The sequence below is a fragment of the Malus domestica genome, chromosome 04, assembly GCF_042453785.1.
Source record: "Malus domestica chromosome 04, GDT2T_hap1".
In the NCBI taxonomy this organism is placed as follows: domain Eukaryota; kingdom Viridiplantae; phylum Streptophyta; class Magnoliopsida; order Rosales; family Rosaceae; genus Malus; species Malus domestica.
This window is the reverse complement of record NC_091664.1, coordinates 18,410,887-18,482,975: the sequence shown is the minus strand read 5'-3', so window position 1 is coordinate 18,482,975 and position 72,089 is coordinate 18,410,887. Positions and strand designations below refer to the sequence as shown.

Here is a 72,089-nt window from a genome sequence, read left to right as displayed (position 1 = left end):
TACTAGTCCTCTTACTGTTGGGGATTCCGTGATGAAGAATGATATGACCGCTGCGGTAGTGGCCAGGAACCTTCTCACTCCCAAAGATAACAAACTACTTTCCAAACGGTCTGATGAGTTAGCTGTTAAGGATTCTCTGGCTCTCAGTGTTCAGTGTGCAGGTTCAGTGTCTAACATGGCCCAACGCCTATTTGCTCGAACCCGCCAAGTTGAATCATTGGCGGCTGAAGTGATGAGTCTCAAACAGGAGATTAGAGGGCTCAAGCATGAGAATAAACAGTTGCACCGGCTCGCACATGACTATGCTACAAACATGAAGAGGAAGCTTGACCAGATGAAGGAATCTGATGGTCAGGTTTTACTTGATCATCAGAGATTTGTGGGTTTGTTCCAAAGGCATTTATTGCCTTCGTCTTCTGGGGCTGTACCGCGTAATGAAGCTCCAAATGATCAACCTCTGTTGCCTCCTCTTTCTAGGGTTCTGTCCAGTACTGAGGCTCCAAATGATCCCCCTCCAGTGCCTGCTCTTTCTGGGGCTCTACCGACTGCTGAGACTTCTCCTAGGCAACCTTTGTGAAGGCTCCCTCTTGTTTGTTTATTTTGACTCATGTATATGTACATATTTGTGACTTATCGGGGATATCAATAAATAGCTTTCCTTCATTTCAACGTATTGTGTTGAATACACCAAAGCCTTCTTCGCTAAGTTCTCTGAATTTTCTTTTGTTGAAGCTTGTATGTTGAAGCTTTGTGAGTGGAGCATGTAGGTTGAGGTAGTATTCCCTTAATTTCCCGAGTGAGGAAAACTTCTCGGTTGGAGACTTGGAAAATCCAAGTCACTGAGTGGGATCGGCTATATGAATCTTTGAACGCCATTGTGCTCGGTCCTGTGTCATGTCCTCCGTTAGATCCAAGTACTCTAAGTCTTTTCTTAGAGTCTCTTCCAAAGTTTTCCTAGGTCTTCCTCTACCCCTTCGCCCTGAACCTCTGTCCCATAGTCGCATCTTCTAATCGGAGCGTCAGTAGGCCTTCTTTGCACATGTCCAAACCACCGTAACCCATTTTCTCTCATCTTTCCTTCAATTTCGGCTACTCCTACTTTACCCCGGATATCCTCATTCCTAATCTTATCCTTTCTTGTGTGCCCACACATCCAACGAAGCATCCTCATCTCTGCTACACCCATTTTGTGTACGTGTTGATGCTTCACCGCCCAACATTCTGTGCCATACAGCATCGCCAGCCTTATTGCCGTCCTATAAAATTTTCCCTTGAGCTTCAGTGGCATACGGCGGTCACACAACACGCCGGATGCACTCTTCCACTTCATCCATCCAGCTTGTATTCTATGGTTGAGATATCCATCTAATTCTCCGTTCTTTTGCAAGATAGATCCTAGGTAACGAAAACGATCGCTCTTTGGTAATTCTTGATCTCCGATCCTCACCCCTAACTCATTTTGGCCTCCATTTGCACTGAACTTGCACTCCATATATTCTGTTTTTGATCGGCTTAGGCGAAGACCTTTAGATTCCAACACTTCTCTCCAAAGGTTAAGCTTTGCATTTACCCCTTCCTGAGTTTCATCTATCAACACTATATCATCTGCGAAAAGCATACACCAAGGAATATCATCTTGAATATGTCCTGTTAACTCATCCATTACCAACGCAAAAAGGTAAGGACTTAAGGATGAGCCTTGATGTAATCCTACAGTTATGGGAAAGCTTTCGGTTTGTCCTTCATGAGTTCTTACGGCAGTCTTTGCTCCTTCATACATATCCTTTATAACTTGGATATATGCTACTCGTACTCCTTTCTTCTCTAAAATCCTCCAAAGAATGTCTCTTGGGACCCTATCATACGCTTTTTCCAAATCTATAAAGACCATGTGTAGATCATTTTTCCCATCTCTATATCTTTCCATCAATCTTCGTAAGAGATAGATTGCCTCCATGGTTGAGCGCCCTGGCATGAACCCAAATTGATTGTCCGAAACCCGTGTCTCTTGCCTCAATCTATGCTCAATGACTCTCTCCCAGAGCTTCATTGTATGACTCATTAGCTTAATACCCCTATAGTTCATGCAATTTTGTACGTCGCCCTTATTCTTGTAGATAGGCTTGCACAAAAGACTCTGCAATAAGAAAATCTTCCTAGCATCTGGAGCTTGTAATTTACCACTATATATCGTGTGTACCATAGTACTCAAATCAACGTAGACCTGGTGCCCCCACCCTTATCACAAATTCTAATATGGTAGCCTGACTGAATATTAAATATACTTCCACTATGGCATAACTGAAATACATAAAATCCTCAGAACTCAAGTGCAATAGTGCATCTTGTCGTCAGAGTTAAGAACTGGAAATGTCACTTGAATACACCGTTGTAAACCCAATGAAATCAACTGAGATTCTGCACCTTCCTTGTAAATACATTCCAAAACTTGGTCTTTTGCATTATCTAAAAACATTTCATCTTTTGAAACAATGAAGTCAGAGAGAGAACCAGACTTGCAATCACAATCCATATGAATTTCAACATCAGAATGGCTCTGTAAAGGTGTTTCACATCTTGACTTACTGCCATCTTCATATCTTAATTCTCCACCACCTGATTTTCCTACACATCAAATTTGTTCATATAAGGATCATTTTGATGCTGATTGTTATCCCATACATTATACTCAGTCTTCAGTTTCAACCCCCGAATCATGTCAAAGCACATTAGATCACTAATTCAAACTAGTTTGTCCAGTCATCCTGAAAATTGAGTAGGTATTAAATCTTTCACCATTATTGTAACGAAACCGACCTTTACCACTATTCTTTGACTGAAAATTCCTATAAGCATCGTTATAACCACTGACATCTTTACCATGGCTTGACTGACCACAAATATAACCATTGTAACCCCCATTATCATAGCTAGATTGGCCTGAATTAAAATTGGATTGAGCATGATAACCACCATTGTAACTAGCAAGTAACAACATTATAACCACTGCTATTTCTTGATTGACTAGCAAGAAAATGAGAGCAAGAGAGAGGAAAGGAAGAACCTTTTGTCTTATATTCAACAGATTTAGCTACCATATGGGTCACAAGAGCACAATCCACAATGGCTTCCTTAGCGAGCAATTGTGCACAAAAGTCCTTGAGTGAAATGACACTCTCACACCCTTTGATTACACATTTAAATGTGTTAAATTATGTAGGGAGTCCATTCAAGGCTATGATCACAAAGTCTTCATTAAGAAAATTGACACCAAGAACAGAAAGTCTATCCTTTGCCTCCTTAATTCTTCGAAGATACTGGGAAATTGAATCAAATCCTTTCTTAATGTTGTAAAGATCAGTCTTTAACTTTATGATACTAGTTTTTGTGATAGGTAAGAAAAACTGGTTTTGAAGACGAATCCATATCTCTCTAGAACTCTTGCTACCAATCACACAAGAAATAACGAATGAACAAAATGTTGTAGTAAGTAACAACATCAAACATGATCATACATTTTCCAGACTTTGTATTCATCAGTTTCAACTCTTAAGATGAAATGCCAGATGTTACCTCTGAATCTCCTAAAGAAGTAAAAGAAAACTGAGCAGGACACATATTTGTTCCATCAACAAATCCCAAAATCCCATAGCTTTCAAGCATCAACTATATCTGAAAGTGCCATTAAAGGTAATTGGTCTCGTCCATCTTGACAGAAACGGATGTAGAGACCGAAGAAATCAAGCCAGTGATTAGCGATTGTAAGATTTGTAACTGATTTGCAGTGACCATTTTGAGAAATTGAAAAGAAATTTGACCGACGCAAAAGATCGAACACCTGGTGTGCCAAACTTTGTAGAACGTAGAATGCAGAAATGGAGAATCGGAGATGCCCAGGAAAAAGAAAAAAAACCAGAGAAAAAGCAAGTACAGTATAAGAAATGTATTACGGATGCAAGATATAAGGATCGAATAAGCCTTTAATCAAAACCTTTAATGGCTCGATACCATGTTAAAATAAAGAAACACAACAAGCATTGAAACAAAATTGAAGGTTTTAGAGAGAGAGAGAGCACAGAGAAGAAGAGATTTCTTATTTCTTGATTGGAAGGATACGACGATTCACCAATGTAAAGGTAATTTGCACAACTAATCTCTGCAACCTTATCACTTAACAAATTCTAACAATACTAACTAACTCTTATGCTTATCAAGTGACAAATGTATCAATCCACACCATCCATACACTCTATTCCCTAACATGGTGTAGTCAACAAAATATGGGTGTTAACAAAACAACCCTTTGTTTTTAAGGGAACTTTAAAGAAAAGCTCTTGGTACTGTTCACTTTAACGAAAAACCACATTTTTACATAAAAAGTCAATCCTGATATTATTCACTTTACTCTTTATTTTGTTATTATTGTTAAAACTCAAAGTTTTCAAGCCATTTTCATTAGTTTTCCTTTGTTTTTAGTGCATCACTTAGATGACCCAACCCTTGTTTGCGTGGATTCATATCTATATAGATCCCTCATAATCAAGATCATCATCAACGGCCCAAGTAGTCCATCAATCGGATTAATTTTCAGTTTGGATTTTTCTTTCCTTTAAAAATGGACCAAACTTGTATGTATCAAGCCCATAGTTTGCACAAACCCTTTGTCTAATGGTTCATGTTTGTAATTTTGTTTCTAATGAAGTTGAATTTTCAAAAAGGTAAGGCTAGAAAGATCAAAATTTTAAATCAAATTGGTAATTTAAATGATATGGTTATTGATGATTGGATTATTATTTAATTATTAATTAACATACTTATTTCTTATTGGTAACATATTATTTTGTTTAAAAATGTGATTTTCCTAAGATTATCCTTTCCAAAAGAAGAAACACAATTGGTTATTCCATTACCATATACCAAAGAGCGAAAATCAAAAGTTGATAATTTATTTTACATATTCTGAGAGACATGCAACCAATAATCCCAACTAACTTGCATTCACATATCGGCAATCCTTTCTAACTTCTCCTTGGTCTCCAGTAAGCGGGTTGTTCTCAGACAAAAGAAGGACAGCCCTAGAAAACTGCTCGCTGAAGTAGCCGTTATCGGCAGCCATCTTTTCCACAAAGGGCAATGTAGCTGGGTCAGAAGCTAGTTCTTGGTCGACGGTGAGCAGACCCTTGTGGCTCAGCAGGTTCTTGTAATAATAGTTGTCGAGAAGCATGGGTGTTTCACGGTCGTTCCTTGCGTAGAGAACTGCTTTTGGGTCTGGGGTTGGAGTTGGGCACCGACCTTTGAGGTATTCGGCATGGTCAGGGTCTAGGGTTGGATCCACGGTTGGGTAGAGCCTATCTACCAGGTTCACACAGTGGACTCGACCCACAGAGTGAGCTCCTGCATAGAAAATCAAATTGCCATCCTTAAATAAGGTGTTTTTTTTCTTCTTCATGAAAATCGAGTGTTGCACTTATTTGCCATATTATTATACTTACTTTGTTATGGACTTGCTTTGGTTATTATATTCAAGAAGTATTTTTATTTTTGGTCTGATATTCAACTAGTAGTGTTCTCATTCGATTGAGGATTTACCATTTGATCAAGAATAATCTTAAGGGACCTAACTTATGTCATAACTTTTTCAAATCTCAACTGATGTGATAGTATTTTGTTGTTTATAGATTTACGGATTTAATTTGTTAACAAGTTATAAACGATCGACATGCTATCACATCACTTGGTCCTAAAAACTTTGAAATAGTTGGTGCAATTTTGTAATCTAATCCAATATATAGTAATTAACTATTAAGTTTAATTTTGTACAATTTATGATATGGACCTGATGACTGGTTTATTCGTTTGGTATAGATATGGAGGTCCCTAGTTTTTGTCTTGTATAATAAGATCGAAATTAGCTGACCCTTAAGCTATTTTCATTACAAAGCATGAGGATACAGAGTAACCGCCTCTCTAGACTTATTGTTCTTCAGGATAAGAGATTTATTTATCTGTTTATTGTGAAATTATTAGAACGAGATTTTGTTTCGACATTTTTTGTGTTTTGGTTGAATTATTATATTATACAGATAGCTAACATTTATTCAAATACATGACATATTCAAGAGTTGATGTCAAAGATAATGGAAATTTACCTAAAATGGCCACTGTTCCTTCAGCATCGATGCCGATGGACTGAAAGCGAGAAAGCACTGAAGATATGGAATCATTGTGATTAGGAATAAACTCTTCCACCACACTTGCATAACTCTCCTTGCTGTCCTTCCTTCCCGTCTTCATCTCAATGCGTGGCCCTCCTAACTGCAATTAAACTTTCCTAAGTAACTAATCTCAACGAGACAGAGAGCCTAACCCCTCAAAGAAAAACTAATTAATATCGAACATGAAGAAAGTCATCTGAAACGATAGTTTAATTTTCTAACATCCTTTTTTTTATTGCAAAGATCATAAAGAGATTTTGATAGAGGAAAGAATTGAAGCAAATAAATGGCATGTAATATTAAAGTTTTCTAAGTCAGCATGTGATCAACAAATGCATAGTCACTCATTTTTGGATTTGATATCAAAGTTTGAGGTAAAAACTTCAAAAGTACATCCATTCAATCTACAATCTTGATATCAAATCCAAAGGCGGTGACTTTGAATCTTTAGTCACGTGGTGACTAGGAGAACATAACTCACTATAATGCATACCATGACAATTCCATCTCTTGCAGAAAGAGCAACAACATCAGCACAAGAAACTGTGGAAGGGCATTCGTCCTCAAGGGCCTTTTTGATTGTGTTTACGTACTTGAAATTTCTCATCCCGAAGCTCCTCCCCGATGCCTTCTCTGACTCTATGCCAGTCACACTCTCTAGCAATAGAGAGGCATCACATCCCTGCATGCCACAAATTAATGTTAATTAATTAATGAAAATTTTGAATGTGATCTCTGTTACTAAATTAATTAGTGCTCAAAAGTCAAAGGAAGACAACTCATACCTGAACAACGCAATCGTGAAAGAGATTTCTTAACCAAGAAACGGCTGTATTCCCATGTTCATGGTATAGCTTGGTGACCTCTTGCTTGATGACTTCTTCAGCTTTTGGGCAACTATTGGAGTAATAGTTAAGTTGCAGCTCACTTTTACCTATGTCAATGTCAAAATACACAACATTGTCAACTTAGCGAACTTTACAGTTTCTCGTTATATATAAACTCCTACATAAGGAAAAAAATCATCTCGATGTTCAACACGCTCTATTTAATCAATAGTCCAGATTGACAGACTCTATTTAATCAGGTACATATCGATAGATTAAAATGACGTACGTAGAGGATAGTTATATTTTTCACATGCATATATAGTTAGAATCCACAAATAAATGTAAAAGGTATGGTGAAAATATGTACCAAACTGAAATTGCAAGAGCAATGGAAACAACAAAAACATCAAGAAGCTTGAGAAAGCGTGGTGCTTATAGAAGGCCATCTTGCTTAGCAGTTCTAGCTGTTCCTTCGCTTCTTGCTTGTGTGATCTATGTGAGCTATGTGTTGACCTTTATATTGGAATTGTGGGATGTGGTAGTTACTAGTTAGTAGGATTGGATCAAAATGGAAACCCAGGAATTAAGCCTCTCTCCACCGAGCCACTATCTTTGACGTTTTCACATTATGTCTCACGCGTGAAGGTTCCACTAAAACCAAATAATATAATCTGAAATTTAACAATCGCAAATAATTAAATTTTGTGGTCCATGAATAATACCAACTTATTGTTTTTCTATGATGACAGAATTATATATGGACCGTGATGGAAAAATATATATATATATATATATATATATATATCATGAAATCAAATAACGGAAGAAATTTACGTGATTCATGTTTACCTTAATGGTGAAGAGTAAACGAGGTTTCGCAACTCGAAAGTGTTGAATTACAAAGAAGCAAAGTTCAAGAAAAGTATTATATAAAGAGGTGTGTAATCTCATCTCTATCCAATAATGATGTACAAGGGCTCAACTCTATATATTGAAGTGTTTTTGTTTTCTTTGCTTCTAGTTATGGTTACGATCTTCTTCACAATAAACATAATGTTTGTGATTTGGGCAAATGTTATTGGTGGCATTTCATACCCTCACAATTATCTATTTGACTTGACCTTTTTCATGATAAAATTCTCACTGAGAGGTCGCACTTCAACAACGAGCGGTTTTTTTTTTTTTTTTTTTTTTGGCATCCATTCATTGTTCATGTTGTGCTTCTAAGGAATCTATGCTCATATTTTCTTCTGACGTTTGGTATCTAAGCAACTTTAGATGTGGTTTTTTGTTATTGGTGGCATTTCATACCCTCACAATTATCTATTTGACTTGACCTTTTTCATGATAAAATTCTCACTGAGAGGTCGCACTTCAACAACGAGGGTTTTTTTTTTTTTTTTTTTTTTTTGGCATCCATTCATTGTTCATGTTGTGCTTCTAAGGAATCTATGCTCATATTTTCTTCCGACGTTTGGTATCTAAGCAACTTTAGATGTGGTTTTTTGTTATTGGTGGCATTTCATACCCTCACAATTATCTATTTGACTTTGACCTTTTTCATGATAAAATTCTCACTGAGAGGTTGCACTTCAACAACGAGGGGTTTTTTTTTTTTTTTTTTGGCATCCATTCATTGTTCATGTTGTGCTTCTAAGGAATCTATGCTCATATTTTCTTCCGACGTTTGGTATCTAAGCAACTTTAGATGTGGTTCACCGGTCAATTTGGTACTTGTTTGCCCTCTTCTAGTTCCTTGCCACTATTTTGGAACGCTTTTGTGCGTAAGCTTTTTTCTTGTCAATAGCATAATCTTTGGATTTTTGCCGGTCTATTTACTGTTTATACTATTTGGAAGGCATGCAATAAGTATATCTTTGAAGATCGGCCAATCTCTTTTCATCACCTTTGTATGGCTATTGCTTCTTGAATTATTCGTGCTAGCAAGGTTATCCCCGGATACTCACATGGTTTGGATTTTCGCATTCTCTCTTCTTTGGGTATTCAACTTATCTCTCGAAAAGCCGCAATTATTTGTGTTGTGCCTTGGTCTCCTCCTTGGTTTTCTTGGATTAAGCTTGACACTAATGGTTTGGGTGAAGAAAATCTTGGTCCTGCTGCTTGTAGAGGAGTTTTCAAAGATTTTTTCATGGTCGATTTCTTAGTTGTTATTGTCAAGGTCAAACCATCACAATTCAATTTTTGCAGAACAATTGACTGTTATTCTTGGCGTAGAAATGGCTTATCAATGTGGTTGGCACGGTCTTTGGTTGAAAATTGATTTTATTGGTGCTCTTGTTTGTCTTCGTTTAAAGATTTTGTTCTTTTAGACCATCTCAAACCCTTGGGTTAGCCCACCAAAATTTAGGTGTAAGGCCCAATTTGGTATTGTTTTTTTTCACCAAAAACTACTTCACTTTAAAGTAAGCAGTAAAAAAGTGTTTAATAAAAAAAATACTGATTATTTTAAAAGCAATGGCCTTTAAATAGTAGCTTTTAAGGTTTTTTTTTCTTTTCTAAAAACGACTTATGTTACAGCGTGTCCCTAATTATTTTATCCTCGATAGTGTGGTAATTCCTTTTATACCCTTCGACGTTGAGCACATTGTGTAGTGGTGTGGTTTGAGTTTGAGTTTTAGACTAATCTAGTTAGTTCCTAAGTTTTTGGAACTTAAAGTTAATAGTTTTGTTGTTGTTAGTAACCCAAAGATGGACCACATACACTCACACACACCATACCCTTACCTGTTGACCTTTCTCTCTCATCCCTCTCTCAGTTTTCATCCATTGTACAATTGTACGGTCAACTCGTGAACCAATCAATTCAGGCACAGATTGAGGTTTTGGAAGCCATCTTCGTGTTCCTTATGAGCTTAGGAACATACCTATACCATTTTACAACGTGAATCCTTCGAAAACCCGAGAACCCAAAAATCCCAGATTTTGAGCACTATTCATGTGATCATGATCATGGAATTTTCAATGAGTTTTAAGGTCCTAAGAAGCTTTAGAATATCTTCACGAATCTCGGGGAAGAAAGTTGGAGTGTTTTGGACGTCGGGAAGCTTAGGTTGACGAGTTTCAATTTTGGCCGAATTATTGAGGTTTCTCCGGCTAGATTTCGTGGATTTCAAGGCTTGAAAGTGGTAAGAATGTGTTCTACTCACTCTAAGCTTCATTTTGAGACAAATTTCATGGATTTTGGTGCAAAAATGAAGAAAATATGAAGTTTTAAAGTTTTTCCAGAAACCGGCGATTGCAGCGGACCCAGCAACTGTCTCTGGCGAACCAAGGAAGACGAAGGGAAATATTTTGTCAAGTCAGACGGAATATTCTAACGGCGTTAGGTAACGCCATTAAATTCTGTTAAGGTTTTAACAGAATATTCCACATAATATTCCAAACGGCAGTTAAGTTTCCGTAGGGTTGGCCGCACGTAGGGGCGGGTCTGGCAGTGCCTTGGCCGGTGCCTGAGGGAGCATGGATGATAAGAATTTTTTTCTAAAAATATGGGGATGTTCCTGAGGTTGAGTAGGTTTTGGTGGTATATTCAAATACCCCATTTGAGCAATGTATGAGAAGTTATTTCCTAGTTTTGTGTATGTGCTTTAAATAACGTTATTTAGTTATTTCGCATATAGGTGAGACCTATCCGGATGACGAGCGCCATCAATTGAGGCTTGGGGGTTACGACCCTTCGACATATCAGTAAATGGGATTTTGGTTTTCCGTATATACCTATATACTTGAGATTTTTTCCCATAAATTGAATTTGAATGATTATACGTTTTGAAATGCCATGCAAAGTATCTGCCTATTTTATTTATGCATTAGTAGTTGCCTATATTTATGATTGGTGTTGCGGATGCACATGTAAGTGTCAAGTAAGTTCATAAATTAAAGATATGAGATTGCTTTAGTTATGCGAGATATGATGTGATGCATTGAGAGCTCATAAACCTGCACCCCGGTGTTAGTGCTCCCGCCCAGAGTTAGGGCACATTCCTTCACGTGATGTTCACCTCCCGCACTATATGCTTACCTTGGATTTAAGTTAGGTGCACAAGCTTGTCATACATACCAATTTAGATGGTTCCGACTCATAGGTGACCCACTATCATTCGCACAGTCTTCACGTGATCGTAGCACTAGAGCATATTTATTTTACACCTAGTCCTGTCGTACAAACCACTTTAGGTAGTTTTGACTCGTGTGCGGGATTTGATATGATTGAGATTGGTTATGAGCGATAGACTCAGCCGTGCCAGTCACGTTAGGTAGATTCGGCTGATATGATATCTGGTATTGATACATTTAATTGGATTACTTATAGCTTTTCATTGAGATACTTTGGCATGGTATATTTCTATGGATTTTCATCCTGAGCATGATTTCTGATATAGCATATATTATTATTTTTCTGGGAAATTATACAGGTGTTACGGTGAGGGATTAGAACTTTTGAGAAATGAAATGATTTTGAAAAGCTTTGTTTTTGCCCACTCACACTTTCTGTTTTGCGCCCATTCAGGTTTTAGGTAGAAGTGCTTTGGTGGCTCACGGGGATTTTGTCGGTGGTTCTGATAGAACATCACAAATGTAGGATCATCTTTGGGTGTTGTATAATTAGTACTTGTCCAGTTGGACTGCACTTAGGCGATTCATGCTCTGATTGTGTATTTCACATTTAATCTCGCACGTGCACCTTATCTTGTCTTGTACTCTAGTTGATTTGGTTTTTGTTTATTTGCATTTCTTTATATCTCTATTGTTGCTGCACTGTGCACATCGCTACGTCACCCTCACGTGACGGCCAACATGCCTTGATCTAGGTCGGGGTGTGTCAACTTTAATAAAAAAGCGGAGTTGAGCCTTTAGAATATTTTTAAGTCCTGTAATAAGCTCATTAATTTTAGACAATGACATTATTTACCCTTCTAGACACTGCTTTTCATACTCACAACACTTTTAAAAATACAGTTTATCAAATACTCAACTGTTAAATTTTTATATACATTAAATCTCACGGTTGAGATCGAATATGATCAAATTTAACAGTAAAACAAAAAATAAAAATCTAATGACTAAAACAATTAAAAAAATTATTTAAACCATAATTCATAAATAAAAAAAAACTCTATAAATACTTGTTTCATGGGGTCAGTTTAGTAAATTTTCAACTTTTCTCGGAAACTAAATATTTGTATGTTAAATTGTCAATAAAACTAAATTATGATAATATCTACATAAATTTTATTTGAAAAAAGTTACCGAAATTATTATTATTTTTTTTGCCTAAACCCTAAATCTTCCTTAATAATTTAGGGTAAAATTTTAACTCAGAACTATTGGAGCTAAAAAAATTGTTTCGGGGTTAAAACCTAAATTTTTTGGGTTAAAAATTTTAGATTTTAACCCAATGGTTGGAGATGGTCTTAGAGGGATTAAGGCTTGACATCCCCCCCTTTTATTGTATTTTTTTTTTTGAAGATGGATAAGGTTTATGTCCCCCATCTTCTTCTTTTGTATCTGTTCACTTTATTAATTTTTTTTCTTATTATTATGATGGGGTAAGGTTTATGTCCCTTGTCTTCTTCTTTTGTATTTGTTCACTTTATTATTATTTTTTTTTATTTCGAGGGGGTAAGATTTATGTCTTCCTGATTAGATGTAACTTTTTTTCTTTCTAATTTAATAACATTTCTTTTGTACCGTTGAGATTTCCTTAAAAAAAAGGTACAAATTAAGGATTTCAATACAAAGCCAAATACTAAACAGAAAAAATAATTTCGGTTACACGGAGGAAAAAAGCAAAAGCAATTAGGTTTCCAAATCAATCTTGGAGTCTTAAGGACAAGGATCCTCTCCGGATCCTCTTTGTGGGAGTCCGGGGGATCCATCAATCACGGCCATTCATCGTACATCGTGCGGTCAATTTTTGTTAGATGCTATTTATATTCAATTTTAAACTTAAAATAATTTCTGATCGCACGATGTACGATAAACGATGGTGATTGATTGATACCTCAAATCCTCACAAAGAGGATCTAGAGAGGATCCTTTTCCAGAGTCTTAATCCGGTTGTGCTGTCATGCAGGTGGATGTATTGAAGAAGAACTAGGTTTATCTAGTTTATCCTTTTGCTTTTAGCTATAAAAGAGGGAGAAAGTTCATGCCATTGTAGGAATAAGTTCTCCGCAAAGCTTAGAGTAAAAATTGTAGGGATATAAGTATGATCGAGATTCCTTTTTCTTTTTTTGTCTTTTTCTTTTCTTATTCTCTCTTGATGATATTCTACTACGCAACATTTTGGGAGCCAAATATGAGACTTATAGTCAATAGAAATATTATTATACTACAGTGTTTGTTGATGCCTAAAATATTCAGGTTATGTTAGGGTTGGATTTGGGTTTAGGTTTTTTTTAATTAGGGTTGGGTTGAGTCATCTTTATTTTATTTTTCATACAAGTGATAATAGAGAAGGGAAATTGAACAAGGACTTCGAGACAAGACTAAATGTTGGATTGGATTAGAATTTGTTATGCCTCTAAAATGCCAAGGAATGCAAAGGAAGTCTATATGAAATAATATCTCATAATAAAATTCTTTTCCAAGTTATAATTCCGATCCACCCAAAAATTAATATAAAACAAGCAATTTTAAAATGACAAAATGTTTGTGCATACGTAGATAGACGGTAGAGAATAGAGATACAACAAATGAGTTAAATTGCCGTTCAAAGACTCCAAACTAATTATTAAATAGATAATGGACGAGATGGGATAATGGCAGATCTGATAATGTAGCTTGTAAGATTCGCAGAGAATTATGTCAAACACTTGAAGGTGTTCAGATAATTTTGTTTATTTATTTCTATTTCTGAAATGTTTAGAGAAAATTGAATTGGTGGATTTGTAAGTTGATGCATTGCATCATATATATGTTTAGTGGATAGGTTCGTTCTAAGCCACTAAATATTTTAAGGCGCTAATGGATTAATTGTCAACATTCATAATAGATAGATTAGTGGTTTGGAATCATATTTACAATTGAAAACATAATTTTAATCCATATTGCACTAGTTGCTCGGATTCCATTTATGAAACAAAGAGTTGCAAGAGGCATCTACATGGGTAATATACTTCACTAACTAATTCTTCGATATGGAGGAAGATTCGCACAAACAACAAAGAGAATAATATAACCCATAAAAATTCATGTCTCAAACAATTAACTGTTTATAGACGTTTAGGTACTCGTTCAATACATGTATAAGATTGAGGTTTTGAATTTTTTTTTTAAAAGGAGTTTACGTGTTCAATTCATGGGACATGTATAGTATCTCATCAAAGGAGTCAAGTCTATAGACATCCAGATGAATTGAAACAAGATTATACACCATAGGCATCTCAACCTCTGCAAAAGTAAAAACTGACACAAATTAACTTCCACTACAATTATTTACCATTACCAACCAAACAGATTCACCGTGCAAAACACTCTTTAGGCAATTTTTCGACAAGGCGCTTTCTAAGTCCCCTTCATATAAAATTTTGTAGTTCATTCCTCGTTAACTTGATCTCAATCCTTTGAGATTTGAAAATTCCTTGCTCAAACATAACCCTACCAATCTGGTATATATATAAATGAATGAAAGTATAATGAAGTTATTACTTTAGTCTAAAGAAGGCTTTTCAATTGCACTGTACAAATGAATAGTCTTTGGACCCGAATTTCACTTTATTTATGAGGTTGCCACTGACTCTATCTGCCGTTGATCTTCATGCCACGTGTTGATAATCTGGAAAGGCAGGGGTGCGATGGTCATTTTAGTCTGTAGGGCTTTGAATGGGTTGGGTGGGTTAGAGACTTTCATCGGAGCTGCAGTGGGACTCGGTGAGACCATGCCGTCGGGAGAGAGAGAGAGCGAGCCGAGAGAGAAGAGAGACAGGGAGGGAGAGAGATAGGGATTTGGTGAGAGGAAGGCATGCGGCTTGCAAGCAGACAGAGTCACAGGGGATGTATGATTCGAGTGAGATGGAGAAGGAGAGGGAGACAGCGTGAAAGAGAGAGTAGGAGAGGGAGGAGTAAGGATCGCTCGCTGAGGGTTTCACAGTTGGGAGGCCATGCTGATAGAGATAGATAGAGATAGAGATAGAGATAGAGATAGAGATAGGAGAGGGAGAGGGAGAGAGGGAGACAGAGAGAGAAGGAAAGGGAAGAGTGGGGATCTCAGCGCCATTGCTGCAGATCCTTGATCTTCTTCGATCCCATCTCCATGTTCTTCTTAGGCTCTCACAATTGCAGCATCACTCGCCCACTCATTCACTCACTCACTCACTCACTACAGGTACACCTTTTAAACTCTTGCTCACTCTCTCTCCACTGAAATTTGAAGGTAATTTTCCAACCCTAAATTGATAGAGTTCATACCTTGATTTTATCTTAATATATCTCCATATGTGTAGTATAGATAGTTTTATCTAATGTTGTAGAATCCATGTCCTATCCAGAAATTCTGAGATGGTAAAGGTTACAGAAAAATTGGAAGGTATATAGAAATTCCAATATGAGTTCTCCGGCCGATTTGAGGTGGGTAATACAAACTTTTATATTAAGTTGATTTATTTTCGTTTTTTGGGATGCTTATTTTCATCTGGAAACAAGGCTGAGCATCCAAAAGTTTCAATCTTATACCCATTATTCAATACTGGCTCAATAATCATCAATTTTCCTCTGACTTTGTTTATGAATTCTGATATATAATCAAGGACACACCGACACACCAACGCCTCAATTTTTCGGCGAAACATCACCACAGAACCACCACCACTCACTCCGTTCTGCTCAGGACACACATGCGAAGGCCTTTCATTGTGCAGTGGCTACTGCCACTGTTCATCGGCTTCTCTTACAAGACTTACCGCTCCCGACCTCGGTAAACCACCCTTACACTCCTCCCTTATGTTTTCAATTTGGGACTTGAATTCAAGCTTGCATGTATTTTAGTTTTTCATACTTCTTTCGTCCAATCATCATCACCTTTTTTGTCTCTCTCTAAACAATTTCCACTTGGTTTTTAGAGAGAGAAGGTGGTAACAGGAGCAGTGGGAAAGAAGAAGGTATTTTCCTGTCTCTGCCCTTCGAATCTCTAGGGTTTGGCTTTGGCTCCGTTAGCTGTTGAGGTACAACCATATCTCACTCCCTTTGGTACTCTCTCTCTCTCTCCCCCCTCCTTCTTTCTCTTGCTAAAATCTCTGTTGGGTTTCTACCAATATGTCAATTATATAATTTATTTTTTGATGTGAGATTTGGTGCATTTGATTTGGGTTATGGTTTGAGATATTATTTGCAAGATTTCATTTTTGAGTTGGATTCATGGTTTTGCTTAAGATCTCTTTTTTTAATTGTCGCTGTAGCTTGCTGTGCATGTGATATTTTCTTCCAGGTCCAATATTATCCAAATTCATTACTGTATTTCAAGAGCTTGCGACTTATAACTTCTCTCCCAACTTCCAAGTGAGTCTTAGATAGCAAATCACCCTAATAATCTAAATACATTAAATGGTGAAAGTGAGAAATGGTGAATCTAAATGGTGGTGTGGTACATCATGTGGAAATCTTTTGAATTCAAGTTGTCTTTTTTTTTTAATTTTTTCTTTTCCCCTGTCTGTTAATTTAAATTGGGATTGGATATTGATTTGTTTTTGCAGATTAGGAGGAAAAGAGAAATCATGTGCATTTCATTGTTTTGGAGCATTGCAAATAACTACAATATACAATCAAATTAGGAAAAGATAAAAGAATATGCTTGATGACTGATTGGTTTATGGATTAGTAGTATAATTTGTGGTGCAGATCATGGTTTTCGGGTCTTTTACAGTTTTAGTGGTTGTGCTTAAGGGTAGATGATGATGTAGGATGGAGATAGTTTTTAGAGAATGCTAGATTTACGTTCGTTGGAGCACATTCAAGTAGTTTTGTGTCCCTGTGAGGTATTTGATATTCCTCATAGTTTCGTTCTTGACCATATTCCTTCTCGAATCTTCATTGATAAAATGTTTTCTTAAGCATCTTCTTTAAACGTGTCTTTTATGTTTGATCGAGTTATGACTTTCCCTACCTTTGTGTGCATGTACTGGTTTGAATTTATGTGCATTTTATTTGAAATGATTCGAATTGAATATTTGTAACCAAAAGTAGTGATTTTTCTAATTATGCCTCATGTTTTGTTGAGGACTTTGATATTCTAATTTCTTCTTGATAATACATCATTTTTGTAAGCGTATACGGGTACTTATTTTTCAACATTGTTTAAAGATCACATTATCTATATACTAAAAAAGCACTGTTCACGAGCTCAGTTGTTTTTATTCTCAGTCTTTTCTATGTTGCACAGTGAATTTACTGGTTTGCCCCTTATGTACGCGTGTTGGTCATCTAAGGAGGACATGAGACTGGATGTATGCGTGCTGGTCATCCAGGAAGAGGAGACTGGATGCACACGTGTTGCTCATCTGGGCACAGAAGGAAGCTGGAAAAGTTGGGGGAACTGGGAGTTTCTCTCTCATTCCACTCTCTTCATTCGCTTCGAGAACAATTTTTCTCGAGCTCTCTCTCAAGCTCGGAACTCCTGGCAGGCAAGAAGTTTCGTCTCTCTCTATCTCACACCTTTTTGTTTTTCATGTCGTGGTCGAATTTCCTTTGCCTGATGGAGTTGTTGCATTCGGCAAATTTTGCACTATGTTTGCTTTGTTGTGATTAATTTTTTGTCGTTTGATTTAGTGAATCTTGGGAAAATCCAAGTTGAATCCCATTCTGATTTGAAGAAATTTTATACCCAGAAAAGCAATTGGCCCCCCGTTCTGATTTTAAGAAATTTTAAATCCAGAAAAGCTTGGGTTTCCTACATATTTGTTTCTGATGGTTGAAAAGTTTAATCTTTTTTATATTTTGATTTATCTCCTGTAATTTGAATAAAGATTGTTTTATTTATTGTTTACATATTAGAGTTTTTAAAATTTTTATCTAGTTTTTTGTTCTTTTGATGCATTTGCTGGTATGATCTTCTAATTGCTGAAGTTTATAGAGCATTTCAGTTAGATATTATTAGTAAAGATAGCAGCTCTGAGCTTTTTTCTCCTTGAATTTTACTGTTATGATTCTTGGGTGTGTTTATTTTTCTTGCTCAACAGTTTTTCTAATGCCATCAGCTGTGATGGTTAATATTCTGAATTCGTCGACTTTGATAGGATTAAAGTATAGGAGGTTTATCCAAATTTTGATATCGTGTGGTATTTGTGGATCTTAAGTGATAGTTTTTCTTTGATATGTGGGCTTTGAGTTAATTACAATTTTTTTGTGCTTTTCTGTTTAATTCAGTGAAGACTCAGAATGGGAAAGTTATGGCTGGAGATTTGCCACCTTTAATGGTGAGATTAAAGGCGTTTAGAGAAACGTATTCTGAGGCGGACATCAGAGGTATCTTAAGTGGGTTGGATTCTGACTTCGGTGATGAGATTCATCCTTCCTTAAGGTGATTCATATTGTGCAATGTTCAGTTGAATGCATGTAAAAGCCAAGCTGTTTATCTTATCGACCTCATTCACTCACGTGTTCCTCTGTTCATTCATGATTGTGTTGAATTTATTCAGGTTAAATGTGTCTTGTTCATTCATGATTTTCTAGTCATGATCTAAAGCAACATACCAATTGTAGTGTGGATACAAATTTCATCCCGAGTTGATGAATTGGTGAAACACCACCTATTGAACAAGAAACATCATTAGCCTAATTCACAACACCTGAAAAAAGGGGAGGGTGTCCAATGAGGCTTCGATGCCTAGGTTAGAGAATAATTTGAATAAGTTATAACAGAGGAAGTATATTCTTGCTTGGTGTTGCTTTATTTAATATTGATATGTGGCAAATCGATCATACTTATGTGAATGAATGTTTTGATGTTAATTATGTTGGTTTCAAAAGGTTGCTCACTTATGAAAATTCCTCCATGCTTTCGCATAAGAGGTTGAGGCACATCTCTTAAAGGAAGAATCATCGCTTTAACAAAGAAAAACATGTTGCCACAACTTAATTTAAGTAATTTTAAAGACTAGTCAACTGCTTTAAGGGAAAACTTGCAAACGCTAGAAAAATAGGGCCTAAGAGGAGTCAATATCTCCTTGCAATTATTCACACTTACATTTGTAGTCCTTTCCCGAATAAAACATTATGTGGTAACTCTTATTTTGTCACTTTCATTGACGATTTTCAAGGTTTGGATATGTTTATATGATATCATACTTAAGTTTTGGAGTGTGTTAAAATCTTGCAATTGGAAGTCAAAAAACAACTTGATAAACATATGCAAATTGTAGATCAGAGAGGGGTGGTAAGTACTTGGCAGGTACATATAAGTCAGACAACAAGGGGGACCATTTGCAATATATCTTGAACAAAATGGAATCATTTCTCAATAACAACCCCAGAAACTCAACACCAATTTAAGTTGCAGAGAGAAGAAATAGGACCTTGAAAGACATGATTCGATCCGTGTTTGCACATTCACCATTACTTATTTTCTTATAGAGTGAAGTTTTGAAAATATTCAACTCTATCATCAATAAAGTGCTAAGTAAGTCAGTACAAGTTATTCCTTTTGAAGCATAGATCGGTAAAAAAACCTTGGTTTTACCATTTTTCGTGCATGGGGATGTAAAGTTGAAGCTAGGTTTTGTAATTCAAATGAAAGAAACTGGATCCAAGCGTTACTTGCTCCACAAGAAATCACCAGTAGATTGCCAATAATTCTACGGTCACCTGCTGAACTTGATTCTCAAATGGAGGATGTAGAAAATGTGGTACTACTTATTGATGTCATCTATACAAATGAAGCAGCTCACATCGATCTTCCAACTGAGACAAATGAGGCAGATGGTATGAATCCAGACAACAACATTGCAGTGACCAACATTATTGAAGCATTAAATCTGAGAAAATCACAAAGAACGCATAAATCTGTAATTTCCTCAGAATACTTGTGTTATTTGCGAAAAACAGAATACAATATTGGCGATGAAGATGGTTATGCAACTTACACTCAAGCTGTCAATAGTACCCGTTCAGATTTATGGCATAAAGTAAGTCCATGAAGAAAAATGGAGTTTGGACTCTTGTATCTAATACGTCAGCTACTACAAAACCCATTGGTTGCCAGTGAGTTTTTAAAACTAAAAGGGACTCACAAGGCAACATAGAGAAGCACAAAGCTAGACTTATGGCCATGGGCTTTACATAAGCGGGAAGGAATCAATTACAATGAAACATTTTCACTTCTCTCCACTAAACATTCCACGAGGAATATAGTGGCTCATACTGTTCACTTAAATTTGGAACTTCATCAAATGGATGTAAAACGGCTTTCCTCAATGGACAATTAGAAGAAGAGATATTCATGCAACAACCACCAGAATTTGTTGAAAGGGAGGAGTCTACAGTCCGCAAATTTAACAAGTCCATTTATGGACTATAACAAGCATCTAGGCAATGAATTAAGAAGTTTGATCAAGTAATGGCCTGCTTCTGATTTTGAAGAAAATAAAGTGGATGAGTGCATTTATCTCAAGGCCATTGGCTCCAAATTAATAATTTTAGTTTAATGTGTTGATGATATCTTACTAGCTAGTTCAGACATGAACTTATTACAGTCATCAAAGAGAATGTTGACTAGTGGTTCTGGTTTTGATATGAAATACTTAGAGGAAGCTCATTATGTTTTTGGGACTGAGATTAAAAGAGATCGATCCAAGAGAGTTCTTGGTCTGTCTCAAAAGAACCACATTAACAGAATCACTAAAGGTTCAACATGCAAAATTGTTCAAGCGGAGAATTACCAGTTGGCAAAGGAGACAAGATGAGCAATGAACAAAGCCTCAAGAATGAACTTGAGAAAGAAAATATGAAGGACAAACCTTATGCATCTTTAGTAGGCAGCCTAATGTATGCTCAGGTATGTACAGGACCAGACATAGCCATTTCAGTGAGTGTGCTAGGGAGGTTTCTAGCAAATCTTGGTACAACACATTGGGTTGCAGCTAAAAATGTCTTGAGTTATGTCAAGAGAACCGTGGACTTCATGTTAACTTACAGTTGTGTAAATGATTGAAAATCAACCAATGGTTATATTTTTCTGCTAGATGGAGGAGCAGTTTCATGAAAAAGTGCAAAACAGAATTTGCAATGCTTCTTCGACAATGGAAGTTGAGTTATTGGCTGTTGTGCAACAACTAAACAGGTCATCTGGATCAGAAACTTAGTGAAGTGTTTGAGAGTGGGTGACAATATTGAAGGACCTTTGAAGATAAATTGTGATGATAAAGCATCAGTATTCTTTTCAAGAAACAATATAGTCTTTGGCAAGTCGACTAATGGACGTACAGTGTTTGAACGAATCAAGAGGGAATTATTGACATCCAACATATTGGCAAGATCTCATGATAGCGGATCCCTTGACAAAAGCTTTAATAGTGAGAGTGTTAAAAAACCATGTCTTCAGTATGGGACTCGGAGAAACTTTTGATTCAATTAATGAGTAGAAGTGAACACTCAGTTGTTTAAACCATCTCTCTGTTAATTTGTGACTTTGTTAGTTATTTTCGGATTTCGTTTGATCAATAAACTTTGTTATTCTCATAAAATTATTTGAGTTTGATTTTGACAGAATTCTCATGTTACAGAAATTGACATACAACATCAGCTGTATAGTCAGAACATCATAACTTGTCAACATTGTATTAGATGTGTATGTAATCATGGAGTGCAAATGCAGTAATGTACACACATATTTTATATATATATATATATGCATTTAGTTTTCCATGGTTCAGCATTTTAGTCAAAGTGACAGGTTGTTAAGAGGAACAATTGCATATTATGAAGGCTCAATCATCACCATGGTTCTTATTATATCAGGGTAATCTTTATTTAGTAAAACTCATTATGAACGTCAATAGACTTCAGTCCAACTGACTTACTTGATACTTAAGAGATCTTGGAACCCTAATTGAGTAGGAATCATGGAGTCAGAATCCTCATTTAGCAAGACATATATTCTTTGTTATGGTGGGATACCATGGTGATTTGGTTAATATCTCTTACCTAAACCATGCATATAGGTTTTCTCTGCTCTCACAAATACACGTTGTCAATACGAGCTTAAAGCCTGTCCTATAAGTGAGAGCATTATAGTTTTGCTGAGAGTAGAAGACGCCCTTTTAGCACTAATATCGCCATGTCGTCTTCAACAGCAGGTAAGGTTTCTGCAGACTCTCTATTCCAATATGCATATATACATATCTCCATATATATGTATGTTCATATGTGTTTGTCTATATGTTGTAATCCTTTTACCATGTTGATGCTTTAATAATAAACCTCAGAAGCATAAGATGATTTGTCAACTGGCCAGCCGCCATTTCCATGTTTAAATGGCATTAAAAATCAATGTAAGAGACAATGAAAATAAGCCTTTGGCTTTATAAAATTATTTCGACCAAAACGAGACTGAAAACAGGTTTTCTGACCCTTTGCTTTTCCACTTCTTTACTACTTTATACAATTACAATCTCTTTTTATACAACTATAATTCAACACTAATTTAGTATCAAACTCATATTTGAATCTAAGACTTCTCACTTACAACTAGAGCGAAATACACTATGCTAGTAACAATTGCAACATTTTTTTAACGGCCACCGAAAAACACACTGTTTACAATTGCAAAAGCTGTCGACATAATAGTACAAATCATAACAGAGAGTGATGAGTTTAAGATTCCTGGTGAATTTCAGAAGCAACAGTTCTAGCCCAAAACTTCAGATGTTTCTTCATGTCAGCAGCTGCGGAGACTCTCGGCAACCGCAGGTTTAGCAAGGGCGAATCTGGCCGTTTTATAAGCCACGCTTCTGACAAGTAAGGCCTCATCACTTCACCCTCTTTTTCATCATCTTTATCTTCTTTAGGTACTTCAATTTCAGCAGAATCATCATTTTTATTCCGTAACTTTTTACTATTAGACACACCAAGTCTCTGCAAGCCAGGTACTAAACTCATCATTCTTGGACTCAAGTGTTCTTTCTTAAACGTGAACCCTAAGTCTATGAACCCCTTAACTTCTTCGAGCTCTAGCTCCCCCAAGCTCCGGCAGCTCATCGATTTCTGAAGCTTTTGCGCCGCTGCAGCAGCCGTTGCATAACCTGGTGATGATGTGGATGATGAGCATCTTCTGTTTTTCCGGGGACGTTTTTGGTGATCAGATGACTGAGACCGAATTAACATTCTGTTGGCCAACATATTTAATCTTGTTGGTCTAGTTTTGTTCTTCTGCACGTTGACGAATTCGTTCGAGTTCATGTCATCCTCCTCTTCATTATTGGAATCATCCTAGTCATTGTTGCAGCATACGAAACATCAGCTAGGCCAACTGTGTGTAACAAAATCATTACCGGTATTTTTCTTGGAATTAAAGAACTGGAATTGCTCCATCGAATTTTAATTTTAGTCAATTTGTTTTCAATTTAACCAATTCCAAAAACAGACGAAATTAAAATATGGTTAAAATATATACAAGGACAAAAACTGTATTCAATCCTTTGTTTAATACCTGTGGAGTGGTCATTTGTGGTGAATCTGATGAGTTGTCTTCATATAAAAGTGGTGAGAAATCGAATTCTTCATCTGCATGAGGCAAGAAGGAGATGGTGGATGATGGGTAAGTAAAAGAATCTGTGACAATGGAGTCCTGAGGTGTTTGATCTTCAATCGTACTACCTTTGGGACTAAATAATGAAATTGGCTCAGCGAAAAGAATGGTTTGGCGAAACCATAGACGATCTATGGCTCCTATAAGACATAAAAAACTGTAGTTATTGGCCATGGAGATGAACAAAAACAAGAAATCTAGAGAGAGAGAGAGAAAGGGAGGGAAGGAGGGAGGGAGGTGTTGGCAAGAGAAATCTAGAGGTATATAAAGTGGATTTTTGTGGTTGTGAATTGTAGCGAAAGAACAAAAAAAAGTGAAAGCAAATGAGTTCGTAGAAGTGGTGGAAACTCTAATAGTCGAAGATGTGGTCAGAAATATTGGATTCTCTTGACTCCACATATCTTAAAGAGGCAAAATGGCAAATGTGCAAAAATTTGCTAGTGAGATAGTGTGTCGTGATCGATGGTCAGGATATGCTTTGGAATAATTATTATAAACAATATTTTGGTGGCCATGTCCATTGTTTTCGGACTCTAATGTTTATCCTTGACTAGACTACAAATGGATGTGCACGAGTCTTGGATTAGCACTGGCTTAAAAAGCTTAAATCATTAGAAAATGAGTCATAAATTTATACACTTCTTTACATGCAAATTCATCTTGCACGTGGAGAGGTGGATAGGTGCTAAAAAAACAGACAAATAATAGGTGCAACCTCACCATGGACCGAAATCAAAATTACTTGGAAAGAAGACTCATGATGTTATATTTATTAGATTATCACTAGTCCAAAAAAGATTAAGTTGTCAAGAAATTCACCAGCAATGTATATTAAACTTACATGAGATGAATTATTAGTTGCTGGATTATATTATTTTCTTTTCTTTGAATATTAAAATAAAAAGATAAATAGTGTAGACTTGTTAGGTTGAAACCTTGGATTCATTAGTGCATTCCAAATGAATTGGCATCAAGTCTTCTAAATAATAATTTAGTTTCTAAACTATTTTGTATAGAGATATAGTGTAAAGTCAGACCAAATTTGGACCAAACGTGGTAATGGTTTCTCAATTTACAACAAATAGGATCATAGAAGTCTTTTCCCATACTATGATGTGTGATTTCCCTGTAATTTTCTGTATATACTGATATTATAGCTTTCTGAATCTACTCAAGTCCCATTATCTCTCCATTTCTTCAATAACCCCTTGAGCTTCCATCTAGTTCTACTATCTCGTCTGGTACATTCCCTCTGTTAGACAACTGGACACTGCTTTCAGCTGGTTCATCTAGTTTGGAAACCTTTCTTATATAAGAAGGCATTTCTGAAAAGCTATTCCTCACAGAGCTCCAATCTGCGGAGAATGATGTTCTTGCTGATTGCGGAAGTTGCCGTTGCTTTCTCCTTCTATTCCTCACTTCAGCATGCCATTGCTTTAAAATGTCTGCCATGTTATCTTCCATTATCTTACCCCTGAATTGTGAACCCATCTGTGTATATATATAAACAAAATTACTTCAGATATGAAAAATTAGGTTTTTGGATCAAGATATAGAACAACACTTCAGATCAATGTACTTCACCTGTGTGACAAGTGCGTAGAGAGGAAGAGTGATGTAGCTGCAGAGGACTTGAGTGGTCACCCTAAAAAAATCAAAGGAATTAATATGCAATCAACTAATAACAATTTCAAGTAAATAGAATAATTTTGAACTCTGATCATAATTAAAAAAATCTAGGTAGTCTTACGCTAAGGAAATTCTCGTAACAATGCTCACAGTGTGCTCGTGGTAGCAAGATTTGAAACCGAATTGGATCTAATAGCAAGGAGAGAATTAACCATAAGTATATTGTTTGTCATACGTTGTTTAAAATTTCTTCGTTTTTTTTAGAGCAAATAGCTAATCTCATCTAATCCTCTTCTATTTATATAAAAATACATGCGGGAAAGAGAACTCACTGAAACCCAAATGAAGAAAGCGAACTCAAATGCATTCTACAAGGTCCAAAGAAAGTAAAATCAGTTCAATTAATGTTACACAATGAAATCTTAGGAAAGTTAAGAGGGCATACCAAAAATAGAGTATAATGTAGCAGCAGCAAGACAAATCTAGGTTTCCTGAACCAGAAGAGATCATCGTTCACTCGCACAAGTGGTGTTCCGACGATCACACTGTTCTGCTCTTTAATTTGAAGAGCCATTTTCGCAACGATATACTCAAGTTTGGCTCCTAGAACCAGAACGGCCTACAAAGAAAAGCCAATTATTGTATTTGAAACACATAAGAACTAAAGTACTGCAAACATATATACAACAAATGCACTTACCAAGAGTGGAACATAGGATAGCCAGAAATATACATGCCAACCTGGTAAGAGAACAAATGCCATGAGAATAACACTTCTCAATAATCTCAATCACAACACAAACTAATTACAATTAAGGGTCAATTACACATTGGAGCAGTCTAGTTTGCGGCCAGGACAATATGGTCCATGTCGTTTAAAAATTAACGAAAACAACATAAATGAATCCTCTTGGCCACTCCTTCAATTTGGTCCATGTCATTTAAAAATTAACAAAAACAACATAAGTTATGTATCCTCTTGGCCACTCCTTCAGTCTAACCATCAAGTTAACTTTTTTTTCTTTTTTTTTTTCTTTTTTAAAATTTTTCTAACGTAGCACTCAGTTGACGGCCTTTGTTGTTTGCATACATAGATGCTTGACTGATAACATGTGAATTAATAATTAAGAACGTTCTCAAAAGAAAGCCTCAGCGGTCTTGATAGGGGAAGATAAAGATTTCTTACCATACACATCGACGAGCATAAAAATGACTACCGCAAACCACATTAAAGGGCTGATTGCAACCATGATCTTGAAATCTTCCTCCAACGATCGCTGTATGTATTTTTTGAAATCGAAGCTTGGCCTGCTTGGCAAATGAGCCTGCAGAAAGTTGATCATTAGCAGCAAACTCAATTGATTCAATCAAAACAGTTAGAAAGTTGGACTTGATCTTCATTAAGTTACCGCTATGAAGCCGTGTCGGATGGTGATGTAGTCAACTTTTGCCACTGAACTATAAAATTGCCTGAAAAAACATCTCTGCTCCATATTCACAATTATAATCCAAAACCAAAAGAATTAGAAGTGAACTTATTCTCTGCTGTGCTGTTATCCATATAAGATTAAGGGGTTTTTCTAACTTTAATCATTCAAAAAAATTGAAATTTAAAATAAACCTGGTGCTAGATTACATATAAAATTAGGGATACTTTGAATGCGGTCCCTAGCTATCAATATTATTTGATTGAAACCTTGTTAGTTTTTAGTTTTTGATTGAGGTCCCTGACATTAATGTAATTGTTTTTACCATATTTAGGGTCTCGTATTTAGATCTCGCACAAATACTCTGGGGACTTAAATGTAATTATGTGATAAAGGAATGGGCAAATATGTAATAAGTGAGGAGCCCTTATTTTATAAAAGGACTCCTCACCCTCACAATTGGAGGAGGCCAATTCCTAGGCCTTAAGCTCTCATCCTCTCACATCCCCTCTCAGATTCATTACAGAGGCTCTCTCTCTCTTTCCCCCTCAGAAATACGATATCAGTGTGGACGTAACCCAAACCTTGGGATGAATCACGATACATCTTGTGTTATTTACATTTCATGCAGATTCACGGTCTGATTTACGTTGTTCCAAGACCTCCGGTTTTGTGCATCAACATTTGGCGCCGTCTGTGGGAATCGATACGAAAAGTTGTGTCAGTTCTCTTTCATTGTTCACCTTCACCGTGAATCTGCAGAAAACCCATCTCCCCATTTCATACGATTTCTTTGTAAACTTTCAGAATCCTCACGCCACAAACTTAAAAGCCAAAACCTTTTTCCAACCTAGAGAAGGAAACAACGAAAGCAATAATTTTTTTATTTCTTTTCTAGAGGACTTGGGTCAATCATAAAATTGATTGGCAGCCACGAATTTTGGGCTGGGAGGAGAATCAAAAGCCTCAACCATGGAGTTGGAAAGCGATTCGGGAAGTCACTCACTGCAGTTGAAGATTGTGGATGGCATTGAATAAATTACTTGACACATGTTTGAGGCCAGCCAGGCACATGCCCTACTAAGGAGGCATATTGTTCCACAAGTCCAAGGGACAACACATCCTCAAGAACCCCTTGCTCGCCGACTCTATCGTCCAGAAGTCTAGCATCAAATCTCACCAAGAAGCTAGAATCCGAGTTGATGACCCGAGCCCAACTGATGACCCGAGACTAGGCATATGCCCAGGCCCTCGCTCCGCCTCCTCTGCCACCCCCTCCACCCCACGTTGCGCCTCACGGCGTTGATCATTCGAAGAACCAGCTTCCCTGCGCTAATTGCAAGGCCATCCTCAACGTGCCTTATGGCCTCGCGAGGTTCCGGTGCCCTTAATGCCAAGTTGACCTGGCTGATGTCTCGTAGCTCCAGTTTGCAGCTGAGTCGCCTGCGGACCCGTAGGCTCGGCGTTCTAGATTCCCTCACTTCGGCGCTTCAGATTCTCTTCAGCTTTGATGAAGGGACATATATAAGAGGAATCAAGAACTGTGATAACTAATTACATATTTGCCACACTCCTAAGGGGCAGATCTGGAGATGTACTGTCCACCATCCAAAGGTCCTTGTGTCAGATGATGCCAGACAGATCTCAAGAGTTCAGCTTCGAGAAGAGAAAAATGGTGAAACCCAGATGGGATTCTGCTATCAAAATCTTGATTATCCTCCTCAATCTCCATCGGGCCTTAGCGTCTGTAATTCGGTCTAGTGAGGCCACCACTATGATGGAGCTCGAAATTGAGCTCAAGAAGGCCTCCGAGTCTTTGAAAGTGTCGCTCCTCCAATGGTTTTGCGTCTGCGTCCTTGATATCCTGATCACAGGCATCTTTCTGCACGAGGTCAAATGCGATGGAGTAGATGAGGAACATAGTCTTCTTCAAGGCATCAACAGCTGGAAAATCAACGAAGAAAGGAAGGCTTTGCTTTTGAAGACCCCGAGAATCATAAGGATGCTAAAGTTGGCGAATCCAATGCCACTTTAGAAAAAGAAGTCACACACTCAGAATACAAGGATCGATGCTGACACCGAAAGTGAAGAAATTATTCAGATTCCTTCACATGGGTAGACTGTTCACTTTAGCTTTAATCATGTAAGCTGTGGCGAGCATGTAACCAGGGTTAGGTTTGTAAACCTAAGTGGTTAATCGTCTATATGCAAAAGCAAAACAGAAAAACAAAGTAAAAGCAGAAAGCAAAAGAAGATAAAAAGAAGCAGACATAATTACGGTAATGATGGCATGCAGAAAAGAGAATTATAGGCGTGACCCATTGAGCAGAGGGGCATATTTTTTTTTTTTTGAATGATGTAATTCATTTTCCTTATCTTTCAAAGACATCTGTATAAACCCCATTAGATGGTAATAAAAAAAAAAAAAAAAAAAAAACTAAAGGCCCAAAATAATGGGCTGCAATATTATGTGAAGGGCGAAGATCCGTACGCCCAAAAGAGTCAGGCCCTATGACTTTAAAATTATTAGGCACCCTTACCACCAACTAAGTGATCAAAAGTACGCCAAGTGCTCCCAAAATTGTTCGGCAGCTTGCCGCTATTACCATCAACCAGGTGATCAAAAATACGCCCAGTACTCCCAAAATTATTCGGCAGCCTGCCGCTATTATCACTAACCAGGTGATCAAAAGTACGTCCAGTACTTCAAAATTATACATGAGCATTACCCATGTCAATCATACATAAATATTCATGAGCATCACTCATGTCAATCATACATAAACATTCATGACCATCATTCATGTCAACATTCATGAGCATCACTCATGTCAACATCTATGATCATCACTCATGTCAATCAACATAAACATTCATGAGCATCACTCATGTCAATCAGCTTCAAAAGCTTCATTTACAGAGCTCTATCTTCAAAAGCTTCATTTACAGAGCTCTAGCTTCAAAAGCTTCATTTACAAAAGCTTTAGCTTCAAAAACTTCATTTACAGAGCTCTAGCTTCAAAAGCTTCATTTACAAAAGCTCTAGCTTCAAAAGCTTCATTTACAGAGCTACAGCCTCAAAAGATTCACTTGCAAAACTTCACCTACAAAGCTTCAGTGCAGGGTATATAAATACCGCCTCAGAACAATCGCCACTTCGGCTCATACATGGATTTAATTTGAAGTCTCCAACCAACAGACTATATTGACCGAAAACTTGGGGGACTACATTATGTACCATATATTGGGCCTCAACGAGGCCTCATAAAAAATACTTGGGGGACTTAGGTCATTATTTATGTACTGAAGAGTGAACCCTTATTCTATAAAAGGGAATCCCTCACCATCATTAGAGAGCATCAACTCTAGCCCATCATTCATGTATTGAGGAGTGAGCCTTTATTTTATAAAAGGGACTCCCTCACATTCAACACCACAAGCCGAGCCAACCAAGGGAACATAAGCTACGAGCCTCGCAGCATGTGCTACTTCTAGTTGAGCATCATTTCAAATTGAGCACCGCCTCATATTGAGCATCAGTTCAAGACAACATTTAGTATATTGGGCCTCAATTGGACCTCATGAAAATACTTAGGGGACCTAACCCATCATTTATGTATTGAGGAACGATCTCTTATTCTATAAAAGGGACTTCCTCACCATCATTAGAGAGCATCAACTCTAGCCCATCATTCATGTATTGAGGAGCGAGCCCTTATTTTATAAAAGGGACTCCCTTACCTTCAACGCCACAAGCTGAGCCAACCAAGGCAACATAAGCCACAAGCCGAGTAGCCTCGCAACATGTGCTACATCTAGTTGAGCCTCATTTCACATTGAGCGCCGCCTCATATCAAGTATTCAGCTCTAGACGACATTTAGTTACTTCAGCCCATACATGAACTGAATTTCAAGTCTCTAGCCAAAAGACTTTATTGACTGAAGACGTGGGGGACTACTGTTCGTACCATACTTAGGGCCTCCGTATTTAGACATTGTATAAATACTCGAGGGACTTAAATGTAATTATGTAATAAATGAAGGGGTAAATATGTAATAAGTGAGGAGTCCTTATTCTATAAAAGGACCCCTCACCCTAACAATTAAAGGAGGCCAATTCCTAAGCCTTAAGCTCTCATCCTCTCACATCCCCTCTCAGATTCATTATAGAGGCTCTCTCTCTCCTCCTCAAAAATACAATATCAGTGTGGACGTAGCCCAAACCTTGGGGTGAACCACGATACATCTTGTGTTATTTACATTTCATGCAGATTCACGGTTGAATTTACGTTGTTCCAAGACCTCCATTTTTGTGCATTTATTTATGTACTGAGGAGCGAGCCCTTATTCTATAAAAGGAACTCCCTCACTTTCATTAGAGAGCACCCATTATTCATATACTGAGGAGCGATCCCTTATTCTATAAAAGGGACTCCCTCACCATCATTAGAGAGCATTAACTCTAGCCCATCATTCATGTATTGAGGAGCGAACCCTTATTCTATAAAAGGGATTCCCTCACCTTCAACACCACAAGCTGAGCCAACCAAGGCAACATAAGCACAAGCCGAGCAGCCTCGGAACATGTGCTACATCTGGTTGAGCCTTATTTAGCTCTAGACGACATCTAGTTACTACTGATTATACCATATTTAGGGTCTCGTATTTAGATCTCGTACAAATACTCGGGGGACTTAAATGTAATTATGTGATAAAGGAAGGGGCAAATATGTAATAAGTGAAGAGTCCTTATTCTATAAAAGAACCCCTCACCTTCACAATTAGGGAGGCCAATTCCTAGGCCTGAGGTCTTTCATATTCAGAGGAAGCCTCCTCACCCCCAGAGGCTTCACTCTCACCTCACAAACTCTCTCTCCCTCTCAAAATTATACAATATCAGTGTGGACGTAGCCCACACCTTGGGGTGAACCACGATACATCTTGTGTTATTTACATTTCATGCAGATTCACGGTCGGATTTACATTGTTCCAAGACCTCCGGTTTTATGCATTAACATTTGGCGCCGTCTGTGGGAAACGACACAAAAAACTATGTCGGTTCTCTCTCAACTTTTCACCTCTGCCATGAATCTGCAAAACCCAAGAGCCCAAAACCTTACTTTTGGATTTTTTTTTTCCAGAAAACCCTCAATCTCTCTCTGGGTTTTATTTATTGGTGTTGTACTTGGTGCATTTATGAAAAAAGTCGCTCACAAGCAGCAACTTTTTGATTCCCATCAAATCTGCCTTTCTCCAAGGCCAGTCTCTCTCTTTTTCCTACTTCCACGACACCACCAACCCTTCACCCATCAAATCAGTCAAACCCTAAGCATTTTCAAGAAATCCAAGAATTCAGAAAAAAAAACACAATTCCTTCATTCCTGCGTAAAAAAGCTGACGCAGAAGAAAAATCGTCTTCGGTTGCTGGAAACCAAGACCCACACAACGTTGTCGTTTGGGGGAGAAACAGAGTTCGACTCCGACCGCTGAGCTGATCGTCGATCGAGTAGAATGAGGAGGGCCGAAAGAACGAGGAACACGTGGCGCGCCTTCAACGTAGGAATTTTCAGAGAAGGATCAGTTTGCAGGTTTGCAGCTTGAGTCCATGTCACAGTTAATTGATGGAGCAGAATTGCAGGTTAAAAGTTCAATCATTTGGAATTTTTGAGCTTTTGATTGTTGGCTAAGTAAGTCTTAAGCATTTTTAATTGTGTGCTTGGGCTTGTGCTTCTCATTCCCGTGACAAATTCCGACGATGAGGATGCATTGTCCAAACCCTCCTCTTCATCCTCGAACCCCTGTGGGCTCAGCCCGTGTCCACTTCCCGAACCCCGAAGATGCCATCAAGATTCAAACTTTGTTGGGTTTTGTTGGGTTTGTCATTGTTCCCAGCATGTTTCCTTCATTAGAGAGCAACGCCGCCAACTGAGCAACCGCCTCACAGCGAGCATCACTCTTAACCCATCACTTATGTATTGAGGAGCGAGCCCTTATTCAATAAAAGGGACTCCCTCACCACCATTAGAGAGCATCGCCGCCTACGGAGCAACCGCCTCGCCGCGAGCATCAACTCTAGCCCATCATTCATATATTAAGGAGCGAGCCCTTATTCTATAAAAGGGACTTCCTCACCTTCAACGCCACAAGCCGAGCCAACCGAGGCAACATAAGCCACGAGCCGAGCAGCCTCGCAACATGTGCTACTTCTAGTTGAGCATCATTTTAGATTGAGCACCGCCTCATATCGAACATTAGTTCAAGACAACATCTAGTTACTTCGGCCCACACCTCAAGCCAAAAGACTCTCTTGACTGAAGACTTGGGGGACTACTGTTTATACCATATTTAGGACCTCGTATTTAGATCTCGTACAAATACTCGGGGGACTTAAATGTAATTATGTGATAAAGGAAGGGAAAAATATGTAATAAGTGAGAAGTCCTTATTCTATAAAAGGACCCCTCACTCTCATAATCAGGGAGGCCAATTCCTAGGCCTAAGGTCTTTCATATTCAGAGGAAGCCTCCTCACCCCCATAAGCTTCACTCTCACCTCACAAACTCTCTCTCCCTCTCAGAAATACAATATCAGTGTGGACGTAGCCCAAACCTTAGGGTGAACCACGATACATCTTGTGTTATTTACATTTCTTGCAGATTCACGGTCGGATTTACGTTGTTCCAAGACCTCTGGTTTTGTGCATCAACATTTGAACCACGATACATCTTGTGTTATTTACATTTCATGCAGATTCACGATTGGATTTACGTTGTTCCAAGACCTCCAGTTTTGTGCATCAACATTTGGCGCCGTCTGTAGGAATCGACACGAAAAACTATGTCGATTCTTTCATTTTTTTTCATCTCCACCTTGAATCTGCAAAATCCACCCAAAAACCCAATAACAGAAAAGCTCCAAATCTCTCTCTCTCTCTCACTGGTCTGGTGGTTGGCACTTCAATTTCCCCCCCAAGTCCTAGCTGTACCACCCACCAGCGCCACTGCCACCAACCCTTCTGAAAGGAGAAGACTTTCCCTCTTTCATAGAGCTCACGCTCACAATGCAGCAGTAGACGAGGACGGTCCAAGTAAAGCAAATGTCAAATCTAGCTAGCAAGAGAGAGATTCACGAGTTTCTTCTCCTTCTCTGGGGAAATCGAACGCATTCATATCCAACGTGAGCCAGGGAAATCCAAGACCGCATTTGTTACTTTCAAGGATCCCGAAGCTTTTGAAATCGCGTTGTTATCATCGGAAGCAACAATAGTAGATCAGATCGTGACTATTTCTCCTGTTCAAAATTATGTACCAATTGAGATCCAGGAGGTTAGAATGGTCGTAAGTGCTGATTATGTTGCTTCTGCAGAAAATATTTCACCAGAAAAAATTTCCCCCTCACCTTCAGCTTCTGAAAGCTGTCACTACCCCTATACTTGCACAATGACAACACACCCACACGTAGAACGATGAACCAGAGGCTTTCTTTCCCATAAAACGACACCGAAAGGCTTCAAAATCCGTGCTGATCGATTGGCGTCGGGAAAAGTGAAGGTTCAGATTAATCTCTCCAACGACCTAGGGTTCCGATGAGGAAGGTTGAATCGTTGTTCGCTGATTGATTGCTCTATCGCTATTTTTGCTCAAATGGCTTCGGAGGATGTGAAACCGAGTGAACCGGCGGTCTCGACGATCGTCAACCTAGCAGAGGAGGCGAATATGGCGAGGGAGGGCATGGTCAAAGCTCCGAACCTCACGTTGCTCAGCGTCTGCAAGTCTCTCGTTGCTGGCGGAGTAGCCGGTGGAGTGTCACGCATGACTGTTGCTCCATTGGAATGACTTAAAACTTTGCTTCAGGTTCATTTTTTCAACTTGTTTATACCTGCTCATGGTGCGGATCCCAACCCTCGCCACTGCCTCGAAGCTAGCCACCACCTCCACTGCATACACTTTCAGGTTATGCATCTATTTTTCTCCTATCTATTCATATTTTATGAGTGATCAGACAAAGAGAGATGGGACATCACTTAAAACGCTCAAAATCTGGAGACAAAGACAGAGACGCAGTGGAAAGCAAAAGGAAAAGAGAAAAAGAAAAATGAAGAATGATGGGCACGACCAGGCTGTCCAAGAAAAGCAAGTGCAGTTAGCCCTCCAGTTTTGCCAAGAGATAGAGACAGAGACGCAATGGAAAGCAAAAGGAAAAGAGAAAAAGAGAAAGAAATGAAAGGGGAAAAGCAAAAGCAAAGCATAAAAACAAAAGCAAGGAATAAACATCCCGCCAGAATGATGTGATTTACTTTATTTATTTTTGAATGATGTAATTTATTTTTCGTATCTTTCAGAGATATCTGTATAACCCCATCAAAGGGTAAAAAAAAAAAAAAAGGCAAGCCCAAAATAATGGGCTGCAATGTTATGTGGAGGGTGAAAGCCCATATGCCTATAAGAGTCGAGCCCTCTATTATCACCAACCAGGTGATCAAAAGTACGTCCAGTACTCCACAGTTATTCAGCAACCTGCCGCTATTACCACCAACCAGGTGATCAAAAGTACGCCCAGTACTCCACAGTTATTCGGTAACCTGCCGCTATTACCACCAACCAGGTGATCAAAAGTACGCCCAGTACTCCAAAATTATTTGGTAACCCGCCACTATTACCACCAACCAGGTGATGAAATGTACAAATTGTACTCTAATATCATTTGGCAACTAGCCATTCATGCCACCAACCAGGTGATCAAAAGTACGCCCAGTACTCTAAATTATACATGAGCATTACTTATGTCATTCATACATAAACATTCATGAGCATCACTCATGACAATCATACATAAACATTCATGACCATCATTCATGTCAACATTCATGAGCATCACTCATGTCAACATTCATGAGCATCACTCATGACAACATCCATGAGCATCACTCATGTTAATCAACATAAACATTCATGAGCATCACTCATTTCAATCAGCTTCAAAAGCTTCATTTACAGAACTCTAGCTTCAAAAGCTTTATTTACAGAGCTCTAGCTTCAAAAGCTTCATTTACAAAAGCTCCAGCTTCAAAAGCTTCATTTACAGAGCTCTAGCTTCAAAGCTTCACTTGCAAAGCTTTACCTACAAAGCTTCAATGCAGGGTATACAAATATCGCCTCTGAACAACCGCCACTTCGGCCCATACATGGATTCAATTTGAAGTCTCTAGCCAACAGACTCTATTGACCGAAGACTTGGGGGACTACATTATGTACCATATATTGGGCCTCAATTGGGCCTCATGAAAAATACTTGGGGGACTTAGCCCATTATTCATGTATTGAGGAGCGAGCCCTTATTCTATAAAATGGACTCCCTCACCATCATTAGAGAGCATCACCGTCTACTGAGCAACCGCCTCGCCGCGAGCATCAACTTTAGCCCATCATTTATGTATTGAGGAGCGAGCCCTTATTCTATAAAAGGGACTCCCTCACCTTCAATGCCACAAGCCGAGCCAACCAAGGCAACATAAGCCACGAGCCGAGCAACCTCGCAGCATGTGCTATTTCTAGTTGAGCATCATTTCAGATTGAGCACCGCCTCATATCGAACATCAGTTCAAGACAACATCTAGTTACTTCGGCTCACATATGGGCTGAATTTCAAGTCTCCAACCAAAAGACTCTTTTGACTGAAGACTTGGGGGACTACTGTTTATACCATATTTAAGGCCGCGTATTTAGATCTCGTACAAATACTTGGGGGACTTAAATATAATTATGTGATAAAGGAAGGGGCAAATATGTAATAAGTGAGGAGCCCTTATTTTATAAAAGGACTCCTCACCCTCATAATTGGAGGAGGCCAATTCCTAGGCATTAAGCTCTCATCCTCTCACATCCCCTCTCAGATTCATTACAGAGGCTCTCTCTCTCCCCCTCAGAAATACGATATCAGTGTGGACGTAGTCCAAATCTTGGGGTGAACCATGATACATCTTGTGTTATTTACATTTCATGTAGATTCGCGGTCGGATTTACGTTGTTCCAAGACCTCCGGTTTTGTGCATCAACAGCAATAATGTAAGTTACTATATTTTTTAAAATAAAAATTAAAAATTGAACTTTGAATTGTTTATATTAATGAGATTTTAAATAAAACCCATAATTTATGGGATTAAAAATAATAAATATAAATTATACTCTCTATTATATTGTGTGTGTGTGTGTGTGTGTGTGTGTGTGTGTGTGTGTGTGTGTGTGTGTGTGTGTACATATATGTATGGGTACATTAACCAAAATTAACAAAAAAATTTATTGTACCAAAACATGGATACATTCTCAAATCAACGAAAAAGAATGTACCCATATAAGTTTAAACATGGATTAAAAAATTTGAATGGATTTTATATTAAAAAAAGGGTACATTTTACATATAACAAATTGATATATTTGAGAATGGGTACATTGAAGATTAAAAAAATTGAAAAATTATATGAATGGGTACATTTAAGATTAAAAAATTGAGAATCTTTTTATATATATAAAAAAAACTAATAGGTACAAACTTAATTTAATTTTTTATTATTTTGGAAATGTTTGAATTGAAAATTAATTAGAAGTTGAATAGAGGTGTGAGTATTAAACCCTAAATTAATTACTAATTTTTATATTAAAAAATTATATAATAAAGATGTAAATTCATTATCACATTAATGCTAGGGACTTGAATCAAAGTTTGAGAACTAATAAGATCTTAGTCAATGAACAGTAAGAACTAAGGATCGGATACTAATTTTTCCGTAAAATTATATATAGTCTCTTGATGTGTCCTTAATTCAAAATAATTAATGTGCATTTATTTAATGTCTCTCATTAAATATTTAAATTTATTAATATACAAATTTTAATTTATTTTTTTGACCAAATTTTTTTTTTTAAATTTATTAATTTTATGTAACATTCTTCAAACTTGAAAGACTCAATTAATATACCTAAATGTATGTACTAAAATGTATTATATTGAACTAATGTATTTAAATGTTAGTATAGAAAATGTATGTATTGAAATATATGCACCGAAATGTATTATATTAAATTAATGTACCTAAATGTGTGTACCGAAATGTATGTGTCGAAGTGTATTATATTGAATTAATGTATCTAAATGTTTGTATCGAAATGTATGTATTGAAATGTGTGTACCTAAATGTATGCACCGAAATAAAGAAGACAAAGTACATCGAAATATATTGTATAACAAACATTAGTTTATCTAAATGTTTACAACAAAATATATTACAATGAAAGAAATGAAAATGAAAATTATAATGAAATAAAACCAATACATTAAAATTAGGAAGAAAAAAAGAAATAATTAAAACATGAAAATGTAATTAATAAATGAGGTTATTAATGTATCAATGGACTAAAATTATATTTTGATCTTACTCATGATTTTAGTCTAAAAGTCATATTTACCAAGGATTAAAATGACGTTTTCTATAAGATTAAACAAGTAAAAGCACTCACCATCCACAGATGAAATGATGTTTCCGAACTAGAATTCATGTGCCGTCTTCCAAATGTTGTTTGGCTGGTAAATCTGAACCGGTTGGGATCTGCATGCATGCTAACCATCTTAGCAAGAAGCAATGCAAATGTGAAAATGAAAATATAGGCCAATGAAACATAAAATATTCAATTTGGAGAGCATGCAGATGACTAAACGAGAAGTAACAGTGCTTAGGCCACTGTAAACCTCAAACCCTTTAACCCTTTAACCTTAAACCCTAAACCTGACCCAAAAATAAAGCTCGGTTCATTTGTTACCTTCTTTTACTAGTGGTAAATCTTACGGGATTAAACAGTGAAACGCAAAACATAAATTGGTTTCACTGCATACGGTCTAGATTGGCTGCATAGTTTGTTGGGATATTTTCAGCGAGTGGATTGTCTGTCCTCCTATTTTCATACTCTTTTCATTTCCTTTTATTTATGTGGTCACGGTTATGTCACGTCAATATTTTATATTTTTATTACTTTTTATTTTATTATTTTTATAAAAAAATAATATAAAATGTTGACGTAATTTAACCGTGATCATATATCACAAAAGAACATAAAAAGAGTATGAAAATGGAAGAGCAAACAATTCATCTCCTATTTTCAGTCATATTCTGACTTTTATGATTGAAAACATGCATGAAGGAGAAAAATTTCATTTCCAACGTCTTCGAAAGCTCAGGAAGGTCAAATAAATGTATTTTTCGGAACCAGAATAACTTTCCAATCACAGGTGGCTCAGCAAAATAAAAAGTTCAAAAAAAATAAAATAAAATAAATCACATTATCCAAAAAATAGAGTAAGTGATAAATTTGAGATATTTTTAGGGGATGTAAATATAAACATAGCAGCCTTTTGAGGGCATCATTTTTCAGGGTCAGTTAGCTCAAATACAAGAAAAGGGAAAGGAGGCAGATTGTCTTCCTTCCTGTTTCGGTATCATTCTCATTCTTTTTTATTTTATACTGTTAAGGTTAACTCATATTAATATTTTATATTAATTTTTTTTATAGAGATAATAAGATAAAAAGTAATAAGAATATAAAATATTAACGTGGCTTAACCGTGACTGTACAAATAAAAAGAAATAGGAAGGGCACCCAAACAGAGGGTAGACAACCTCCAAAAGAACGACAAGGATTGTCTGCCCTCATTGTTCCCGTGCCCTTCTGTTTTGTGTGTTCACGGTTAAACCACGTCAACATTTTATATTATGTTTTTATAGAGATAATAAGATAAAAATGAATTGTAATATAAAATGTTGACGTGACTTAACCCTAATCACACAAACAAGAGAGCATAGGAGGGCACGGGAAACAAAGAGGACACACAATCCTTGTCCCCAAAAGAAACCAGGAATACATATAAAAGTCAATAAAAGCATGTTTAGAATCTATGATCAAAATGACTTTTTGTCTTTATAGCTATAAGTAACAGTTGTTTGATAAACTATAATTAATGTGTCTTTTGATGTACTGAACTCCATTTTCTTAGAAAACTTTTTCCAATCAAACCATGCATATTTACTAATTGCATTACTTCAGTTATATCTCTGATAAAAACGAGACATGCTATTCTCATTTCAACTTGAAATACCGCATTATTAATCACCTTAACTAACTGCATTACTAATTAATATCTTAGAATAAGACGTACCATTCTCAACTTGGTACTCCATTGTTCGAGTTTCTTGCTCCCAAGCTTCCCAGCGCCTCATCTATACAAGAAAATAAAAGTATTTAGGTTAATTTGTATGCCTAATCATAATTTAATGGCATTGATAAAGCTGAGAACAATCTTGAAACGAACACAAACCTTGGCCCTCCCCAGAGCCATGGTAAGAACACTGTACACAATATGCATAACTGGCAGCACAAAAATAAGTATGTGAAGCTGACGAAGAGCATTTGTAGTCATGAAATGTACTTTTCCCTGCAAAATTTCGTCCAAATTAGTAACAAAGCACCCAAATTAACCGAACTACAGGATCAGAACTATTAATGCATTACCTCACTGCAAGAATCTGCAGCAGCTGCATCCTCCTTCTCTTCAAGTCGCCTATGCACTGATATTTGCCTTAGTACTTCATCATACAAACTGTTTGAGCCGGTCGAAAAGGTTGTCATAATCTTATTCAAAATCACAAATTTCTCGACGTCGTCTGCTTCTTCGGTTGTTTCCTTTCTGCGACATGGAAGCATGATGTTTCCCAGGTTGGCAGGTATGCAGATTTTAGATATCGAATCTTGGGTTATTGCTAATAAAAGTGACACAAATCCCATAAGCATCAACTCTGCACAACAACAAATAAACCAACTAAACTTTAAGCCGTTAAGCCAATACAATTAAAATCAAATAGTTAAAGAGTAATTCATTTGGTTTGACTATTGCACCTGATTTGAGCTTCTCAACCGCGTCTGTTAAGGCTGTTTTTCTCTGTCTCTTGAGAAACTGCAACAAATTAGATGTGTCTTAACGTCAAAACTCATTATAAATGTTTTTGAGACATGTCAAATTGTGAATTCGAAATAAGAAAGAAAAACTTACGTTGACAAGGAGATGGATGGAGTGCTCAATGGCGAGGGAGGTGAAGATGAAGATGAAGCAAACGGTGGCGAGTGCCCATGTCGGAGTGTATTCCAGAGAGGCGCCTTTGGAATCACCTGCCATGACGGCCTCGAATCTCTTTTTTGGTCTTCTATGAGATATTTATTCTTGTTGTATCCTAATTTCTTCAATAATTTATGGCAGACAATTTCCAGATGAGCGTGACATGAAGAACTCAGACTTTTGGCAACGAAGTTTTGAGAATTGGAAATCGTTTTCTCTCCCGTTCACACTAGGATTCATTTCCCAAAACATGTTATGCAAATTGCACCTATATATGAAAATTAAATAGGGTTTTTATCACAAATGGTCCTTGAAATCGACCCACCCAATCAATATGGTTCCTGGAATTGAAAATCAATCAATGTAGTCCCTGAAAATAGTTGTTGCAAATTAATGTGGTACTTCCATTATAATTCCGTTAAAATTTTTGTTAAGTGATGATGTGGCACATAAATGTGTCCCATAAATTTAATTAAATTTTATTATGTGAATAAAAAATATTTAAATAATAAAAACAATTGTTATTTTTTATAATTAAAATATTAAAAAAAAAAGAAGAAGAAGGAGATGATTGAACACTGTTCATCATCTTCTTACCCTCCTATTCGCAGAAATGATGAAATTGGAAGGAGAAATCCCAAGCTCCTAGTCCGACCATCCGCGTTCGCTTTCGAAGCCATTTAACATCTGAAATAATTCCCACACTAACTAATTGCCACAGAAAACGAAATCCAAAAAATGCAAATACTCTCTAATTACAATAAAAAGCACAAAACTTGAGTTTTTTGTTTCCCAAATGAGATCCAACAAAGATTAGAGCTTTAATGTGATGAGGTTCATAATAAATTTATCAAACACCAAGTATCAATCTCTAATTAACGCCAAAGGAAAAAGCGAGCAGAAGAAAAAAGGGGGAAAATTAAAAGAAAAAAGAGAAAATCTTCACTTTTTTTCTGTGTTCGAATGATGAGGATGAGAAATTGATATTATGAGAGAGAGAGAGAGAGTGGAGGTGGAGGATTCACTAGTGGCGATGGAGACGCGATGCAAAGCCTTCGAAAAAACCTCAAAGAGCTTTAAAATCTGGTGACTGAGGGCGATGAGGTCCTTTTTTAAATTGTGGATTTATGAGTTTGCTATGACTTTCATATGGGGAACTGGATTTTCTCCTTCCAATTTCATCATTTCTGTGAATAGGAAGCGAAGAAGATGATGAATAGTGTTCAATCATCTCCTTCTTTTTTTTATTAAGATTTTAATTATAAAAAATAACAATTATTTTTTATTATTTAAATATTTTTTTATTCACATAATAATATTTAGTTAAATTTGTAGAACCCATTTATGTGTCACATCAGCACTTAACAGAAATTTTAACGGAATTGTGACAGAATGACCACATTGATTCAGCACTTAACAGAAATGTTAACGGAGACCATCTTGATTTGCAACAATTATTTTCAAGGATTGCTATTTTCAATTTCAGAGATCATCTTGATTAGATGAGTCAATTTCAAAAACCATTTATGACAAAAATCCAATTAAATATGAAACACTGATTATAAAGAAAAGTCTACACAATTGGGCTTGACGTCAACCGTCACTGATGTAATGGGAGAGGGAAATTTCAAAGAATTTGATCAACTTGATAAATTGTATACTGCAATTTCCATCAACGCATTATTGAGTTTTTGATGTTCCACCTTTTTTTGATCGTTTGACTTTATAAACAACAGTAATTTTTTATCATCAGATAATTATTTTGAGAGTTTTAACGAAAAGTCTACAGTATTGTTTAATTTAACGAAAAGTCACATTTTTACAATAAAAAAATTAATCACGGTACTATTCACTTTACTCTTTATTTTGTTCTTATAGTTAAAACTCAAAGTTTTCAAACTTTTTTTTATTAGTTTTCCTAATTATTTTTTGAATAAGACGTGAGACACCCATACTATATATGCTTATTGCATTTGATTGTTGCTGTTCAATACACAAGCTTCGCTACCAAATTGAAAAAGGGAAAATGTACATTTACACACGGAAACAGTAAAAAATTTATTCTTGTCATGGCAGTTTCATATTTTAATGTCCATATTTATTTTTCTATTAATGATAACACTATTAAGTAGAAGCTAGAATCAACTTTTAACTCTAGTGTAGCACATAAATCTTATGATTCCCTGTTTGTACAACATGAGATCGATCCCGTAACCATCCAGTTTTCACCACGTACTGAGGCAAGGCTGCCGAAGGCGTGTGCCTGCCAAGACAACTCTTTCCCTCACTCGACACTTGAGCTCCATACCACTTGCCAAAGAAAAGTGATTCCAACACATGGGGAGCTACTTTATGCGGCAACAAGCCATTGGATTTGGATCCTCTCCTGAGCCAATGGAGAGGATCTTCCTGACTAATCATCGTCGGTTGTTGGATAAAAATCCAACGGCTATAATTATTGTAACTTTAAAGGGACTTCTTATTTGTAATCGTTGGATAAAAATCCAATGGCCCACGATGATTGATCAGGAGGATCCTCTCCATTAGCTTAGGAGAGGATCCAAATCCCAAGCCATTAGCTAATTAAGCTCGTAACCAATGGGGAGCTCCCAAATCCTTCACCATGGAAATATGTGTCAACCTCACAGTAATATCCTTAGAGTCCCCACCAAAACAAAATTTCTCCCAAGTACACTTCTATAAAGCGAGAACATTATTCCATTCTCAAAGTAATGTCCATTTACTAGTCTTGACCACAACACGTGACACCTTAAACACTCTTTGCTAAATTCTGTTAGAAAAATTAGGGTCTAATTGCTATATTAAATCACATAAAAATTTAAGAAATAATTCATGCAATTATATATCAAAATGAATGCATGCACATGAGTAACCAATGTTAAATGAACATGATATAATGGATTAGAAAAACCTAGAAAATATGGTCGAGGCAAGTGTTGGACACTTTGTCCTTAAGACAAGTTTACGTCCCACTATGGTGCTCATGGTTAATCGGCACATGTCTCCCAAGATACAATGACTCCGTCCTTGTAATAGTAGCACTCCAAATCATAAGGCTCCATGAACCGCAATTGTGTTGAAAACTCTCGTATGGACTCAATGAGACTTTCTAATATTTAGTGCACTATAGGTATGATTATGTAAAACAATGAAATGTTATTTTGTGATTATAGGGGGCTTCCCTATTTATAGAATGTGAGATACCTCTTTGGAAAGCATATGACTATTCATGACGAGTCAAAAGTTGCAACTCTTTATTTGAGTAGACACATCTTTCTACCAAAAGGCTCCACTTCTAATTTCCATTCAATTAATAAATTTAATATAATAATATTATTATTAAATTTTCCAACAAATTCAGCATCAGAGGCTAGTGTCAGCACTCTTCGATACAAACTACATTCTCCCTCGTAGGTTGCCAAGGCCAACCTACCAAAGCACTATTACCAAGCTACCGAAGCACTCTTCTGGACGTCTACTTCATTTACAAGTTAATCTAAGGTCGATTGATAGAATTAAAAACACACCACAAAGTAGCACACAAATGTCCTATTGATTTACCTTATTAACACTAAGATTTGTCAATTGTAGCATATGAAAATAAGGGTCTTTCCGGTAGAAGATTGTTTTATTTAACTACTTAAAATGTCACAAAAACTGGGTTGTTGCCCCTACTGACTAGCCACAGAAACATAATTATTAGACCGACTTACACTTATCTAAAGTCTACGAAATTTTATATGAAGACACTAGACACACAGAGCTACACACACACACACACACACACACACACACACACAAATTTTTGGGATTTTTGGAGTAGATTTGCTATTTAAAATTAAATCCAACAAAAACAGGACAGAAACATATCTTAAGTAGTTCACAAATTAAGAAAAACGAGTTAGGGGAATTGCTATCCACCACCAAATAATCATGCAAACATGTTATGTTTAATTCAAATCCTTTTTATATCTGGATGAAGATGCTTAAGTTGGCTCAATGTTAAAACTCAACTTATTACTCTTTCTTAGTATGTTAAGAGAATGACGTTTTCAACTTAACTTAGTCCTTAGCATGCAATCTAGAATGACGTGTTCATAGATTTAACAAGTAAAAATCATTAAGAATGAAAAGAGTTTGAGTCATCACAAGGCATCGTAAGTACTAGTGTTGTCTTACTTATCCTAGAAATTGGTTCACATGTTAATTGCAATTAACAAGTACTACTCTAGAACATATGTAGGTCTTCATTCGACAAGGGCAGACACACACATATTCATAGCATAAGAATCCTAGATATGCTTACTAAGTATGCATCCTTAGAAAACACATAAAGAATTCATCAATGAGACAAGTTGTGAACCAATTTTCATCCTTTTATAAAAGTAATTCAAACAAAATGTCATAACAAACTTGCAATCATATTCGGGGCTTCAAAACAACCCCTAACTTCTAAAAATTAGTTATACATAATCCTTAAATAAAACCAAAAGAAAGACATGAGTTTGAAAAGTTAGAACCAAAAGAAATCAACTGAGGCCTCCTCTTTCATTTCCTTCCTTCTCCAACGTTGCTGCCTTGCCTTTTCTTTCTGTTCTATATTTTTTTTCTCCTCTTCTTTACCACTGCAACTTGCAGCCTTTTTGTTCTTGCTTGCTGCCCCAGTTTCTTCTTCATAACTCACCCTACTAACAGCCATTTAGTGATGACAATAAGTGAGAGAAAATGGTAAAACAATTGTAACTCTTTGGGTAGCCTTTATGCCAATTACTCTCTCTTAATCCTCATCTTTTAATCAATTTCCTCTGATATTTGAATAGGTGTCAGTTGACTTGTTCTTGACTTCATCAATTTTGGCTGCTAGATTTATTGGGTTTATTGCTTTCATTGCAGTTACAAACTGCTCAGTCTCTTGTGAACCTTTCAGTGTTAAAACGGCCATAACTTCTTCTAGAAAAATGATATTAACAATCCGTGAAATGCTCCAGAAAATAGACATCCGTAGCTTTCCAAACATATAAGGCTCATTCTCTAATTCATTCTGTTCTGTTCGAAAATTGCTTCCAAAGTCAGATGACCTGCACAGGCAGTTTTGACGAATTTGTTACTTAAAATCCCACTTGTGCTATTTTTCTTTTCTTTGCTTGACAAATCCTACAAAACACAAAAACAAAGTAAATAGCTCAAAAATATAAGGAAATAACTAAGAAAAGACAAGTGAATTTGATGTAAAATATATATAAATATGAGCTTATCATCGATCCGATTTTGTGCATCAATAGCCCCTTTTTGTCCAATTAGAAATTTATGACAGTTTTCACCTATCGATAGGAACAATACAATTAGCACATCTGCTTGTTGAGTTCGACGATGCATCATTTATATGTTGGAAATTTTTAAATATATCAGAAACATTGTTTGGAATGGTTGTGTATTAGTGAAAAGTTGTGAGTGGAAAGATATATCCATCATCGAATGGATATATATAATTCTTAAAGGTTGCAATTAAATTATGAAATGATGCATCATTCTACTCATATAAATTATTGGGTATAGAATTGGAGGAATACAACTGTTGATGAAACATTATTTAGAGTTCTATAAATACAACATGAGTTCAACAATCAGAATATATCTTTACTTTTTCTTTTTCTTCCTTGTCTCTAAATTTCATATTATTTCTTAGGTTGTGCAAATCTTAAGAAATAATACCAAGTGAGTTTGAGTTCATAGTATCTTGGAGACAATTTGTTTTACAACTCTTTTTGCACTAAGAAAGAGAGACAAATTAGTCTTAAAGAAAGCGAATTCAATTCGTGCTTTGGCTCAATGTTCTCATTTTTCTTCTTCTCTACTACCATCGTTATTTTCAGTTTATTATTCTTATAATTTTAAGACTAATTTGATCAATGGAGGCATTAGCAACTACTATTCAATCAATTCAAGTCATGAATCAAGATTTGGTTCGTCTCGATCGCTTCAATGGTCAATTTTTCCAACAATGGCAACAAAATGTTTTGTTCTACCTGACTATCTTGAAGTTGACCTACATTCTTCAAGATGGTCTTCCACCAATTCTTGAAGAAACTGCAGATGAGTCAAATGCTTTGAAAGATCAAAGGAACAAGAGGAAGGAAGATGATTTTTTTATGCAATGGACACATTCTCAATAATTTATCAACCATTCTCTGCAATATGCATCGAAATGCTCCATCGACAAAAGAACTTTGGACACGATTAGAAAACAATTACAAAATTGAAGAGGTTAGTGCACCTAAATTTCTTATCGATAATTTATGTGCATTTCAAAATGATAGATAATTAGTCTATTATTCCCCAAGTTGAGGAACTACAACTCATGGATGATATTGCCATTGGAGGAATAACGGTTGATGAGGAATTCCAAGTTGGTGTGATTATAGCAAAATTACCATCAAAATGAAATGATTATAAATAGAAACTCAAACACCAAGAGAAGAAATATACTCCAGAGGCGATAACTTGACACATTCATATAGAAGAAGAATCTTGTAAGCGAGACGTCGAGTTTTTTTTTCTCAAATTATGGTTGGTGGCTTGATACTAGAGCCACTATATATGTTGCAAATGATCGAGATTTTTTCTCAAATTATGAGAAAATCATAGATGGGCAAAGTGTCAAGATGGTGAACAATCAAGCGGCAATTATGATGAGAATTTGCTCAGGTGAACTTAATTTCATTTCTGGAAAAGCAGTCACTTTGAAGAATGTTTGTCATATTCCCAAAATGAGGAAAAGTCTAGTTTTTGGTGATTTATTGAACAAGGATGACTTTAACTAGTGTATAAATCAGATAAGTTTATCTTGTCTAAATGGATATTTGTGGGAAAAGGTTATTCACAATGGTATGATTAAACTCAATATTAATAAAGCTATGAATTCTATTTATATGCTTGAGTCATTTCAATTAGGACATGTAAATTTTCAATCTATCAAATGTTTGACTAATATAAGATTAATTTGAAAATATGATAGTAGTAGTATATCAAAATGCAAAATATGTGCACAAACAAAAATAGTGAGAAAACCATTTCAAAAAGTTGAACGAACATCTGAATTACTTTGACTTGTCCATTTAGATCTATGTGATCTTAAGAGTTTTATAACTCGTATTGGTAAGAAACACTTTCTCACCTTTAATGATCATTATTCAAGGTACACTTATATATATTGAATAGTAAAGATGAAGCATTTGATAAGTTCAAGATTTATAAAGTAGAGGTGGAAAGTCAACTGGGCAGAAAGATAAAAGTATTGAGAAGTGATAGAGGAGTTAAATACTTTCCGGAGCAATTCACAAAATTATGTGAAACTCATGGATTAGACATGAAGTTTTGGCCCCCTACACTCCATAACAAAATGGGCTTGCCGAAAGAAAAAATAGAACCTCAAAAGAAATGGTTAACACATTATTAATAAGTTCAGGATTCCCAAATAATATATGGAGAGAAGCTTTACTGACTTCGTATTATATTCTTAATAGAATACCACACAAAAAGTCCAACATGACTTCATATGTGGTTTAACAGGAAACCTAAATTGGATTATTTGAGAATATGGGGATGTCTTGCTTATGTAAGAATACCAAATATTAAAATATCCATATTAGGACCTAAGACCTATAAATATTCATTCATAGGATAAGCAAAAAATAGTAAAGCTTATAGATCCCTTAATCTTGGAACAAGCGAGGTTATAAAATCAAGAGATGTGGAATTCTTTGAGCATATATATGGTATAGATAAAATGAAACAAAATGAGTTTAATATTGATAAGCCCATTAGTTCGCAAGATGATAGTACTAGTTTGCATGAAAATTCAAACAATAATGAATTTGTTTCACAAGATGATAATCCTAGATATCGTAAAAGAGTGAGAGTCACAAACTAATTTGTGGCTCCTATTTCTATCTTTATCTCATTGAAGGCAATAGAGAAAAAATAACTAAGGAAATAAAATTTGTGATGAATGCAAAAGGAGATCCATTTTCTTTCCATGGAGCAATGACTTCATTAGATGCTTCTTTCTAGATAGGCAATTGAAGATGAATTAGATTCTATTACATCTAATGAGACTTGGAAGTCAGTAGATTTACCACAAGGGTGTAAACCAATAGGTTGTAAATGAGTATTTAAAAGAAAATTAAATACAGATGAACAATAAATAGGTTTAAAGCTAGTTTGGTGGCCAAAGGTTTTAGACAAAAGGAATAAATTGATTTTTTTGACACATATGCACTAGTGGCACATATTAGTTCAATTTGATTTCTAATTTCTCTTGCTTCAGTTCATAACCTAGTAATCCATCAAATGGGTGTGAAAACAACTTTTTTGAATGGAGATCTAGATGACAAAATTGATATGGAACAACTAAAAGGGTAAGTTAAATTGGGTCAAGAACATAAAGTTTGTAAACTTATTAAATCTTTATATAGCTTAAAGAAAGCACCCAATCAATGGCATGAGAAATTTGATAGTGTAATTTTGTTGAATGGTTATAGTGTCAATAATGCAAACAAATGCATATATAGTAAATTTGACACCAATGGTGGAGTCATCATTTGCTTATATGTAGATGACATGTTAATTTTTGGTACCAACTTAGAGTATGTGTAATGAAAGCCAAAAAGCTTTTATCCACTAGTTTTGACATGAAAGATATGAGGGAAGTAGATGTGATTTTGGGAATTGAAATCAAAAGAAACAATGGTTTCATAGCGCTAGTACAATCTCACTACGTTGAGAATATACTAAAGAAATTTGATTATCTTAATCAAAAACCAATTTCAACCCCATACGACTCTAGTGTTAAACTGGTAAACAATTATGGTAGATGTATAAATCAATTACAATATTCAAGGATTGTATGCAGTCTTATGTATCTAATGTATTGTACAAGATCCGATATAGCGTTTGCCGTTGGAATGTTGAGTAGATTCACTAGTAATCCAAGCAATAAACATTGGGAAGGGATTTCAGGAGTATTTAGATACTTGAAAGAAATGATTGATTATGGATACATTATCATAGTTATCCTTCTGTTTTAGAAGGATATAGTGATGCTGGCTAGAATACTGATATGGAGCCCAAATAATCAAATGGGTGGATATTTACTCTTGGTGTAGGAGCAATCTCTTGGGGATCCTAGAAACAAGCATGCATTTCACACTCGACAATGGAATTTGAGTTGACTGCTTTGGGATCACTTGTAAAGAAGGTGAATGGATTACAGATTTGGTGATGGAAATTCCTTTATGGAAGAAACCAGCCCCTTCAAACTCGTGCAATGAGCAAGACATATAATAGAAAGTCTAGACATGTTGGTCATAGACACAATTACATAAAACAACTTCTTATTTGTGGAGTAATAAGTTTGACATATGTTAAATCAATTGAGAATTTGGGGGATCCTTTAACAAAAGGGCTCACGTGAGACATGGTTTATAAAACATCAAAAGTGATGGGACTAAGGTCTATTAAATGACAAACACTTCAACAAAAACTCAACCAAAGTTTTGAAATATAGGCTTTGGTTCAATAGGTAAGAACAAATCGAATATGTGAATATGTAAGAATGCTAGAAAATATTTATAATTCCATCTATAAATGTCATATTAGTTCTAGCAACATAAGGACACTTATCTGGTAGAGGTTGAGTATGGTATTGTACTCTTAATAAATCTATAGCGAATAGCGAGGATGTAAAGACAAGGACATCCTAGATAGATTTTTATATAAGTAAGGAAGTTTGGCTATTTCTGAAAGAGATTAAATGACATTTCTTTAGGATTACTTAATTATGAAACAGGGTATGCGCACGGCCATAAAGCGTGGATTAAAGAATTCTAGAGAGATCCATAATAAGTATGTTCAATATATTTGACTAAGCCATGTAAGGTCCTTGGTTCAAAGTTGCGACTACCACATCACCTGACAAAGCCTTGATATATTTGGACTAACTAGGGGTTCAAGGTTAAGGACACCTCATACGCTATGTACTTATTTTGAAGTATCATAGAAGACGTACATATATTTGAAGTATGGGGAGAAGTGTTGGAAAATTTCAAATATATTAGAAACATTGTTTGAAATGGTTGTGTACTAGTGAGCAATTGTGAGTGAAAATTTATATCCATCACCAAATGGATGATATGAGCATATTTATGTGACTTAGTATGTTTGTTTTCGTGCATTTATGTTCTTAGTTCTTAGTTATGTTAGTAGTTTAAGCCATTTTTGTGTGTTTGTAGGTTCTTTGGGCCAAGGATGCAAGAAGGTGCATTTTGGAGCACTTTGGAGCATTTTTGGGCCAAGATTGGATGGTGCAAACATGGAGACATGAGGATGGACGAATTTGATGATTCAAAGGGCTAGAAATCTGCATGTGTGTGTGCAAAGTGTTGGCCTACAATTTCAAACATCATAGATGCCATGTGATGGCAGAAAATGTGTTTATTGCTAGCTAAATGGATGAAGAACATGTATGTGCAAGTATAAACACCACATGGGCAGCAAGAAGGAAAGAAAACAGCAAGGAACACACCACATAGGCAGCAAGGAATCAGAAATTAAAGCATGGATGAGTGGGAAGTGATGAGGATAGCACACACACACACACACACGGCAATGGAATGGAGTTGGCAGATTTCTACAACATTGGTAGTGAATGGACAGCAAGGAATGGCAGAAATTGGACCACTATGAGGTGGATTTCTGGTTGGTCTTCCACTTATAACTTTGGGTGGCTTTGGAATGATTGTTTCTAGGTGGAAAAAGCACAAAAACAGCACACACACATGCAAAATGGAGCTGGCAGCTTCACATCCTTCCATTGCCGTGAGTGCCTTGTCCATTACCTTGCATTGCTTGACATTTTCAACCTCTATATAAACACCATTCAGCCTTCAAGGAAGACACACAGCCATTCATACACATTTCCATTAGTTCTAAGGCTTGCAAAGAAGGAGGAGTGCTTGGAGTTGTGCTAGCCATTCCATTGGAGTTGTTGGAGCATTCTAGGTGTCTTCTACTTTGTTTCTCTATGTTTAATATCAATTGTTTTTGTTTAATTGCAAGTATGAGGAACTAAACCCTTACTTAGCTAGGGTGAAGTTCGAAGCCATGAACATGTTTGAGATATGAATTGATTTCTTCCAATTGTGATTTAATAAGTTGTGAATGCAATTCAATTAACTATTTTCTTCAAAACTAATTCTTGTATGTTGATTAAGGATGCATACTTAGTTTTCATGCATGAATTTGATGCTAGGATATAAATGAGTTTCACCTAATCGTTACAAGTTTATATTCATTGGTAGTGAAGGTTGCTAGTCACAATCGCGTTAATTGAATTCTTGGCAAACGTATCATGCATTCATAGTTACGAATGCCTCGTTAACACTTATGATTTTCATAGAACGTAATGATCTTTGATTGTATCTCTATTATGCATTCATGTAGAGGACTTTTGGAGAATAATTTGGATTGTCGTATGCATTCATCCAATTCAATAAATCAAGGAAAATCTGAGGATTAATTCGTGCATCACGGTTAATCTGGGGTGTTGAGTTTCATAATCTATTGAAAAGCAATTGGAAATCAATTCATGTACAAGTGTGTCATGTGTGAAGAATGGATCTCTAGCTAATCCATAAACCATCTATTTAGTTTTACTTTTTGTTGTTATCTCAATCTCATCCAAACCAATACCTCCCATTTACTTTCTTGTATCGAAGTGTGTTTAAGTTTGTTTAGTTTGTGCCTTAAAGTATTTTGAACTCTTTGAGTCTAGTTTAGTGTTTTAAAGCCTACTTTTGTGTTTTTAAGTTTCTTCTTATATTCTTGAGTCTTATATTTGTTGATTAGCATCCCTAGTTAATCCCCGGTCTAGAACGATCCCTACTTGCATCATTACTACAATTGTCATCAATAGGGTTTAATTTGTGTGTCAAGTAATTTTACGCATCAATGGATATATATGATTCTTAAAGGTTTCAATTAAATTATGAAATGATGCATGGTGAGTCGATAATATACTATATATTTTACCCTAATCTTAATATTAATTTATTAATTATTTTGTGAGAATTTTGATACTTTGACTTATATTTCCAATGTAGGGCATTGGACTTCTCCTTGAGTAAAAAGTGGTCAAATGGAAAAACTTTGGAGCCAATTGGAGGATGTTCGTGTGCCTTTCAACTTGTTTATGTTAAAGTTTCAGAACTTTATACCAAGCGGATAATTTATGGCGATGAAATAAAGGAGCAGCGCGCGGTGGTGTCAAACTGATGTTTTGGGCTTATCTGGGCTTTTTGGAGTTCAAGATGATGTCTTTTAGGTTCGAGGCCTTCTGCAATTATGTTTGGGACATCTCAAGCTTTAATTTAAGTCATTTTGGGCCTTTTTTGAAGCCCTAAAAGTCTAAAAATGTGGCTGATTTGTGGCTGGGTAGATTACCAGATTTGATCAGGATTATGTTTCCTAGTTTCTCTTAAGTTATTATGTTTCCTAGTTTTTAGAAGACCTTTTCTAGTATGGATTTTATTTTGTAGTAGTATAAATAAGGCTTTTTAGCCATTAGGGTTTAGAGAAGAACACATACACTACTAAGAATGCACGCATTAGTTTGGAGAATTCGGCATAGAGAGCCTTTGACGATTCAAGTTTGTTTTCAAGGTGTTTTCAATCCATGTTCTTAATAATATTTTGCTTTATGATTGTTCGTAACTAGTTTTGTTTGCTAGGGTGAGGCCACGAGCCTTAGCAAAAATATGTAGTTTCTTTTCAATTTGCTTATGATATTATGCATGCAAGTTTTGAATTATTAATCACCATGTTGAAACTATCTAATTGTCTTAATGATTGGCCGCCATTAAGATATTTAGAAAAGTAATTTGATGCAATTTTGGCAGAGGGCTGTCCCTGAAATTGGCATTGGCTTCTTGTGGTTAATATGTGTAACTTCTTAGGATGGACGACACGTCTTAAGGGTTATATGGTTTTTCAAAAGATTTTCACAGAACTTAATGAGTCTTGCATGTTCACATTCGATTTGGATGCCACAAATGGGTTACATGTTAGATATACGTTCTATGTTGGATGTTCCAAGTAGAACATACGTTAGGAAAATCTAACCTTCAAAATATGCATGTGTAATTCATAAGTAATTGGATGAACTATGAAGGATTGTTAAGGTGACAGCCGAACCCTAGTGCTCAAATTGAGTTTCAAAACTATTTTTTTTTGTTTCATTTACTTTGCCAATATATATATATATATTTTTTTTTAAAAAAAAAAAAATTAAATTCATTTTTTAATATTTTTCATTAAATCAACATTTTCCAAACTCTGTTTTTAAATAATTAATTAAGATTTGGTATTTACATAAGTTTTCATTCAATCCCTGTGGAAAACGACCTTACTAGAGCCGACTATACTACAATTGCCTTGTACTCTTGCAAGTATTTAAGTGTTTTTATCCTTACTTTTGCAGGTGGTAAAAATCTTAGCAATGCATCATTATACTCGTTTAACTTATTGGGTTTAGAATTGAAGGGTTACAACTGTTGAATATTTTAAGAATATATATATATATATATATATATGTGTGTGTGGCTGCTGTTTGATAGAGGATGGGAAGTTGGGTTCTCTTTGAAATTAAACACTGCACCTTTTTCTATTTGGCAAAAAGACATGATGCATTTTGAACAGATGCATTCCTTTACGAATAGATATGATCATTGGTAATTGGTCTCTTGTATCAGGCATACCCATTAGAAATACTGCTGCAATGTTCAGTTGTATCTCATGGTGAGAGGGCATACCTAAATCCAAAGGATATGGCTAAAAGGTGCAATTCTCTCTATATATATTGGTAACATTAGTAGAAGAGAAATCATTCAGAAATTTGTTGTCTACATTTGCTCTTTCTTCTTTCTCCATCACATTCATACAATTTCTTTCTAGTTATTTCTAAAGGAATACAATTCGATTTTGCTAATCGAATAATCCTGTAACAACCAGTCCCAGATTTGTGGAATCAAAAGGGTAATTTGGTAATTTCATTTTGGTTGTGGGATATTTGTTTGAAATGTTGCTTTATGGCCTTAATTGGTGTGCCCAAAGGGGCCCTCCCTTTGATTTTGTCCCCCAGCCCATTTCTCCTTCTTTTTCTCCCTCTTCTCATGAGTCATATTTTTCCTTCTCTTCATACTTTCAATGCTCTCTTTTTTCTTCGAAGACCATACACACACACATACACGAACAGTCATCACCATCACAGCTAGATTATCACTACATTTGCTCCTTCTTGTCTTTGTCAACTCTGCAACTACGCTTACTCAACGAAACAACGACTTCCTCTGATGGCTTAACTCAGAACCCGACTAACCGAGGTGAGTACGTTGAGTTTCGGTTGTATCTTCATCTCTAATGAGAGTTTTTGGGAACCCATGTTGTTTTTTAGTTGAAAACCTGAAGGTTTTAACCTTGTTTATACGTGTTCTTCTCCTTCCTAGTTGTCTGGCAAAACCTGACGGCTTGCGAGCCAATTTCCAGCCATCTCCGGCCACTACCAAGGAAACCAAAGGTATCACCATAATCTATACTTGTTTGTCTTCATTTTGGTAGGTAGAACGTAGGTTATGGTTGAGGTTCAAGGTTAACCAAAGCTTGGGAAGCTCTGGCCTTCTTTTTCCTTGAAATGGCCAACTTGGCCTGGAAACAGGTCAAACCTGATCCAACAACACTAGACTGGCCTAACGAGTTGGGCCATGAACCTAGGCCCAGGCCCGATTACTTAACCCAGCCCAAATGACAATCCAAGCTTAACCCAGCTTTCGACCCAACCCAGATGTCTTAGGTCCAAACCCAAAAACCATCTCATCCTAGAACCTTGGCTAGCGCATGGAGCATTGTACTCTGCCGCCATCCATGGCGGCGCTGGCGACTTTTTCGACGACCCAAATCGACGAGTAGGGGTACCTAAGGTCCCCTCTTATGTTTTTCGACGTACTGAATCTCTTTACAATGTTCGTTTGCCAAAATTCAACCATTTTAGTATAGTTTTATTAATTGGTACCTTTATGTGCTTAGGTGCAATTGTGTATGGCGTTTCAGTCCTCTCTTGCTTGCATGGCTCTTCGATGGCGAAGTATTTGTAAGTGGACCCCTTTTAAAATGCATATTTAACTATTAGAAATGCATACATGAAAATCATGATTTGTTGGTTACGTTTTATGAAACGTTTATGAGTAAATTGGATGTACACTTTATGATATATTATGCTTTATTGACTATACTATATACCTACTTATGAACGTGGTTTTATGATATGAAATTTTAGTTACTGAGCTCCGATTTGAGATATATATATATATATATATATATATTAGAATTATTATATTAATGTTTTTATGTGCTTACTTAATGGTCCTGCCTACGGGCGAATGAAATCATTAATTGGCTTTAGTCGGGTGATGTAAGGCCTATGGACGAATGATACTACCTACAGGCGCATGGTCCTGCCTATGGGCGAATAAAATCATTAATTGGTTTTGGTCGGGTGATGTATGGCCTACGGGCGAATGATACTGCCTACGGGTGAATGATACTTATATATGGCTTCGGCCGGGCGTAGGTTGGTGGCTTTGGCCCTAAGATATTTATATTGGTCTCGGCCAGGAGATGTAGTGCCTTTGGGTGAATGAAGATATATGTATATATATATGCCCTGTGCTACTACTACTAAGCACCCTATATACGATATATGTTTTATGAAAGGTTTTATGACATCCTAGGGTTTTCAGAAAAACCTATTACTTATTATGCTATATGAGTTTTCTAAACTTGGGGGTTAGTATGTTAAAGTTTAACGGTTTTAGTATTACTTATATCAACTTGGTCCACTCATGTTTTGTTTTGCGCCTCCTCAAGATTTAGAATCGAGACGTACAATCCTGGCGTCAAGGCATTCCCGAATCAGCATCTTCGAGTCTTTAAGGTGTAGAACCCATCTCTTTGTTCATTCAATTTTATATTATTCCTTTTTAGTGTCTTGGTTTAGTTGTATGTTTTGAAAATGTTCCACAATTGCATGTTCATTATAATTAAATTTACAAGCTTTATTGATGTGGTAGAAACTAACACACAAATTAAACCATATAAATTATGCAACCGTAGTATGAGTAAGTAGGGATCGTTCTATTTCAGGGATTAGAAGGGATGCTAATCAACACAAATTAAACTTATAAAACTGAAAACTAAGTTAAACTAACATCAAAACAATGACTGGTGGGATGTTGGACGAATTTAATTAAAACAAAAGTAAAGTGTAGCGAGTAAATTAAGTTGTGAATGAAATATGGATGAAAGGATAGCTAAAGGATTCTTCTCCACACATGAAACATATGCATACAAATCAATTTCCAGTTATTCTTCCTATAAACCATGAATGACAATACACTAATTAATTCTCAGATTTTCCTAAGTTCATTGAATTGGACTCAGCGACGCAACCAAATTATTTTTCTCAAGCTCCCTAACTATGAAAAGCATGATAGAGATACATCTCAAAGATCATTAAGTTATGTGAAAATCATAAGCATTGACAAGACATTCGTAACTATGAAAAGCATGATACTCCTGCCAAGAATTTACTTAACTCAATCATGACTAGTGACTTTTACTACTTGCAAAATATAAGTTCATAACGATTAGGTGAAATTCCTTTATATTCTAGCATCAAATCATTGCATACAAACTAAGTATGCATCCTTAATAAACATGCAAGAATAAGTTCTCCATAAAGCAGATAAGTAAATCACATTCATGTGTTATGAAATAATAACTAGATGTAATCAATTTATATAAAACATATGATCATGGCTTCGAATTCACCTCTAGCTAAAAAGAAACTTAGTTACACATGTTTATCATAACTAAAAAAACAATCTAAAATAAACATTGAAACTTAAAACAAAGATAGAAAGAACTCTGAAAATTCCAGCAACTTCTATGGATGAATGGTAGGTGCGGCACACTCTAAATCTCCACAGGAATTTCATATATATAGGGGGAATGGCTTAATCCAAGGAGGAAAAGGTTTTGGCATTTTGAATTATTTTAGGACTCTAAAAATTAGGTAGAGAGTCTTGAAATGTGATTAGGATTCCTCCTTGCAGCTGGAGATAAGATAAGATAAGATTGGATAAGATAAGATAATGTTCCTCTCCAACTAGGATTCCTCTTTCTTGTCTAATTCCTTGCCTTCCAATCCTCAACTTTAATTTCTCCAAATTTTAGCACATTTCTAGCACCATTTAAACACCAAATACGTCTAGCCCATATGCTTTCCACGCCTGCTATCCAATCCAAATCCAAAACTGCTCCAAATTGCTCCATTTTGCCATTTATTGTGATCTTTACCAATTGGACCTACAATAATATGAAAATAACTTAAATTACTACAATAAATAGAAATTAACTAAATAAATGTAAAGAAATATGACAACAAAGCCGCATAAATTTGCTCCTATCAAATTCCCCCACACTTAGCTTTTTTTAGTCCTCGAGCAAAACCTTCCAACAATTGCCTCAGGGATTTCTAATAAAACATGACATGTTAAAATCACTACTTACATAGATTTTAGCCATCCTTACTCTTGAGCTTATACTTAACCACAATAACCACTCACTACTCACATGTGATTAGGATTCCTCCTTGTAGTTGGAGATAAAATAAGATAAGATTGGATGAGATAAGATAAGGTTGGATAAGATAAGATAATGTTCCTCTCCAACTAGGATTCCTCTTTCTTGTCTAATTCCTTTCCTTCCAAGCCTCAACCTTAATTTCTCCAAATTTTAGCACATATCTAGCACCATTTAAACACCAAAAACGTCCAGCCCATATGCTATCCGCGCTTGCTATCCAATCCAAGTCCAAAACTGCTCCAAAATGCTCTATTTTGCCATTTATTGTCATCTTTACCAATTGGACCTACAATAATACGAAAATAACTTAAATTAATACAATAAATAGAAATTAACTAAATAAATGCAAAGAAATAAGATAACAAAGTCGCATAAATTTGCTCCTATCATTTATTTATGTCGATTAATTGTTTCTAGTTCTCATGCATCCTAATATGGCTTTGGCACCTTCAGGTATCAGCCAGCACGTGCCTGCCCTGATGTTTGGAGAATATCAGGGTCGAGCATGTCAATTTGGTATCAGAGCGTGGTTTGTTCAAAGCATACTTAGCATCTTCTGTTACTATAGTAGTGTGTCTGTCATGACATCATTTGGATGTCACGATTTCCAGATTTGGTGCCATTCGGCGCAGTTGTGTGAACCTTGCTCTGTTTGATTTGTCACCTTCTGATTGAAATAAAAGAATTTGTGTCGGGATTTTGCCTCATCGGTGACGAAATGGATTGTTGGGCGACTTTCAACATCAGACCGATACTCTGCAACTTGCATTCCTTAGGAATTGCGGGCAGAGTCGGATCTACATATGAGTGTTTGGAAACAAAAATATTTTAATGGTATGAGTTGGTTAAGACTAACTAGAGACCCGGAAAGGTGATGTGACTCTGCGACATGCGTTCCCTAGGAATTGCGGGCAGAGTCATATCTACACAAGAGATGGTGAAACGGAAAAATTTAAGTGGTTTGTGTTTAGGGATCTAAAACGGTGATGTCACTCTACGTCATGCATTCCCTAGGACTGGCATGCAGAGTCATATCTTTATGGAAATTGTTCCAAACATTCGAACTGCATGTTGGAGAAAATGAGTAAACATTAGACGTTGCAAAGTTTAGTAGGTGTGTGTTAGTGGGATGAATCAATGTCCTTGGACTCGTTCCCGTGAGGAAATTCGTGTGGATCTTTAGAATAACTTTCGGTGATTGTTCTATCGATAACCTTCTTGCTTACTCCAACCACAAGGTCAAGTTCACTAAACATTGACTGTCAACTATACGCCAAATTCATCAAGCGTTGTTTTTATTTTAGAGTAGATACTTTTCTTGGGAGTTTCTTTGGTAGTAAACATTATTCTCTTCAATTTCCAAAAAGGGTTATGACCGTTGGAAATTGAAAATCCTCACAAGATGTTGTGAAATAGGAAATGTCTATGGTCTTGTCAAATCCTATAAGCAGTTCTTAATTATTCTTTTAAGCTTAGACCTATTTCCTTTTTGGCTAAGAAACCAGTTAACTTTATTTCGATGTTAACAGTGAACGAAGTGTCTGACAACGGGGTATTGTCTCATCTGATCATAGTTCTTACACTTTTCAAATTCTACGGTGGTATATTATTATTAAATGTTTGGTTGCATGTTGATACAACATGATTGAGAAACGAGTGTGCCTTTTGATGATTAGAACCGCATGTGGTGAACCATCCTATCTTTGACCTAGAGCTAATAACGATCTTCCTTATTGAAAAATCTGGTGACGTTTTGTCTACAGCGAGAAATGTTGCATCCTTTTTTACCAAAGAAGTTGCAGTGTGTTTGCACACAGAAACAGTTGAGTTGGAGACAGAAAAGGTGGATGGAACTCTTGTGTGAGTTGATTACACCTTTGAGTACCATCGTGGTCAGGCAACTATCGTAGCGGATGCTCCTAGTCAAGAATCCCATGGATGGTTTACCTTCATCCGAACTATCCATGTCCCACTATCATTTTCTCTTCGAATAATTAGCTTTACTTTGGTGTCCGACCCACAGTGAGTATTGTCGACTCACATTTGAGCGTATGCCATGCATGCTTGCAGTACTAAATGGTACCACTATGTTCGTCCCTTTTATTACTGGTTTTGTATGTGTGGTATATCGTTGAATATGTGAATATCTAATTTACTGATAGGTGAAAGTGGTGAGATGGAAGCCATCAGACTTATCTCAAATTCTTTCTATTCCTGTGTGGAGATAGGAAGAAATTCCCATGGTTGTCCTTCTTGGGTTGTCGAGGACCCACTGGGGATGAGAATGGAAGCGTGCGAGTGTCACCACAAATTTCCTGTATAAACCACCTAGTACACGTGAAGACTATGATGATGTTTCGATACTTGATGGTCAACTCACTCAGCGTAGTATCTACCATTCCGCGAGGACTATACTTTTAACCACTTGGCAGAATTCTTCATCCTATAATTTGTTTGACTGACGTCTTAATTAACATCGGTTTCGACTGAAATCTCTGTTTCACCTCCGGGTACTGGAAGACGTTCTAGTCAACTTTGGGTTCGTGTTTACCTTAAAACACTTTGTATCGTTTCCAAACCAGATAGGCTATTCAGGAAAACCACTAAGATTCAAAAGTTTTAGCTGAAACCATCAGTCTTTCAATCACCCATTAACATCTTATCAAGCAAAACATTACCAATGGTGTTTGTATATCCTTGAGCTTATCGTTGTAACAAGTTGTTGTGAAAGTTAGAATGGGGAAAAAGTTTGAGTTCCTGTCCATCAGATTACTTTAAACTACCACCCAAGTCGAGTATGCACTCAACCATCTTGATTCCACCACAAAAATCAAGGCTACTCGCACGTGTTCTTGCATCAAAGTTATGCATTCACTCCAGTTATCTCATACTTTAGACCTGTTGGACTTGTTTTGACCCTTAAATTCTTGAGTGTTCTCTTAGCCTTCTCGGCATAACTGTTCACTAAATCTAAGAGAAATTTCTAATGAATCAGCTTGCCTAGACATTATGAGTCACATTGTTCTGGTTTATGGTGTGCCGTCACTATTTGTACCCCATCGTGATGCGCGTTTCACTTCTAAGTTTTGTGAAGTTTTTATGAAGGCCTTGAGTACTAAGTTGTTTATTCTGTATCGCATTTTTATTCGTGGATTGTTGGACAGTCTGAATGAACTATCCAGACCTTAGAAGACATGTTGTGTTCTTTTGATTAGTGGTTTATGAATGATTAGATTTTGCACCAATCTCTTTTAGAGTAGTTACGACGATAGTTTTATTTTTTTCAGTTTGTGTATGGCACTATTTGATGCTTGGTATGATAGATTCTATTGGTAGCACTGGTTAGACAATAGAGTTTTGCGAATTGGTTTTCAGATGTTTGATTTTATGATTTGAGAAACTATGTGCTTGTGTTGTTATCGCCTTGGTGGTTGGACAAATTGGTATGTTTGCACCCTTAGGAAATTACTACTTGCTTATTGAGATAACAATATGTTGTCGATATCGTGGGCAGTCGACTGTGATATCGATGGCTTATTTGTTGGGTTCATTAAGCAAGTGGACAAGTAGGCCGGTTTACAATAATTGGTACTATTTAGTTATTGTTGGTGCTCAACCTAAAGACACATTTGTTCTCGAAGTACATGACGTTACAAATGCTTAGACGAGAGCTACTTTTCACTTTCAACTTTAATTTTCAGTACAAGTATTTTAACTTACTTTATTATAGTAATATATTTGTATTTTTGACGTTACAAATGTTCCGTTGAGTCATCTCCACTTTCAGTTTAAAATTGAGTACGAGTTTTCGACTTCTATGCTAATACATATATATTTTGACGTTATCGTATATTATGTACATACTTTTGATCTTGCGCTATTATATATTTTAACTTTATATCCTTATAAAGTAACTTTCTACTTTTATACTGATGAGGGAAGAATGTGTGAGCCTGGAGGCATGAAAGGAGAATCATTGCAACCCGATCACGACGGTGTGGCATTCCCCTTTTTCTGCAATCGCTCTAACTTGATTTCTTCTTTACATATATGTATATTCTTCTTCCTATCTCCGAGTATTTTGGTATAGCAAATTATTTCAAATTTCGGGATGAAATTTTCTTAACGAGGGTAGATTGTAATAACCCGTCCTGAATTTGACATATCAGAATGGCAATTTGGTAATTTCATTTTGGTTGTGGGATATTTGTTTGAAATGTTGCTTTATAGCCTTAATTGGTGTGCCCAAGGGGGCCCACCCTTTGATTTTGTCCCACGACCCATTACTCATTCTCTTTCTCCCTCCCCGTGAGTCATCTCTTTCCCTTTCATTTTCACACACTCGGTGCTCTCTCTCTTCTCTGAGGACCACACACACACGAACAGTCATCACCATCACAACTAGATTATCACTCTGTTTGCTCTCTCTTGTCTCTGTCAACTCTGCAACTGGGCTTACTCAGAACCCGACGAATTGAGGTGAGTTCGTTGAGTTTAGGTTGTATCTTCATCTCTAGTGAAAGTTTTTGGGAACCCAGGTTGTTTTTGAGCTGAAAAAACAAAGATTTTAACCTTATTCATACGTGTTCTTCTCCTTTCCTGTTTTCAATCGAAACCCGACGGCTTGCGAGCCAATTTCTGGCCAACTCCAATCACAACCAAGGAAACCAAAGGTATCACCCTAATCTACACTTGTTTGTTTTCATTTTGGTAGGTAGAATGTAGGTTATGGTTGATGTTCGAGGTTGACCGGAGCTTGGGAAGCTCTGACCTTCTTCTTCCTCAAAACGGCTAACCCGGCCTGGAAACGGGTCAAACTCGATCTAACAACACTAGACCAGCCCAACCATGAGACCTAACCCAAACTAGGCCCAAGGCTGGTTACTTAACCCAGCCCAGACGATAATCCAAGCCCAACCTAACCTTCGTCCCAACCCAGCATTCGACCTTAACCCAGAAACTGGCATATCCTAAAACCTTGGCCAGCGCATAGGCTTACGTGTAGGCATGCATAGGCGCCTATCTTGGTCGGCGCGTGGAGCACACAAGCCTCCATTGGAAATAATGTGCTCCACCGTAGTGGACAGGGACGCCATCAACTTTTTTAGTCAACTTTCCGGCAACCCAAATTGGCATGTGGCAGTGCTTGGCCGTCCAGGCTGCTTTGCCATGTCGGTGTATGAAGGCGCGTGGGGGTACCTAAGGTCCCCTTATGTTTTTTGACATCCTAAATCCATTTACGATGTCCGTTTGCCGAAATTCAACCGTTTTAGTATAGTTTTATTAATTGGTACCTTTATGTGCTTAGGTGCAATTGTGTATGGCGTTTTCGTCCTCTTTTGTTTGCATGGCTCTTCGATGATAAAGTATTTGTGAGTGGACCCCTTCTAAAATGCATATTTTACTATTAGAAATGCATACATGAAAAGCACGGTTTGTTTGTCACGTTTTATGAAACATTGATGAGTAAATTGGATTTACACTTTATGATATATTATGCCTTATCGATTTTACGTTCTTTGTGGTATATATGATTGATGACTATATACCTACTCATGAACGTGGTTTTACGATATGACATTTTAGTTACTGAGCTTCGATTTGAGATATATATATATATATATAGTAGAAATATTATGTTAATGTTTTTATGTTCTTACTTAATGGTCCTACCTACGGGCGAATGAAATCATTAATTGGCTTCGGTCAGGTGATGTAGGGCCTATGGGCGAATGAAATCATTAATTGGCTTTGGTCAGGTGATGTAGGGCTAATGGGAAAATGATACTATCTACAGGCCAATGATACTTATATATAGCTTCGGCCGGGTGTAGGTTGGTGGCTTTGGCCGGAAGATATTTATATTGGCCTCAGCCGGGAGATGTAGTGCCTTCGGGCGAATAAAGATATATGTGTGTGTGTGTGTGTGTGTGTGTGTGTGTGTGCCTTGTGCTACTACTACTAAGCACCCTATATACGATATATGTTTTATGAAAGGTTTTATGGCATGCTAGGGTTTTCGGAAAAACCTATAACTTATTATGCTATATGAGTTTTCTAAACCCGGGGGTTAGTATGTTAAAGTTTAACGGTTTTAGTATTACTTATACCAACTTGGTCCACTCATGATTTGTTTTGCGCCTTCTTAGGACTTAGAATCAAGGTGTATAATCCCCGCCTCAAGGCACTCCTACATTGACGTCTTCGAGCCTTCTCGTTGTAGGGCCCACCTCTTTGTTCATTCAATTTTATATTATTCCTTTTTAGTGTCTTTGTTTAGTTGTATGTTCTGAACACATTCCATAATTGCATATTCATTATAATTAAATTTACCAGCTTTATTTATGTTGATTAATTATTTCTAGTTCTCATGCATCCTAATATGACTTCGTCACCTTCGGGTGTCGGCCAGCACGTGCCTACCCTGGTGTTTGGAGAATATTAGGATTGGGCGTGTCAATTTGGTATCAGAGCATGGTTTGTTCAAAGCATACTTAGGATCTTCTGTTACTGCAGTAGTGTGTCGGTCATTACGTCATTTGGATGTCACGATTTTCGGATTTAGTGCCATTCGGATAAGTTGTACGAACATCGCTCTGTTTGATTTGTCACCTTCTGGTTGAAATATAAGAATTTGTGTCGGGATTATGCTTCATAGGTGACAAAATGCATTGTTGGACGACGTTCAACATCGGACCGATACTCTCCAACATGCGTTCCTTAGGAATTGCGGGCAGAGTTGGATCTACATATGAGTTTTTGGAAACGAAAATATTTTAATGGAATGAGTTGGTTAAGGCCAACTGGAGAATCGGAAAGGTGATGCGACTCTATGACATGCGTTCCCAAGGAATTGCGGGCAGAGTCGTATCTACACAAGAGTGTGGTGAAACGGAAAAATATAAGTGGTTTGTGCATGGGGATCTAAAACGGTGATGTTACTCTACATCATGCGTTCCCTAGGATTGGCGAGTAGAGTCATATCTTTATGGAAATTGTTCCAAACATTCGACGAACGTTTAGGAGAAAGCGAGTAAGCATTAGACATTGCGAAGTTTAGTAAGTGTTAGTTAGTGGGATCGAATCAATGTCCTTGGACTCACTCACTCTGAGGAAATTCATGTGGATCTTTAGAATAACTCTCGGCGATTGTTCTATTGATAACCTTTTTGCTTACTCCAACCACGAGGTCAAGTTTGCTAAACATCGACTGTCAGTTGTACGTCAAATTCTCAAGCGTTGTTTTTACTTTAGAGTAGATTCTTTTCTTGGGAGTTTATTTGGTAGTAGACGTTATTCTCATCAATTTCCAAAAGGGGTTATGACCGTTGGAAATTGGAAATTGAACCATTTTAGTATAGTTTTTTTAATTGGTACCTTTATGTGCTTAGGTGCAATTGTGCATGGTGTTTCAGTCTTCTCTTGTTTGCATGGCTCTTTGACAGTGAAGTATTTGTGAGTGGACCCCTTCTAAAATGCATATTTTACTATTAGAAATGCGTACATGAAAACATGATTTGTCGGTTACGTTTTATGAAACGTTTATGAGTAAATTGGATTTACACTTTATGATATATTATGCTTTATTGACTTTACATTCTTTGTCGTATATATCATTGATGGCTATACCTATTTATGAACGTGGTTTTACGATATGATGGTATAGTTACTGAGCTCCGATTTGAGAAAGAGAGAGAGACAGATATATATATATATATATATATCATTGATGGCTATACCTATTATGTTAATGTTTTTATGTGCTTACTTAATGGCCATGCCTACAGGTGAATGAAATCATTAATTGGCTTTGGTCGAGTGATGCAGGGCCTACGGGCGAATGATACTTATATATGGCTTCAGCTGGGCGTAGGTTGGTGGCTTCAGCCAGGTGTAGGTTGGTGGCTTCGGCCAGGAGATGTAGTGCCTTCAGGCGAATGAAGATATATGTATGTGTGTGTGTGCGCGTATACCTTGTGCTATTACTATTACTAAGCACCTTATATACGACATATGTTTTATGAAAGGTTTTATGGCAATGATAGGTTTTCGGAAAAACCTATTACTTATTATGCTATACGAGTTTTCTAAACCTGGGGGTTAGTATGTTAAAGTTTAACAGTTTTAGTATTACTTGTATCAACTTGGTCCACTTATGTTTTGTTTTGCGCCACCTCAGGACTTAGAATCAAGGCGTACAATCCCGGTGTTAAGGCACTCCTGTATCGGCATCTTTGAGTCCTCTCGATGTAGGACCCACCTCTTTGTTCATTCAATTTTATAATATTCCCTTTTAGTGTCTCGGTTTAGTTGTATACTCTGAACATGTTCCACAATTACATATTCATTATAATTAAATTTACAAGGTTTATTTATGTCGATTAATTGTTTTTAGTTCTCATGCATCCTAATATGGCTTCGTCACATTCGGTGTCGGCCAGCAATTGCCTACCTTGGTGTTTGGACAATATCAGGATCAAGCATGTCAATTTCGTACTTTGTTGTATCTTGGAAGTGATTTGTCAAGAATCCTTTAGCAAACTCATTAAAGTGGGGGCAAATAACACTTTAAGGAAATGATTCAAGTTGTACCTCAGAGTCATCCTTCAATTTATTCTCTATATTTCTACATTTATGCTAACAATCTTAAAGTGTTATTTTTCATCATGGGGAACAAGTCTGATAACATGGCTTTGAAGATTATCAATTAAGACGTCTACAAGCTAGACAAATTTGACGGATCAAACTTCACTCGATGGAAAAACAAAATGCGTTTCATGCTCACTATTCTAAATGTCATATATGTGTTGGATCCGAAATTGCAGCCTATTCGTGAACCAAGTGACAAAGACACAGACAAAATAGTTGCCGAGCAAAAGAAGCGTGAAGAAGATGAATCGGTTTGTAGATGACACATCTTAGGCACATTATCTGATCGCTTATATGACCTGTACGCTCACAATCAATCTCCAAAGGAAATTTGGGAAACACTTGAACACAAATACACAATGTAGAAAAGAGGTACTGATAAATTTTTAATGTTAAGATATTATGAGTTCACTATGTTTGATAACAAACTCATCCTAGACCAAGTTCATGAATTATCGATCTTGGTCTCAAAGCTTCGTGAACTTAAAATAGTTATTCTGGATCTTATGATAGTTGGGGTTATTATGGCAAAATTACCCCAAACATGGAATAACTATAGAAAGAAACTTCTGCACATAGTGGAAGATATTAGTTTGGAGGATTTGCAAAAGGGTATTCAAATTGAAGAAGAAATTTGAAATCGTGATAAGAATTTTGCAAATCAAGATTCCTCTAAAGTTCACATTGTCGAAGGAGACAAATACAAAAAGAACTTCAAAATAAAAATTGACAAAGGAAAGTTTAAGAAGACCAATTCCAACAACAATCAAAAGAATGCATATGGTGTCTGCTACCATTGTGGAAAGAAAAACCATTACATTTGTGATTGTAAACACAGGAAAGCCAATGAGGAATATGCCAATAAGACTAATAGTGCAAATATGGTGGAAAATTCTGGAATTGATAACATTGTTGCAATGGTATCAATGATGCATATTGGTATGATTACCGAATTGAATATGACAACAGTAATAAAATCATTTAATTGGTGGCTCGACTCAGGGGCTACTATACATGTGTGTAATGATAAGGCACAATTCAAGACATATGAAGCATCAACGGACAATCAAGAAGTTTTAATGGGAAATCATAATTCCGCCAAAGTTCTAAGAAAAGGAACCGTTGAACTTCAGTTTACTTCTAGGAAGAAATTGATGTTGCTTAATGTACTACATGTTCCAGAAATTAGAAAGAATCTTGTGTCTGCAAATTTATTATGTAAGAATGGTATAAAGACTGTTTTAGAGTTCGACAAGTTAATAATGTCTAAAAATGGAATGTTTGTTGGGAAGGAGTATTCTTGTGACGAGATGTTTAAACTAAGTATTAATAATAAAGTGAATTCTTCTACTTATATTATTGAATCTTCCTCTTATTTATGGCATTTACGTTTAGTTCATGTAAATTTTAGATCTTTAAAATACATGCGTACACTTGGTTTAATTGCTTGCAATGATGATTACAATGATAAATGTAAAACATGTATTCAAGCAAAAATGACCGAGAAACCTTTTCCAACTGCCGAAAGAAATACAAATTTATTAGACTTAATACATTATGACATATGTGAATTTAATGGTGTTTTAACAAGAGAAGGAAAAAGATATTTTATCACAATTATAGATGATTGTTCTACGTTCACTTATGTTTATTTATTGTCTAATAAAGATGAAGCTTTTGAGTGTTTTAAATGCTATAAGGTTGAAGTTAAAAACCAAAAGGGAAGGAAAATTAAATGCCTTCGTAGTGATAGAGGTGGTGAATATTTTTCACATGAATTTGATAGCTTTTGTGAAGAGCATGATGTTGTACATCAAAGAATTGCACCCTATACACCACAACAAAATGGTTTGGTAAAAAGAAAAAATAGGACACTCATTGAAATGATTGATTCTATGATGATTAATGCTAATACTTCTAAATATTTATGGGGAGAAGCATTATTTACTGCATGCCATATACACAATAGAATTACATCTACAAAGACACATATGTCACCATATGAAATTTCGAAAGGAAGAAAATCAAATTTGTCATATTTGAGAGTATGGGATTGTGTAGCCTTTTACAAGGCATTGGACCCTAAAAGATCCAAGTTGGGTCGAAGAGGAATTAAAAGCATAGTAGGAAATGCAGAAAATTCCAAGGCATATAGGTTGCTTAATTTAGACTCAAATACAATAGTTGAGTCTAGAGATGTCAAATTTATAGAAAATAAATTTTATAACGACTACTCAATGTCTGGTAAAGAGAATGATCAAACACCTTTCTCTGATCTGGCTACTGGTCATTCTCAAGGTAAGAAACGAAAATAGTCTGAAACTGTTAATGAACCAAGGAAAAGCCAAATAGTAAGAAAATAAAAAACTCTAGGCTCTGATTTTATTTTGTCTCAATCTATTGTATTTTTAGTTGAAGAAAATAGAAAAGAGGTTCTTAAAAAAATACCCATATTGTTGAACATTGAGGATGATCCTAAAAGTCTAAGTGAAGCATTGACTTCAGGAGATGCAGCCTTTTGAAAAGAGGCTATAGATGATGAATTTGAATCATTAATATCTAATCAAACATGGGTTTTAGTAGACTTTTCCCAAGGATCAAAAGCAATAGGTTATACATGGGTGTTTAGAATAAAATACAAGATCTATTCAGACATTTAAGGTCAGGCTGGTTGCCAAGGGTTTTAAGCAAAAAAAAAAAAAAAAAGGAATATACAAATTCGATACATATGCACCAGTAGCTAGGGTCACTTTAATTAGAATATTGTTTGCATTAACATCTTTATATAATTTGCATGTGCATCAAATGGATGTGAAAACAACTTTTTTAAATGTTGATTTAGATGAAGAAGTCTATATGGAAAAACCATAAAGGTTTGTTCTCCCTAGGAATGAAAAGAAAGTTTATAAATTAGTCAAGTCGTTATATGGATTGAAGCAAGCACCAAAACAATGGCATGAAAAGTTTGATTGTGTCATTTTATCATATGGATTTAGACACAACAATTCTGATACATGCATATACTCAAAATTCACAAATGATTATGGTGTTGTTATATGTTTATATGTTGACAACTTGGTAATTTTTGGTACAAACATGAAAGGTGTATATGAAACTAAAGAGTATCTAAGTTCAAAATTCAAAATGAGGGACTTGAATGAAGTAGATACTATCTTGGGAATTAAAGTAAAGAAGCATAATAGGGGTTACACTTTGTGTCAGTCACATTATATATTAAAATTGCTACTCAAGTTTAAGCATCTACAAATAAAAGAAGCAAATACCCTTTATGATCCTAGTGAGACTTTGCTTAATAATACTAGTAGGTCCGTTGCACAGCTTAAGTATGCTAGTGTAATCGGAAGTTTAATGTATGTCATGCATTGTACCAGGCCAAATATCGCATTTGCAGTAAGCAAACTTTCTAGATACACTAGTCATCTAGGTACTGCCCATTGGAAAACAATAAATAGATTTTTTGGTTATCTTAAAAGAATTATTAACTTGAATTTAACTTACTCTGAGTTTCCAACAGCACTTGAAGGATATTCAGATGCAAGTTGGATAACAAGTGATAATAATAATAAGTCTACATCATGGTGGGTTTTTACAATTACCGGAGGAGCAATTTCTTGGGCTTCGAAGAAGCAAAAATGTATAGCACATTCAACTATGGAATATGAATTTATAGCATTAGCGGATGCAGGTAAAGAAGCAGAATGGATTAGAAATTTGTTATTGGAAATATAGTTGTGGCCACAATTAATGCCATCCATTTCTTTATACTGTTATAGTAAGGCTACTTTGTCTAGAGCATACAATAAGGTATACAATGGAAAGTCTAGACATATTAGCTTGAGACATAAATATATCAAGCAATTAATAACTAATGGAGTTATTAATATTATTTATATTAAATCAAGTAATAAATTGGCGGATCCGTTAATGAAATCACTTTCAAGGGCTTTGGTAGTTAATACATCTAGTGGAATGGGGCTAAAACCCTTTACTGAAAATTAGCCACCAATAATGGTAACCCGACTTTGTGTAGAACATCACTAGTTTAAAAGTTTAATGGGTTATAAGTTATTGATAAGTGGTTGTGAAAGCACTGAAAATTGATATATAGCTCATTCTAGGATGATCAGTGCAAGAATGCTACGTTTAGGAGGATGAGTCTTATCTCTTAATGAGGTTATTTGTGTTATGTCTATAGTAGCAGAGACATGGGAAGGACATCACCTATATGAACATAAGAAGTGGTGCTGCTTCTACCAAGGTCATAATAGTGCTTAATTAGTTCAGAAATTTCTTTAAGAAAATAAGACACAGTCATGTGCATGGTGATTCCGGTTTTAACATAAGAATAGTTGGTTTAAACTTAGATCATCATCGCATTCGTTATAGCTTTCAATTACTTACACTAATTAAAGGTTTAATTCGAAAGACATCTTTATTGTATGCATGATTATATCGGTATGCTTGTGATTATTATAAAGAAAGAATTGTTGTAATATCATTTTCTATATATTCTTAAAATAAGGAAGGATTGTTGAATATTTTAAGAATATATATATATATATATATATGTATATATATATGTGTGTGTGTGTGTGGCTGTTGTTTGACAGAGGATAGGAAGTTAGGT

The 72,089-nt window shown here is 36.3% G+C and overlaps 3 protein-coding genes and 3 long non-coding RNA genes across 6 annotated transcripts; 3 read left to right on the top strand and 3 right to left on the bottom strand.

Annotated features, from left to right (window-relative positions):
- Window positions 1–4,885: 4,885 nt before the first annotated feature.
- Window positions 4,886–7,570, bottom strand: LOC103433277 (peroxidase 21). The gene is made up of 5 exons (XM_008371522.4): window positions 7,413–7,570; window positions 7,001–7,149; window positions 6,709–6,897; window positions 6,150–6,315; window positions 4,886–5,394 (listed from the first exon to the last, which is right to left on the bottom strand). The coding sequence occupies exons 1-5, from the start codon at window positions 7,489–7,491 to the stop codon at window positions 4,988–4,990; spliced, it is 990 nt and encodes a 329-aa protein (XP_008369744.2). The 5' UTR covers window positions 7,492–7,570; the 3' UTR covers window positions 4,886–4,987.
- Window positions 7,571–15,371: 7,801 nt separating this feature from the next.
- On the top strand, window positions 15,372–16,178 carry LOC139195165 (uncharacterized). Its single transcript, XR_011579799.1, has 4 exons — window positions 15,372–15,395; window positions 15,559–15,637; window positions 15,817–15,983; window positions 16,129–16,178. It is a non-coding gene; the product is annotated as an uncharacterized lncRNA (long non-coding RNA).
- Window positions 16,179–17,445: 1,267 nt separating this feature from the next.
- LOC103433276 (uncharacterized) lies at window positions 17,446–18,657 on the top strand. Its single transcript, XR_011580071.1, has 2 exons — window positions 17,446–17,685; window positions 18,428–18,657. It is a non-coding gene; the product is annotated as an uncharacterized lncRNA (long non-coding RNA).
- A 3,946-nt stretch (window positions 18,658–22,603) lies between these two features.
- On the bottom strand, window positions 22,604–24,196 carry LOC103433275 (uncharacterized). The gene is made up of 2 exons (XM_008371521.4): window positions 23,706–24,196; window positions 22,604–23,485 (listed from the first exon to the last, which is right to left on the bottom strand). Exons 1-2 carry the CDS (start codon window positions 23,976–23,978, stop codon window positions 22,871–22,873), a joined length of 888 nt encoding a protein of 295 aa, XP_008369743.1. The 5' UTR covers window positions 23,979–24,196; the 3' UTR covers window positions 22,604–22,870.
- A 592-nt stretch (window positions 24,197–24,788) lies between these two features.
- On the bottom strand, window positions 24,789–41,215 carry LOC103433298 (MLO-like protein 3). Its single transcript, XM_029101098.2, has 14 exons — window positions 40,955–41,215; window positions 40,801–40,858; window positions 40,417–40,700; window positions 40,223–40,339; window positions 40,064–40,124; window positions 38,374–38,462; window positions 26,843–26,917; window positions 26,620–26,758; window positions 26,134–26,174; window positions 25,879–26,052; window positions 25,766–25,801; window positions 25,555–25,622; window positions 25,389–25,449; window positions 24,789–25,295 (listed from the first exon to the last, which is right to left on the bottom strand). Exons 1-14 carry the CDS (start codon window positions 41,075–41,077, stop codon window positions 25,002–25,004), a joined length of 1,620 nt encoding a protein of 539 aa, XP_028956931.1. The 5' UTR covers window positions 41,078–41,215; the 3' UTR covers window positions 24,789–25,001.
- Window positions 41,216–51,994: 10,779 nt separating this feature from the next.
- Window positions 51,995–53,809, top strand: LOC114824565 (uncharacterized). The gene is made up of 2 exons (XR_003772852.2): window positions 51,995–52,096; window positions 53,197–53,809. It is a non-coding gene; the product is annotated as an uncharacterized lncRNA (long non-coding RNA).
- Window positions 53,810–72,089: the final 18,280 nt, after the last annotated feature.

What these genes read in the sequence shown, in the direction of transcription:
- LOC103433275 (XM_008371521.4), bottom strand. Translation starts at nt 23,978, where the DNA reads ATGGCCAATAACTACAGTTTTTTATGTCTTATAGGAGCCATAGATCGT. An exon ending in CACAAATGACCACTCCACAG is followed by an intron (nt 23,486 to 23,705) that starts GTATTAAACAAA and finishes AACAATGACTAG; the next exon opens with GATGATTCCAATAATGAAGA.
- LOC103433277 (XM_008371522.4), bottom strand. Translation starts at nt 7,491, where the DNA reads ATGGCCTTCTATAAGCACCACGCTTTCTCAAGCTTCTTGATGTTTTTG. An exon ending in GCTCTTGCAATTTCAGTTTG is followed by an intron (nt 7,150 to 7,412) that starts GTACATATTTTC and finishes ACATTGACATAG; the next exon opens with GTAAAAGTGAGCTGCAACTT. An exon ending in TTCACGATTGCGTTGTTCAG is followed by an intron (nt 6,898 to 7,000) that starts GTATGAGTTGTC and finishes TGTGGCATGCAG; the next exon opens with GGATGTGATGCCTCTCTATT.
- LOC103433298 (XM_029101098.2), bottom strand. Translation starts at nt 41,077, where the DNA reads ATGGCAGGTGATTCCAAAGGCGCCTCTCTGGAATACACTCCGACATGG. An exon ending in GTTACGAGAATTTCCTTAGC is followed by an intron (nt 25,450 to 25,554) that starts GTAAGACTACCT and finishes TGATTTTTTTAG; the next exon opens with GGTGACCACTCAAGTCCTCT. An exon ending in TCTACGCACTTGTCACACAG is followed by an intron (nt 25,296 to 25,388) that starts GTGAAGTACATT and finishes ATATATACACAG; the next exon opens with ATGGGTTCACAATTCAGGGG.